This window comes from Choristoneura fumiferana, chromosome 24 (genome assembly GCF_025370935.1).
Source record: "Choristoneura fumiferana chromosome 24, NRCan_CFum_1, whole genome shotgun sequence".
NCBI lineage: Eukaryota > Metazoa > Arthropoda > Insecta > Lepidoptera > Tortricidae > Choristoneura > Choristoneura fumiferana.
The window spans coordinates 495,132-554,123 of record NC_133495.1 but is presented as its reverse complement, the minus strand read 5'-3'; the positions used below and the strand labels follow the sequence as shown (position 1 = coordinate 554,123).

The following is a 58,992-nucleotide window of genomic DNA, read 5'->3' as shown; positions in this document are numbered from 1 at the left end:
AATACCTGGATATAAATTGATTAAAAAGCCATCCACCACCCTAAATATAGGCATTGCTACCAATGCCAGATCGAGACTCTCCGACATAAAACTTGTCGAACGCTGGTGATGATCGAGTGCTCTGTTTCTTTATCGTCATTCAAGTCGACAACTTGGGGTGTGATAAACGTGTATAAACCTCCAAGTGTACAATGGCCTATCAATGTTCTCCCAAATCTAAATCACCCGAGCTTATACATTGGAGACTTTAACAGCCATCACCCCAGCTGGCGGTACGCAAATGTGAATGAAAGTGGCGAAATGTTGGCGCGGTGGGCGGAAGTGTGCAATCTCCACTTATTTTTGATGCCAAGGATAGGGGAATCTTTCACTCTGCCAGGTGGCGAAAAGACAACAACCCCGATCTCGTATTTGTGTCCAGGGACAATCTTGCAACGTCCACTCCCTGCAGCCGTCGGTGATGTCAAACTTTCCGAAAAAGCCAACACAGACCGGTTATTGTGGAGGTTGGCATCAAGGTCCCAATTATAAACTCAATGCCTGTCCCTCGGTGGAATTTTGGGCCGGCTAACTGGAGTGGATACCAGCAGACATTAGACCGAGAACTGGCTTCTACAAAGCTGCCCCCAATTACTCAAAATTACGGAAAACTTTGTGATTTGATCTTCAGAGCAGCGAAAGGCAAAATTCCGAGAGGCTTTAGAAGAGTACATTCCGGTGGAGCCCTAAAAGTGAAGCATTTGTTAGGGACTAGCAGAGTACGGGATGCCACAGCACCGGTGCCGAGCTTCTTGCGTCACTTGATGAGAATCGCAGGGCTAAATAGGAGACTGCCGTTCAGGGATGGACTTCAAGCGATCAAGCAGAAAGGCTTTGAAAATTCCTTTAATACCCTTACTGGCAAAAGCTTTAACCGAGGAAATCCTGACACTATAGCAGAGAGGTTGGTGGACTTACAAGAGCCAAAAGAGATAAATTAATTACAAAACAAATTAGATAGGACACCACAGCGCTGAAACAAAACTCTCCTAAAAATCAAAACTTGGCTAGGCCCTTCGGGGTGGATGAAGTCACAAGAGCTATGAAACAACTTAAAAATAATAAAGCTGCTGGTCCACTTATTTATTAACGATTATTAACGAGTTTATCAAACATATGGACCCTCTGGAGGTCAAATGGATCGCATCTTTGTTCTCACACGTCTTGTTGACCAATAACTTGCCCAAACAGTTCAAACTGTCGAAAGTGATCGCCGTACTCAAGCCAGGAAAACCTGAACACCCTACCGGAAAGCTACCGACCCATTGCGCTACTTAGTTTTTTTCATTTTCATTTTCATTTTTCATACAAGCTGCTGGAGCGCCTTCTTCTGGCAAGAATCGAGCCATACGTGGAGGCTGTAACCCCCCAGAGCAGGCTGGATTTCACAGGGGCAGGAGTTGCGCTGAACAGGTTCTTGCTCTCACCAACCACATAGAGACTGGTTTTCAAAAACAGCTCAAATCCACTGCAGTCTTTATCGACCTGCTTCTCTCGAACATACTGACTGAGAGAGTTTTTGAGGTCTTTTTGGGGAGCGAGAAAAGTAGAAAACGCAAACTAAACAATGGCCTGCGCAGGGTTCCGTCTTGCGCGATACTGTTCAACCTCTACACAGATGATCTTCCAGTTACAGAGGCTCGAAAGTTCATTTACGCCGATGATATAGCGTTAGTGGCTCAGAGTAGAGATTTCGAGTCTGGAGCATAGACGCTATCGGCGGACTGGAATGCACTGGCCACTTATTTCGGTTCGTGGCGACTCATACCTAGCCCTCTAAAAACAGAGGTCTCCTGCTTCCATCTCAATAACCGTATGGCCTGTCATCGACCGAACGTATGTTTCAACTGAGAAGCGTTAAGACACAATCTCCTCCCGAAGTACTTGGGTGTCACACTGGATAGGTCTCTGACATACAGAGAGCATCTGGCTAAGCTATCTCAGAAAATCGCAACTAGAAATAACCTAATCCACAAGCTTTGTGGTACGAGCTGAGGAGCGTCTGCCGAGTGCCTCCGAATATCAACTTAGCTCTCGTGTACTCAACTGCGAATACTGCGCGCCGATTTGGCTCAGAAGTTCTCATACGAGCAAAGTGGACGTTAAGCTCAACGAAACCATGCGCTGTATCTCTGGCACAATTAAAACTACATCCGTCCACTGGCTGCCGACGTTGAGCCACATAGCTCCGCCGTCACTCCGCCGAAGCCAGGCGTTAAAAAAGGAAGCCGCAAAAATCACCAGTAACCCAGCGATGCCGGCTCACGATGAATTTTTCTGGTTGAAGTCTAGAGACCCCCCGTATATCGCAGCCCAAAGCCTTGACAAGTTTGACCTAGTGGATAGCTGGAAAAAACAATGGGCTGTGGACACAGCAGAAGAAGTGCTCGGAACATTGATCGACCGCCAAACCAATGGATTCGACCTTCCCCGAAATCTTTGGTGCCGCCTTAACAGGCTGAGAACTCGGCACGGCCGCTGCAACTTTCACCTGCACATGTGGGGGTGGAGGGAGTCTCCAGTCTGTGAGTGCGGGGAAGAGAAACAGACAATGGAACACATCATCATGCGCTGCCCCTTACACTCCTATCCTGGACCCGCCGAAGACTTGGATGCACTAACGCCTGATGCAGTCGCGTGGCTTAGTAGTTTAAGTGTTTGCTCTAATGCCTATATTTATAAAATGCCATACGATTAAATAAACCTCAGGTTATATAAATTTTATTAAGAGTAATTTAGTGAAGTAGAACGTTCAGACAAACTACAGGACCTGCCTTCCGATGCATTAGACCTAAGCTCAAATTACCCTATTGCACAGTACAACCTAATGTATAAACACATATTACCATATAAATATAAATTCAAAATAATCTAATGTCTAAATACCATAGTCGCAAAAAACTCTAAAACCTTAAAACCAAAACGAACTTATCTTGATTATGTACTAAGACCGAGATCACCTACTGTCATAAAAGCTGAAGCTCAAACGAACTATACCTTAATGTACTAGTCTTGAAATACATCATTCTCAAAATACAATAATTTCAAAACACGCTAGTCCCAAAATACCCTAAATATGTCTGTGTCATCGACATCTGGTAAGGTACAAAGATGTCGATGGTCTGTGTAGTGGTTATTCCGTGCGACATTTCGTAATGTTCGCGGTACTTCAGACTCGCTATTCATCTTGTTCGCAATTCACCTGTTTCGCATTTCATCGTGTTCTCAGTTCTTCAGAATCGCATTTCATCGTTTTCTCGTTTCTTCAGATTCGCCATTCATCATGTTTGAGTTACACCAATTTCGCGTTTCCTCGAATTTTGCAATTGATGACTTCGCTATAGGTTTCGATTAGGTATCAGAGGTTTTGTAGAAATACCCATTAAAAAGATACGATTCACCGTTTAACGATTTGCCTTTACTAGGCCTAGCGACGTTTAGGCAGATCATAAAATTCCTAAGTATATCATGAAACGCCGTCACTTTAGATTTGGCCAGTTTAGGCAGATCATAAAAATCCTAGGAATATCACGAAACGCCACCATATCGGATTTTGTACTTAAAAAATTTCAAGCCAAATTAGTATGGAGCCAGGACTTAGGACAGGAGTAGTACATTTTGATCAAACAATAGCTAAGGTTAACGACTTAATTCGGTTTTGGCATTTCGCCGGCTGCTGCCGCGGCACGCTTGCTTCACTCGCTCGGCTCGTGCGTTGTGGTCACATTTAATTCTAGCCACTCTTCGCTTCGCTCGTCGTACTTAAATTATTTATATCATGAAATAGCAGCATTTCGTGATATGCCTAGGAATTTCGTGATCTGGTGGATTTTACGATCGACCGCCGACGTTATATACTCACTCAATTCGACAATCCCTTGGAGTTGTAAAGCATTTGGTTTCCAAATCCAATGGATCGTATCTTTTGAATGGATATTTCTACAAATAAACCATCTGTAAACCGAAACCTAAGCGAACTCGATCAATTGCGAATCTGAAGAAACGAGAAAACGATGAAATGCGAAACAGACGAATTCGAACAAGATAAATAGCGAACTTTAAGTACCGCGAACATAATAAAATCGAAACAGATGAACGTCGCACAACCATTTGTAGTAAGTTTTTTGGTACAGTCACGGATTTTAACTATTAGACCACTGTTCAAGTTCTTTATATTAGAATTTAGGGTGTTTTGAGATTAGTGTTTTTCAAACTATTTTATTTGGAGAACGGTGTATTTTATGACTAGTGTAATATGGGATTAGTTTGTTTTGAGCTTCAACCTTTATGCAATTAGGCAATCTGGGAGTAGTATATATTTAAGATTAGGTCATTTTGGTTTTAAGGTTTTAAGTGACTCAGGTATTTAGACGTTAAGCTATTTTGAGTTTAAGTTTATATGGCAATATGTGTTTTTGACATTAGGGTGTACTGTGCAATAGGGTAATTTGAGCTTAGGTTCTATTGCACCGGAAGGTATTTTACAAACAATGATTCAACCGTATAATATCTGGAGGAGCCCAAACTTGGGGTTTGTTAGAACAATTTTTAGTAGCATTTTTTTCCCAATATGCTATTTTACTGAATCATATGTTCAATCGCGTTTTTCCCAATTTTAATCGACACAGAAACAAAACTACACAAAAGAGGAGCTCCGTCGACACTGTCTCTGTGTCGATTCTGATTGGGAAAAAACGCTACTGTGAAAATAAGCTTCAGTAAAACACCATAGAGGGAAAAAGCATTCGGGAAAAAATGCGAAGGAAAATTTTGCTACTAGGAAATAACGGTTCTGGGAAATCGATCTAACTAATCAAACTTGGTATGTTTTGAAAATGATTTTTATTTTAATTTAAAACAAGAGACTGAAATATAATGATGAGATATATTTTTAGAATTGGTTTAGTAAGCTCTTTCATTAGATACCACACACGATAGGTTTCAGAACAAAAATATTTTTTTCCCCATACAAAAAAAGATGACGTCATAACTCCTCTCCTTTTTTGTTTTTTTTGTTGTGCTACGTACGGGTCAAATTGATTCGTATGGTCTAAAAATCAATCGTTCCAATTTTCATGCTTTTAACACCATTTGCAGCTTTTTTTTGGCGTATCGCTAGCACTGCGTGTTTCATGTTTATATTTTATCTCGAACTACCCGCACTTGGTCATTTTTATTTGCCACCCCATTACAACCACACACAACACTAACAACCTCCGGTCGTCCCTCCGAACATTCGTCTCGACGCCTGACACTTAAAACAGGATTCCACGAAGATGAAAGCTTTATTATATCTATCATCCCGGTTGAAATTTTTGTGCTCTTTTATTTCAACCGCTTTACGTATCATTCTTCAGTAAAATAAAACTATCAGATTTTATAATCAATTAATTAAATTCAAAGCACAATTGTGGCGACGTCCTTACGGGGTTCATGGTATAGCTTCGCAATATACCTACAACTATCGCCATATACTAGTTTAATAATATGATCATCAGATGAACACTGTTCGTGAACTTTAGATATAACTCTTAGATCATTTAATCTCGTTTACTATCACATACCCTCAAGTTGATATGTGAGGAAATCGGGCTTCCGCCCACTGGCCTCCCAACAAATCCCCTCACAGCCAGCCCAAACCACCAGAACCAACACACGGTTCAATACAAAGGTTTGATTACATTTAATTACTATGAAAGCTCAACAAGCAATCTTGTCTTACAAACTTTACTTATCACGATTAGTGTTATTCTCTTGATCATATTGCTTTATAACGGACATTAGATATGTAAGGAAAAGCTTAAGGAACTCACCAGTGATTGTTCTCTTACTGGATGCACTAACGTAATGTGCAACTTCTATCCTATCCTCCTTACATACTCTTTATTCAAGTTAATGTCCTATTCCGTTATCAGTCCCGCCTTATTTTCGACTGTTAAAATTCAAAACTCGTGACAGCTGTCAGGTGCCATAAAACAATTACTTTATTATACTGCCAGTGTTACCAATACAATGTCAATTACAGTTTAAGGTTAGCTCACTTTCAGGTATAATTCGCGCTTAGCCGCGACACTCCCAACGGCGAGAGTTTTGCTGACAGACATTTACAAAAGAATAAATAATTGACGCGTCCATTCAGCAATCTTTTCCTTTGCCTTTATTGCTGCGTCTCTCTTCTTTCTGGTTGGTTCACCTTCAACAACATCATCACCGCAAGCTGATGTGTTCATTAGCTCCTCTCCATTATGAGTAACTTCGTCTACAACAGCTGCTTCACCGGTATCACCAACGGCTTCATCCACTGCCACAGGCACATCACCAACATTAGAACCATCCCGTGCTTCAGGTTGTTCGGGAATCAAAGGCTCAAGTTGGATTGGTTCAACATCAAGATGTTCTGTGGTCTCCTGATTATCTGTAGCATCTCGGTTGCCGTTTGAGCCAGTAACCTCCGGCTGTTGTGTCACTATCCTACTGATCACTTCTCGAGCTGGGGCAGCATCAGTTTCCAGTGGGTATAGATGGCCGATTGAACGAGTGAAATCAGAGCTGCCAACCCTGACTATCGCTGTTCGGCATTCTCCGTCACTTCCTCGAATCAAGGAAACAATTTTTCCAACTTTCCAACTACATCTTCTACGAGAGTCGTCTTTTATTTGCACAATATCGCCAAGGCGAGGTTCTCGATGCGATTTGACTCTTGGTTGTTGGTAAGAATTGTTGTACCTTTCTCGCAGACTAGGTAGATATTGATCTTCGAACATCTTTTTAAATTCATTGAGTACAGTCTGTCCTCTTCTCCAACCCTGTACAAGATCAATTTTCGTACCCGTGCCGGTACTTGTTGCTTCTAGATTGAATTCTAAACATTTTCCCAACGATAAAAAGTCGGACGGCTTCAGCACATGCTCGAGTTCAGTACCGACTCGAACTAACGGGCGTGAGTTCACTACTGACTCAACCTCCTTTATGACTGTCAGTAGCTGAGTGTCTTGTAACAAATGCTTATCTATTGTGCGCTTAAGACAATGTTTCACGATAGCTATAAGACGCTCGTAAAAGGCACCATGCCAGGGCGCTAACTGTGGTATAAACTTCCACTGGATCTTGTTCTCTTTGCAGTAGGGTTCAGATAGTACCTGGCTGGTTAACTTGAACTGCAAAGCGTTATCTGAAACAATTTTTAGCGGCACGCCTCTCGTCGCTGTAAACCTTCTTAAAGCTAACAAGCATTCATCAGCGGTTAAGTTATTTACTACTTCCATGTGAATGGCGCGTACAGCTAAGCATGTGAACAAGCAGATCCATCTTTTTTCTTTTCCATTTTGCGTACTGACAAACATGGGTCCAAAATAATCCATTCCTGTATATGTAAAAGGTTTGCTATAATTTACCCTTTCTGCTGGTAAAGCTGGGGTAGGTGGCAACTGATATGGACCTCCTCCATACTTCACGCACTGAGAACATTTCCTGATTACTCGCTCTACTTCTGCTCTTCCCTGTGGTATCCAGTATTTTTGTCTAATGATACTTAATGTATGCGATACTCCCACATGGTAGTTAGATTCGTGTGTACTACGTATAATCTCGTTTGTGAAAGCACATCTCCTTGGTAGAAGTATCGGATGTTTTTTGTCATATGTCCAGTTGGTGTTAGACATGCGTCCTTTACACCTTAATATCCCGTCTACGTCGAGAAACAAACCTAGGTTGCGTGTTAAATGGGTCGTTTTGCCTGCTACTTCATCAGGAAAGTATTCCTTTTGCAGCTTCCTAATCTCATCGCTGCCTTGCGTTTGCGTAGGTTTTTTGTTACCGCACTAGTAGTAGGTAAGTCTACATCCATAGGCTGACGTGTTTCGGGTGTGTGTATTTCCATCATGTCTACATCTGTATGTTCATAACCGTCTTCGTAGCCCTTGTCTACCATTTCTGGACCGTCAACAGTATCCAGACCCTCGCCGGCCGAAAGCAAGGCTGCGTGTTGGTCGCCCTTTGGGATGATGGGCCAACAATCATGTTGCTTAGTGAGAAACTTTGGACCATTCAACCATAGGTCCTTTTTCTGTTGCCATAGCTCAGGTCGTGTTGCCAAATCAGCTGGATTCAAATTCGTATTGACATAACGAAATTCGACGTCTTTGCTTTCTTTGATTTCGTTTATGCGTCTTGACACAAATGGTGGAAGCAACTTACTAGATTTTATCCAGCTCAGAACAATAAGACTATCGGTCCATAGGTAGGCTTGTTGTATCGGTAGATCCAAGTTGCTACGAACATATTTGAGTAGCCGATTTCCAATCAAGTAGCCCAGAAGCTCTAGGCGTGGTATCTTCAGGTCTTCTTTGTCTTCCATTGGCGTTACTCTAGATTTAGCCATCAAGAAAGATACTTTTGTCTGTTTTCTGGTAGATGATCTCAAGTATACAACAGACGCATACGAGTTCTTCGAGGCATCTGTAAATGCATGCAACTCGTACGTACTTTCTTTGCCATCACCTGTATGTCTTGGCAATGCAACTGATTTTGCTGACTGTAGGTTTTTGACAACGCTGTTCCATTTTTCTTTTAATTCGTCGGGCATAACCGAGTCCCATTTTAACTTCTTCGCGCAAAGTTCTTGAAAAATAAGTTTGGCTGGTAGTACAAGTGGTGCTATAAAGCCGCAAGGATCATAGAAACGTGCCAGCATTCTGAGTACATCCTTTTTGGTTTTTACTTGCACTACGTCTCTTTCTAACATATTTTTGTTCAAATTGAGTCGCAGCGTGTCATCTTTCAAGTCCCATAAGAGTCCAAGTACTTTTACAGAATCCAATTTCTTGCATCTGTGTGATTCTGGAATACTAGCCATGAATTCTTCAGAGTTCGAAGTCCAATCTCTTATGTTCATTGCAAGTTCTCCGAAGGCTTCTCTTGCTTCTTCGTATACTTCTTTTGCTTTACATATAGAGTCGGCATTTATCACTAAATTGTCTACATAACATTTATCTGCGACCCTCTTCAAAAGTGATTGGTTTGTTCGAGAAAAATGGTACCTTATTGTGGCAGTCAGTAGAAATGGACTCGAAATAATTCCGAAGGGTACTCTACAGAATCTGAAGTAGATCAGATTGTCTTCAGTTGGTTCCGCAGTTAAGTCTTTTACCCATAGGAATCGGGTGACTTCCCTATCATTTTCTTGCAGTCCAACTTGAAGAAACGCCTTTTCCACGTCTGCAGTTATGCCAATTTCACCGGTTCGAAACTGAAGAATTAATGCAGTCATGTCTTCAATCATAGATGGACCACGATACAGGCACTCGTTCAAACTCTTCTTTCCATTTAATTTTGCAGAAGCATCGTAAACGATCCTGCCTCGTTTACCATTCTGCTGGACTATATGATGAGGCAAATAATGAACAGGTACATTTTCATTCCTTGGTCGAGATTCCACAATCTCTATGATGCCAGCCTCTAACTGTTCTTTGAGTATATCCTGGTATTCTTTAATTGTCTCATCATTAGAACGTCGCAGTAGGCTTTTCAAACGTCCATATGCTAGTCCAAAATTGGTAGGTAATTCTGGTGGAAATTCAATCCACGGCCACTTGACTTCGTACCTTCCATTGCTATATTTTACTGTCGAATTGAAATGTTTCACCGCTTCCTCTTCTCGAGTGGTCTTAGGAGAGTCTGTTATTCCTATACTTTCGAGAGCCCAAAGGAATTTCATATCAATGGTACGCAATGGTAGGTCTGGCTCACTAAAATATGGACATCCAGGCTCATGGCATTGGCAATATGTTACGATGGATAAAGTACTTCCTTCTTGCTCTTCATGATAATTGCCAGAGATAAGCCAACCGAAATCTGTGTCCACAAGGAATAAATTGTCTTGGACTTGGTGCTTACTGCGTATAAAAGAAAAGTAGCAATCGTTCCCAATTAAGAGGTCAATACAATCACCAAGTGAATTATCATCTGCACATATGTCAACATTTATGTCTGCTGCATTCCATTCTGGTACTGGAATCTTGTCTGTGATATGTGGCACTATATTCACCCTTATATCTCTTTCAACACCTCTTTTCGTCAGTAATTTGATTTCCGCAGCTGGGCTTGGCATTTCCTTTGCGGTCGTAGATCCAAATGTGAAGATGACAAGTAGGTCTTCGGTGTTCGTAGTCAAATCCAGTTGTTTTGCCATTTTGGTAGTTAGGTAACTTCGTTGGCTCCCAGAGTCAAGAAGTAACCTACATGGGACTTCTTTATTGTTGTGGATTAGCTTTGCTGTTGCCGTCTGCAAATAAGATTTGACATTTGTCAGTAAGTTATCTACTTTATTATAATTTAAATTAAAATGGTTGTCTGACTCACTCTTAGCAACAGCAAATTTCCTATTACATAAAGCAGATTTGTGTGGTCTTTTGCAATGATAGCATCTTATCCGAGGAATCCTGATACACTTGTTAGCCCTGTGTCCTTCTCGGAAGCAGACATAACATTTGTTACCCAATTTTTGTTTTCTTTCCATAACAGTGCTGTATTTTTCGCACTGGTCACTGTAATGTTCCTCATTGCAAAAGACACATTCCTTTTTTGATTTCTTCTCTTGGGGACCTTGATTTTTCCCATCTTTCCTCTTCCTGTTCAGTGTGAAATTCACCTTTTGGGCTTCATGCTTCCTCGGCTTAATGAAGCGTTTGCTTAGTCGATTTTCACAAACGTGCAAGGCTTCTGTAGATGTTTCAAGTGGAATATTCGTCGAGCTAGATGGTATAGGTGCACTGGAATGTTCCATAGCAGTGATCACTTTCTCCAAGCAGTCCCTGAGCTCTGCGATCCTACTGTCTTTGGACAAAATCTTCACCTGGTAAAGAACAGGTCCCGGAAATTTTGAGGTTATTGCAACTCTCAGGTGATTACTTTCAATATTTTCTCCGTATGCCGCAAGAATCCTGAGGTGCTTCTCAATATGGTTGAGATTACGTCGACACTCACTTGGCAGGTTGGCTGCGACAGTTAAATTATTGATCGCAGCATAGTGAGCATCAACTACTTTGTCCTTCGCACCATATCTTTTCTGCAAGACGTCGACAGCTATTGTATAGTTGGCATTTGTAGCACCTAGGCCTTCTACCGTTTCTAACGCTGCACCTTCTAGCGTACTTAATAGGTAAGAAAGCTTGTCCACATCTTTCAAGTTCCTAGAGTCGATATTAGCCTCAAACTTGTCCCAGAATTCAGTCCATTTTAAAATATCTCCGTTAAACTTACATAAGTCAAGTTTCGGCAATCTTGACACTTGCTCTGCTGTTGTCTTTTCTGCTACATTTATCTGACTTACAGCCTCTAAACTTGCTAGTACCTCCTCACCCATCATTTGCGCCTCGGTGCATTGGGGAACTAAACCTTCTTCATCCTGACATTTATCTATAAATAAAAAGGTTTCCTTTTCTAATGCCCCAATAGCAGTCTTTAATTTCAGACACATTTGAGAAACTTGAATGAGGGGAATGCCGATCTCGCTTTCCAGCATTGCTTTGGCCGTTTCAATGAGATCACAGAGATGTTTTTGTCTCAACGCGAGCCTAGCTCGTAAAGCTTGTTCCATTGTGAAGCCGACTGAAATTTTAATGAGAAAAATTAAACCACTTATCACCTTATATCACTTAAATTAACTTTTTACAATAAAATGCTATTTTAGATTATCTACTTTAGACTTCCTACCTGATGGCTTTCAGCTATTCGTAGAGAACAAAATTATTCGGACGGACCCGTACTCCTTAGTCCTAATCCTTATTATACACGAATACTCTCGAATTACGTTGACCTGAAATTAATTGGAAAGTAAAAATTTTACTAATATTCCAATCCCTTTTAATTCCAGAGTACTGTGTTAATCTGATTTTATCAAGACAACAATAACTTACAACGATGGTTTACAACGATGAACAGAGAGTACTTTCTTATCTTGCAATCTCGCAAATTGTTAATCCTTTTAGACCACACCACTTATAATAACGACTTGTTTTATATTTATTAATATTCGGTTCGATGTAAGCGATTAATTCTGAAAATAAATTCTTTTCACCAAGAACTGAACAAAACATTTTTTTTTTCTACGAGGGTGCGCGGGTATACCGAAGACTCGACGGTGCGCGTTCGGATACCTTGTGTTCTAAAGTTCACCATTCACATTCAGTTTCGTTCACTATATTACCAAAAATAAAAATAAAACGGCGGCTATACAAAACACGTTAGAATAATCTTCAGTAGTTAAATAACAATATTTTAAAAGATAAAATAAAACCAGTTAGCCTTTTATTGATATACTTTTATTTATTATCATTCATCTTATATCTAAGAAATCGTAAACTTGTACTTACCGTGTATTGTGTATCCGAACGTACACAAGTGTTACTATTGTAAAGCAGCTCCCACACGCTCAAACATAAATTCATACGAACCGATAACGTTAATTAAGTGAAATAAAAATAAAAGTATTTTGAAATCTTTCAAATATTATCAGAATAAATTGAAAATTGAAAGAATAAATAAATAAAATCGTTTTAAATTGTTAGTCCGTACTTTGGCTAAGTTACGTCAATAAATAATGCGACCGACACAATCTGTCGACACATTTTTTTTTTTTGACAAAATGGCAAAAGCAGTTGATTCTATGCTTGGAATTTTATGCTTATTTGGTCAACTTTACTGTCACTGTCACCTCTTAAATATGGCCTTCTATGCCAAGGAATTAAATTTCACGGAACACTATACCTGTCCAACTTGGCAATTGCCTTCTTTTCATAAGACAAAATCATGACTGACCCTTTTTAATCAAAATTCCTTCCGGGTTGCACTTTACTCTACCAAGCAGGAAATCTCTTTAGTTTTGTTAATATCTTTAAACCGCGAATTTAATCACCAACTTACCCTCGTTTCATGCTAAGAATTTTACGGCTCTTTAATAACCAACCTTGCAACTCCTGCATTAATTACTGTTTTCATTAACAATCGCACAGGACATCTACTTTAGCCCTCTGAAGCCAAGGATTTTTCTTAAGCAATGACTTTTATAATTGGCAGCCTGTTGGTGAGGCAGTACCTCTACTAAAATGGATTATTAAGAACTGACTCTTCCGACGAGGAACTCCCTCTAAATTTCGCAAAATTGGAAGTCAGTGGGCTTACGCCCTCTGTCCATTTATAACCAACACTATGGCTCACCGTTCTCTCATTCTGCCTGTCAGTGAGGAAGCGCCTCTCACATATGATAACTGATAACTGAGTCTGCCCACGAGGAACTCCCTCTAAATTTCGCAAAATTGGCAGTCAGCGGGCCTGCGCCCTGATCATACATACAAAGAATTCTAACTGTTCAATGTATACTGACACTACAGCAGCGAGGCTTGAAGATTGAATCGCGAAATTCTGTGTGCCAAATTAACACTGTTCCACTTGGTAAAGTCAAAGTATCCCAGCCATCTCCACCAAAATATGTGGCGACGTCCTTACGGGGTTCATGGTATAGCTTCGCAATATACCTACAACTATCGCCATATACTAGTTTAATAATATGATCATCAGATGAACACTGTTCGTGAACTTTAGATATAACTCTTAGATCATTTAATCTCGTTTACTATCACATACCCTCAAGTTGGATATGTGAGGAAATCGGGCTTCCGCCCACTGGCCTCCCAACAAATCCCCTCACAGCCAGCCCAAACCACCAGAACCAACACACGGTTCAATACAAAGGTTTGATTACATTTAATTACTATGAAAGCTCAACAAGCAATCTTGTCTTACAAACTTTACTTATCACGATTAGTGTTATTCTCTTGATCATATTGCTTTATAACGGACATTAGATATGTAAGGAAAAGCTTAAGGAACTCACCAGTGATTGTTCTCTTACTGGATGCACTAACGTAATGTGCAACTTCTATCCTATCCTCCTTACATACTCTTTATTCAAGTTAATGTCCTATTCCGTTATCAGTCCCGCCTTATTTTCGACTGTTAAAATTCAAAACTAGTGACAGCTGTCAGGTGCCATAAAACAATTACTTTATTATACTGCCAGTGTTACCAATACAATGTCAATTACAGTTTAAGGTTAGCTCACTTTCAGGTATAATTCGCGCTTAGCCGCGACAACAATTATGTGAAGAAACGTAATATGCATGTAACGTAACACCTTAGTGTAAGTTTTCGGTTACAAAATACGTCTAGATCGCATTCGCGTTAAAATCTCAAACTGTATGGAAACATGAACATCGCAAACGTTCCGCTAGAGGCGTTGTTCGTGTTTCCATATAAATTGAGATTTTAACGCGAACGCGATCGAGTCGAATTTTGTAACCGAAAACTTACACTAAGGGAACAGAACTCGTTTAGTGATGGACCTATGGATCTTGAGTTATATCGGTACTTATTCATTGGTAAGTAACGAATATTCTTGCACTCTGTTTATCCTGTTTATCTTTAATTAATGATTAAGATTTTAAATTATATCGTTCAATATCAAGTAACGTGCGAAATTTGTAGAAATTGTTTGCAATTTGGTGTTTCACTTCGAAACAGGTAAGGAAACCTAAATCCAGTACCCAAAACTACTACTAGGCAGTTTTGGGTACTGGATTTAGGTTATCTATGGCCACATTTTCGAGCAGTGTCGAGAAAAAAATTCTTTATATTATTATAGTTTCTATTTTAGTTACGAAGCTTATTTAAACATGTATTTAGTTCTCCAAAAACATGATTTAACAAAAAGATCAAACCGAGCAAAACTCGGTCGCCCAGGTACTACTCCGTACTACAAAGAACACTCAACTTACCCTCAATAATGCAATTAATAGTATCAAAGAAGAGATTCCAATATAAAAGCCACAAACTCCGAGAAGTGCTTTTCCCGCTGTAAAAAAAAAACAGTATTATATCGAGCGCCAAAACAGAGCTCACCACTAAATAGGTGTCCCGTCCTATCAATCCCATCGCCAGTCATTAAGCAAATTTTCATTTCGCAACCAACGCACATACGGGTATTTAATCGATCTACGCGGCCATAAGTCAATTTCACAAAATGCACGACAGGTGAAAAAAACCGGCCAAAAGCGTGTCGGACATTATTAAAAATAAAGTTGTGTTAAATACTTGTGATGTATACATATCATTTAATAATATTGTAAGGGGCTGTTTCACCATCCATTGATTAGCGTTAACCAACGGTTAAATGTGATGCCGTCTCCGTCTATTCGAACAAAACAAATAGAGACGGCATCACACCTAACCGCCAGTTAACACTAATCAATGGATAGTGAAACAGCCCTTAAATCTGTTTAAAAAAATATACCTCGTTGATTTTCTTGCCGGATTCTTCTCAACAGAGGTTTTTCCGAACCGGTGGTAGAATTTTTTGTTGACATTCATAAGTGCTTGTTATAGCCTAAATTGAATAAAGATATTTTGACTTTGACTTTGACACGCCCGAAATAGGGTTCCGTAGCCACTACGAAAAAATTAAGTAGTATTTTTCTAAAGATTTCGTATTTTGTACGGAATATTCCAAGTTCAGGTATATTTTATACCTTAGGCTGCTATTTACTCCTTAACTACTAATAATTCTCAAGAAAACTTAACCGGTATTAAATATAAGGACCCGGATAACTCACGTCTTAAATCGAGTTTAGCTCGACATGTCGTGAGTTATTCGGGTCATTATATTTAATATGAGTGAGTCTCACGGTAGTTTCATGTTCAAAACTTAACCGGGTCAAAATTCTTTTCACTGTCTTGCTTTTGTCCCCGAAAAAATGGCACGGAGTTTTTTTTCATGGAACCTAGTGGCATTTTTAATTTTTCTCTAGTTAAATATAAGTTAACCCGAAAAAAACAAACATTGGCTCCACATTTTTTTTATTTCTTAGAAGGCATAAAATAATATCGTGACAGAGTGGTCAGAAACAATGCAACGAAAAGAATTTTGACCAAACCGTTATAGTTTTCCTTGTAAGTTTGACATACTTCCTACCATCCTGATTTTCTCAAATTTTTCCACCCACCGGTTTAGATTTTAGAGGGGGGGGGGAATAATTTTTTCTATGCAGCAAAATTTATTTTCACGTTTTTACACGAATTTTATTTGTTATTTTTTTTGTGTCGGTTTTACTTTTTTGTTAAAAATTTTACTTGTCCCGTTGTCTGTCTGCCTCTCTGTCTGTAATAGAATCTTGCAAGTTAAATTTGACCTATTTCCAGGCCTGAAATTTGGAATACTTATGTGAATCGCGTGTTAATACAATAATCTAATAGTGACATCCTGGTAGTACAGCTAGGGCCGTCTCCGCTGGATGGAACTCTTCAACGGTTAATAGCATGGACTTGAAATTTGGTATGCAAATGTAGTTTGGGTGACAATGCAAGTACAGTCAACCAAAAGTACAGTCAGCAAAAAAAGCTTGTATTAATAAATAATTTTTTTAACAAAAAAGTATAACGGACTCCAAAAAAGTAAAAAATAACAAAAAATGGAACCGACTACAAAACCCTTGAAAATATTTTTCTAGCACTAGCCTCAGCACGAGCCAGCAGGAATTAATCGAACAATATTCGTCTACCTCACCTAAATACTATGAAAGAAAGAAAGAAAGAAAGAAAATACATTTATTCACAACACAAGACAACAAAATTATTATGTACAAAAAAAAAACAACACAAAGGTATGTGTCATTGCGGTTGTGAATCGGACACTGGCTCAGCATAATGCTGAAGCGTTAAAAACACCCCAGCGCTGATTTTCAGCCAGCACCGTCGGCAACCCTCGGGCCGTTATAAAGACATACTACACACCATTAACTACATAAAACTACATAAATAAATAGATATTTTGTAAACTATAAAATTAATTTATTGTGTGACTTTAAAAACATAAAAATAAATGTATTAGGTACGTAGATATACATAATTAACTATTATTATTATGCACTCACTTGCCAAGTATACACCCTAACGCGGGCTAAAAAGAAAAATTAAATTAAAGAAAGAAATCGAAAAAACAAAAAAGCAGTTTTGTGAAATAGTGCTGGAAAGGAGAGGAATTAGGATTTTTGAAATGCCAACAAATAGCCTTTAAGCTTTCGCCCAAAGGTGTACCTGCTAGTCACTCTGAGGATGGGAGGGGAATATCATTCCAGCACTTAGACGCTGCAAATCTGAAACTGCCCGAAACGCCGCCGTCCTGTGCTATGCGTTTCAATCCATCCTGCTGGGTCGTGCTGAGACGCCGACTTCGAGCTAGTAGGTACCTAGTGCTAGAAAAATATTTTCAAGGGTTTTGTAGTCGGTTCCATTTTTTGTTATTTTTTTATTTTTTTTGATCGGTTTTACTTTTTTGTTAAAAAAATTCTTTATTAATACAACCTTTTTTTGCTGACTGTACTTTTCTTAATTTCTCACTTTTCACTAGATTTGTAACCAAAGTACATCTCACAACGATTCCATGAAGCCCAAACACGGCTTAGTTACGTTGTTTTATAACAGTTCTGTTGCCTACCTTCCGGCTTCAGCATCAAAGTCAAAATATCTTTATTCAATTTAGGCTATAACAAGCACTTATGAATGTCAAAAAAATCTGCCACTGGTTCGGATAAACCTCTGCTGAGAAGAATCCGGCAAGAAACTCATCAGATCACTTCGAAAGAATCATTAACTTAAAGCTCCTTCATAGTCACTATCTGAGTATATTAATAATGATCGTTACATTACTTAGCTTTGACGAGTTCCATTGGTCATCTACGGTCTTCTTCAACAGGTCCAGTTGATACCTACTCACCAAATGATTTTTTCTGAATGCTATTTTAATGCTAATTAAAAAAACGCCAGCAAAAAAAAAAAAAAAAAAACGCCCGAAAAAAACGCTGCTTGAAAAGACAATTAAAAAGTAAAAAATAATTATGCGCTACCTAGCTGTTGCCCGCGACTTCATCTGCGAAGAATTCGTTTATCTCTATCCCGCGGGGACTATGCTGATTTCCCGCAAAATTAGCCTAAGTTAATTTAGTATAAAGTATCTAGTAATATTTTTTTATCTAAGCGTTGTCGGTGTCGGGGGACCGCTAAGGTTAACATGAAACTAAATATGTTGTATTTTTTTAAGTATTAACCTTAGCGGTCCCCCGACACCGACAACGCTTAGATAAAAAAATATTACTAGATACTTTATACTAAATTAACTTAGGCTAATTTTGCGGGAAATCAGCATAGTCCCCGCGGGATAGAGATAAACGAATTCTTCGCAGATGGAGTCGCGGGCAACAGCTAGGTAGCGCATAATTATTTTTTACTTTTTAATTGTCGTTTTTTTCGGGCGTTTTTTTTTTTTTGCTGGCGTTTTTTTAAGTCGGGGGTTTTTTAAATTTTAAATTTAAGTTTTTATTTCATGTTTTTTAAACTTTGATATATATATTTTTAAAGTGTACTAGTGTGTTGGATATCCTGGCTGCAGCATCAGCTCATCTTGTTGCCACCATTGCATTGTATATAGAATCAAATACTGATCAAAAGGAATCAAACACGACATATCTGCTATTATTTTTTCAAGAGTATACTGGTGTGCTGAATATCCTGGCTGCAGCATCAGCTCCTCGTGTTGCCACCACTGCATTGTATGTAGAATCAATTACTGATCAAAACGATTCCAAACACGACATATGTGCTATTATTTTTTATAGAGTGTACTAGTGTGCTGGATATCCTGGCTGCAGCATCAGCTCATCGTGTTGCCACCATTGCATTGCATGTAGAATCAAATACTGATCAAAAAGAATTAAACACGACATATCTGCTATTATTTTTTCAAGAGTATACTGGTGTGCTGAATATCCTGGCTGCAGCATCAGCTCGTCGTGTTGCAACCACTGCATTGTATGTAGAATAAATTACTGATCAAAACGAATCCAAACACGACATATGTGCTTTTTTTTTTATAGTGTACTATTGTGCTGGATATCCTGGCTGCAGCATCAGCTCATCCTGTTGCCACCATTGCATTGTTTGTAGAATCAAATACTGATCAAAACGAACCCAAACACGATATATTTGCTATAGTTTTATTAAGAGTGTACCTACTAGTGTTCTGGATATCCTGGCTGCAGCATCAGGCCGAGAATTCCATAATCTTGCATAGCTATATAGCATACATGGGTGTTTCAAATTTTAGGTCCCAAATATGTTTGAAAGTAAAGTAAATATCCATTATGCGTCTAAAGTTCCTACCGCAGCGAACAAAAGAGCTGATGATCTTGAAACGGCTGAACCGATTTTGATAAATCATGTCTAAGATCCATCGCTAGAAAACCAGCTTTCAAATAAAAAAAACCGCATTCAAATCGGTCCACCCGTTTAAGAGCTACGGTGCCACAGACAGACACACAGACACACAGACACACAGACACACAGACACACAGACACACAGACATACAGACACACAGACACACAGACACACATAGCGGTCAAACTTATATCACCCCTCTTTTTGCGTCGGGGGTTAAAAATGCCAAAACCGCCATAGGTGGTGTGCCTATAAAATTTGAGGTTTGCTCTCAATTTCCCTAGGATCCCATCAGATCTTAATTTGGTGACAATGGGACCACTTCAGAATAGTACCCTTTTGAATAAAAAAAGAATTTGGAAAATCGGTTCACAATTGACTGAGTAATCGGCGAACATACAAAAAAAAATACAAACATTGGAACATCGAACCTCTTCCTTTTTTGAAGTCGGTTAAAAATGATTTTTTTTTTGTCAGGTTACAATTACGGTGTGGAAATTTTCATGCAATTATAGCATCTCATTTAGATTGTTCTAGTTGCACACTAAATAGCCGTCGAGTCAAACTTAATATTCCAAAATAAAAATAATCCATGCTTACTATGAGGTAGTAGGCCAATAGCTGCGTAATCGTCTAAATCGCCATTGACAACTATCAATAAAGCAAAGCCCTTTATTAGACCAATGGCTGCTATTAGTAAGCATCCAACGCTTAACTCAATGCAATAGCAGAATTTTTCAACCACTGTAAAAACACATGTGGGTTAGTTAGTATAGAAATGTTCCAGTATATGACTATAAGATATAATTATGACTACAATATATCCTACAATATTATTATTAACCTGCCCTCTCCCAGAGGCACAAATTTGTGCCCAAATTCCTTTGATCCTGTTTTCCTGGGAGATGACAGATTAACCCGAAAGTGTGTGTGTGTGTGTGTGTGTGTGTGTGTGTGTGTGTGTGTGTGTGTGTGTGTGTGTGTGAGAGAGAGAGAGAGAGAGAGAGAACCAACCCAGAATTATGTGACTAGTCCCAGAGTCACATGAATATCTATTACCTGTGCAAGCTTAATCATCGGATGGAGGTGGATGTATATCTAATACGATATTAAATCAATAATATATCATTAATTCGATTCGATTCGCCGACGACATTGTAGTCATGGCTGAGTCCATGGAGGACCTCGGTGCTATGCTCGCTGACCTCAGTAAAGTTTCCGACCGAGTTGGCCTGAAAATGAACATGGACAAGTCCATGTCTAATGTCCATGTTGTGCCAACTCCCGTAATAGTCGGAGACTCTGCGCTCGAAGTTGTTGACAACTATGTCTACCTGGGACAAGCGGTCCAGTTAGGTAGGTCCAACTTCTCGTCGAATCCGACTCGGCTGGGCAGCGTTCGGGAAGCTTCACAGTGTCTTTTCGTTCAAATTACCGCAGTGTTTGAAGTCAAAAGTCTTTGACCAGTGTGTGTTGCCAGTGATGACATACGGATCTGAGACGTGGGCGCTAACGATGGGCCTCATGAGAACTCAGTCACTCAGAGGGCTATGGAGAGTGCTATGCTCGGGGTTTATCTGCGGGATAGAATTACAAATGATGATATCCGCAGTAGAACTAAGGTTACCGACATAGCCCGAAGAATTGCGGAACGAAAGTGGCAGCGGGTGGGTCACATTGCTCGCAGGACTGATGGCCGATGGGGTCATAAGGATCTCGAATGGCGTCCGCGGACCGGGAGACGAGCTGTCGGTAGGCCTCCAACAAGATGGAGGACGACTTGGATAGGATCGCGGGATCGCTGTGGATGCGGAAAGCACAGGACCGGTCTGAGAGCCTTGAGGGAGGCCTTTGTCCAGCAGTGGACGTCTTTCGGCTGACATGATGATATCATTAATCTACGAAAAAAAACCCTTATAATCCATAGGTAGCTTAAAGTCGTGAATTGTAGTCTATAGTTATAGGAAATAATTTGACGCCTTGTAGGAGATACCCTACGTTTTTAGGGTTCCGTAGTCGAAACTACAAAAATGGAGCCCTTAATTTCATCCTGCTCGCCCGTCCGTCTCTTCATCCGGATGTCGTTCATAAACTACTATTAGACATAAGTAGGTAGGTATTTAGATGTCGAGTAAAGGTGTAATAATGATCGTTATACCCTTATTCAAGTGTTAAATAATAAAAATATTGCTAGGGGGACACTCCATACAGAAACTGAAATGTTTTTTTTCAGCAAAACTCAACGTGTGGCATATATTACGACAAGTCTTTAAAACTTTAAGGTTCCTAAATTTTTTTTTGATTAATCGCTTTGCATGTTTCAAAAAGTAGCATCAATGAGCGACAAGTATGAATGTAAATCTATAGTGATTATAGCCTTGCTAAATGTATGAAACCGCTACGCTCTGTACCGTATAAAGAAGTCACGTCAGATTCTTCGCTTTAGTGCCTTTTAACAGAATACTGTGAGTTTATCGCACTAGATCCTTAAGAAGTGAGAAAAGAAGGGTCTCAGAAAGTGAAAAAGACGTCGCATTAGTTCCATCAAAGGAACAAGAGCGAAAAATCTGTCGCGTCAGACGAGAAGGAATCCTGATGTTAATACGTACTTGTTGGGGCGGTGGCTTTTTACTACAAACATAAAAAACGGAAATTCCTGAGAACCGCCTTTTCAGTTTGCTTCACCTCGTAGGTTACGCTATGTAATTTTAAACATAATTTTTAACCGCATCAAGTTTTTTGACGTAAAGACCTGGTGATGATTTTTGGTTGCTTTGGTTACTAAAAAGTGACATATCGGTGCGTCCCTCAGAGCGTTTCATAATTATTCGATCCAATATCGGTATCGGACGCCGATACCGATATCGTGGCATGTAAAATGTATGAAATATGTACCTGTCAAAGAGTATAAGTACCTACCTATGTAGGAAAAGAGTGGCAACTCTATGGCCAGTGGTACCTGTCCTCGATCCACCAATTGGAGGAGATAATGTGACAACCACACAAAAAACCGGCTAAGTGCGAGTCGGACTCGCGCACCGAGGATTCCGTGCAAATAATAAAAAAAATACTAACAATATTTTTATTATCACTACGATAACCACAACTTTTTGCAATATTGTACAAAAATAGGAGAAAATTGCCCAAAATGTAGGCGAAAACTTAATTTACATTAATTTTATCGTTATGTAGTTCTTTTACTATCACAAATAATGCTAAAAATAACTCATTCCTGTTAATAGTACTGGCTACGCGCCTCTACATAATATGTATATCTGATACGATATTAAATCAATAATATATCATTAATTCGATTCGATTCGCCGACGACATTGTAGTCATGGCTGAGTCCATGGAGGACCTCGGTGCTATGCTCGCTGAACTCAGTAAAGTTTCCGACCGAGTTGGCCTGAAAATGAACATGGACAAGACGAAAGTCATGTCTAATGTCCATGTTGTACCAACTCACGTAATAGTCGGAGACTCTGCGCTCGAAGTTGTTGACAACTATGTCTACCTGGGACAAGTGGTCCAGTTAGGTAGGTCCAACTTTGAGAAAGAGATCACTCGTCGAATCCGACTCGGCTGGGCAGCGTTCGGGAAGCTTCGCAGTGTCTTTTCGTCCAAATTACCGCAGTGTTTGAAGTCAGAAGTATTTGACCAGTGTGTGTCGCCAGTGATGACATGGAAATACGTGCCAACTAAACTAAATCCAGCCGACATAGGCTCACGCGGCGCTAGCGCCGTACAACTGGAGAAGTGCTCCTTGTGGTAGACAGGTCCACCATTCCTGTTACAGGATAAACAAACATGGTCTATACAACCCATTAGTTTTGCAGACACTGAGCTACCGGAATTCAAGGTACAGTGTAACTTAAATTTGACAAACCAGATTTTTTCACACATGTCTCTAACTGTATAAAACGATTCTCTGACTTCAACAAATTACGTGTTGTAGCCTATATTCAACGGTTCTTACATAATTACCTTTGTGCTAATGACAAACGAACTGGTTATTTGAAACTGAGTGAACTTCATTCGTCCCTCAGCGCCTTATGTCGATTTGCCCAGCGCGAAACATTTACCAATGAATTAGCAAAGTTGAAATCAAATTTGCCATTACCAACTAAAAATAACCTTATTAAATTAAGTCCATTCTTTAACTCAGCTAATTCCCTACTCAGAGTAGGTGGCAGGCTATCAAATTCTTATTATGATTTTGACACAAAACACCCAATATTGCTCCATTCATCTCATCATATTTCAACATTTTTACTTAAATATTATCACAACATACTCATGCATTACATGCCGGGCCACAACTAATTCTTTCCACATCACGTCATCATTTTTGGATAATTGGTGGTAGAAATCTGGCTTGGATGGTGGTACATAAATGCATCAAGTGTTCCCGGTTTTCAGGAAAAGTCAAACAACCTAAAATGGGTAATCTTCCTGAAGAACGACTTCATGCTGAATTTCCTTTTTCAAGCACTGCCGTTGATTATGCCGGTCCAGTGATGATATTGAACCGAAAGGGCAGAGGTAGTAAGCTAATAAAATCATACTTGTGCATTTTTGTTTGTATGGCCATAAAGGCCGTACACATTGAGCTTGTGACTGACTTGAGCAGTGATACGTTTCTAGCAGCATTACATAGAATCATCGCGCGCAGGGGAAAGGCAATAAACGTCTTCTCTGCTAATGGTAGATGTTTTGTAGGCGCAAGTTATGATCTAGCTAACTTTTTCAAACAAAATTTAAACGGTATTAGTGAACAAGTATCTAAGCTGTCAATAAATTTCCATTTTTCTCCCGCATATTCACCCCATTTTAATGGTTTGGCCGAGAGTGCAGTAAAATCTGTAAAGCACCATCTTAAGCGTACAGTAGCATGTGCCAATTTAACGTACGAAGAACTTAACACAGTTCTAGCACAGATCGAGTCGATCCTAAATTCGAGACCCCTCACTCCGTTATCTTCAAATCCTAAGATTACAGCCCTTACTCCGTCACATTTTCTGATTGAACGACCGGTAGCGTTAATTCCCTCTCCTCACGTCGAGCAAACAGCGGCTCCACATACACTTTCACGATACCTGAGGACACAGCAGCTCAAAGCTCATTTCTGGAATCGATTTTACAAGGAATACATTACAGAACTTCAACAACGTCAGAAATGGAGCAAAGATGGCGGACAACTTACCTTGGGCGAAATGGTGCTCGTCAAGGACGACCGGCTGCCTCCAAATCAATGGCTGCTAGGGCGCGTAACGCGCCTGTACCCCGGCACCGACGGTATCACCCGCGTCGCCGACATACTCACCGTGTCTGGGACTCTCCGACGTGCCTTCAATCGGCTATGTCCGCTACCTGTAGAGGACCAGAACTGCACCCCTGGGGGCCAACATGTTGACGCCTAGCGTATGTGTGCAGCACTCACACACGCTCACCACGCGAATGACTTTTAAATGACAGCAGCGACCCCCACCAATCAATCATCTTATACCGTCAACTGCATCGGACGCACGAAATATTTTTGTATTACTGTTAAAAGTATTAAATGCATGTATAAATTCAAAAAAGGACTTGTAAATTCCTGCAAACCTCCACCGTACGTCATCTACAAGACGCTCCATGGTATTCAGATATTTTTGATCAAATATTTGTTCATAAGTTTATGAACTCGACTGTACTTTTACATTGTAATCTAGGCTTGAGGCGATTTTGATTCTCAAATAGATTGTAATATTCTCGATTCAAAAAATGTATGGAACAATGAGTAATTTTATTATTGAATGAAACTACGAATGGACTCATTCGATTATCGCAACCAAATATGAATATTTCTTTAAGAAGATGTTCGAAATTTGAATGTAATTAAATGTCGCTTACCAGCACTTTAATGTAAACATTATGTATGATGCAGCAATCATATATAAAAGTTTCTTAATACCTATACGTTATATATTTTGTTTATCGTCTCGAACATATTGAAGAGAAGTATGATTATGGATGTGGATAAAAGAAAAAAGCATTTAATGTTTCCTATAGGTACTTTATTTAAATCATTAAACGACTATCAAAATAAAAACAAAATATTAAAATACCATCAATGACTTAAAAAAATCTCTTGCCCGACATACATTGCAGGTTTCCGATACATTTGACTGTGGATTTAATCAGGAATCCTCCTGATACCAACTCCACACCACCAACGCGCAATAGCCTTCAAATACAGCTGTAAAAAAAAGAGTTTTTAATCTATCTCATAATTATGAATGCAAAAGTTTGCAGCGGATGAATGGCTTTGGCCGCTGGATCTCTCGACTACCACGAAATCCTCTGGAAAGGTATACCGGGTGTGACCTGTAATACGAGCAAATAATTTTTCATTACACTTGCTCGTAAACAGTGTCGTAACATGCGGGCTACCTTGGTTGCAACCCCCTAAATAAAACCCTCGACCTTAATGTGCTTGTCATGAAACCCGTGGTCGGTAAATGAGTCATTGCGCATACACATTTTCTTGTCATGAAGCCCAAGGTCGGTAAATAAGTCAGTGCCCGTACTGATGGCGCTGCTTCGTGCTGCGTGCGCGTGCGCGTGCGCGCGCTCCTGCTGCAGGACTACATGGTCTACATGCACACACACTCGCCAATATTTGGAACAATTCAATTTTTTCTTTTACAAATATAAAATTTTACTCGCAAATGTGATGAAAAACATTGTATGTCGCACGGGCGGTACTAGAATTACGAACATCGACTCATTAAAGCCCTTAGTCTTCGACTTCGGGCTTCTAATAGACTCTCGTTCGTAATTCCTTATTTACCGCCCTTAAGACATAATGTACTAAAACATACCGCTCAAAATCGAACCGCCACAAATGTAGGTCATGGGAATTTAAAATCAAAATACCTTTCAATTTCAATTTAGGCTACCTGTAATAAACACTTATGAATGACAAAAAAAACTACCACCGCTTCAGACTAACCTTTTGTCGAGAAGAACCTGGCAAGAAACTCAATCAATCAATCAAATCATTAATTTGCTAACATAAGTAAGGTTTACAGATGTTATAATATGCATTTTTGTTTGATTCAATGAGGTGTATTATATGTCGTAAGATAGGATTTACGCTAAGTTCAGAATGACAAGTGCTTAACACGCGATTATAACTACATACATTTTATTCAGGCCGTACACATGCTTACAAGCGTTTTAACCTCTTCACCGCCAGTGTCATATAATCATGACAGCTAATATCTATACATGACCAACATTCAAATCGAAATTAATCCAAAGCTGTTAATAATAATTGAAATCGAAATTAATCATAAGTTTATTTGTCGCTGGTTTTTCTGTGGCGTACAGAGCACGGCACTTCGTTTATTTTGTGGCGGTGAAGAGGTTAACGTTAACGTTTGCATGTGTGTGTTCGGTCTGAATAAAATGTATGTACTTAGTTATAAACGCGCGTTAAGCGCTTGTCATCTGAACGTGCCATTAGAGAGTCGGGATCCGCCGACCCTGACATGATCAATGTGGGCTTACAAGTGGGAATCAGGCAGTGAATGAAACTATTTTGCAGAACTAACAAAATTCGACTAATTGTGGTCAACGTAAAATGATAACAATAGGGCACTCATTCACTGAAATCTTAGTAATTCATTTATCACAACGATTCACAGTAACTTCAAGAAAAGCCTAGCCATAATTTAGACTGCAATCAAAATTAAAAACTAAAACGAAGAAAATAAGTCTAGTGGTCTAGAACTCTGTCAAGAAGCACATTTAAGGTTCAACAGTCGGGACCCATTACCAAGATTTTTTGAGCTGGTTACGATTTGAATGGGTCCCGACTGTTGAACCTTAAATGAGCTTCTTGACTGAGTTCTAGACCACTAGACTTATTTTCTTCCTTTTAGTTTTTAAGATTGGTTTTTGATTTTTTAAATTTAATGTTTTTTATTTTATACTTTTTTGATATATCTGTGAAAATATTAGATTAAATTTATTATAACCCATATATATTTAGAATGGGCTATTATTAGCTTTCATTTGAATCCCATATTGTTACTATACAAAATATTTTTTTTTATTCCTTCGCCATATTTTTTTCGCAGACGCCATATTGGAATATTATATACCCGATATCACTCCGACAGATATGATGAATCCAATGATACCTCATATGTTACAATCCGTCCAGCCGTTTAAGCTGCAGCGAGGACCAAAGAAATGGACATACATACCCACATACATACAAACATACTTACATACATACATACATACATACATACTCTCGAAAAACATAACCCTCCTTCAGGCAGTCGGGTAATAAAACGCCAAACATGTAGGTATACACCGCAGCATCTCTTCTGTGAGTAAAACGAAACGTTGTGCCAAATGTCATTCGCACCAAGCTAAAGTCAAAACAGCATAGCTACTTTTATAAAAAAAACTATAACACCCTCTTTTTCGTCGGGGGTTAATAATAAAAACAGCTTACCCACAACAATAGGGCCAAATATTAAGTGGAAACGTTGTGCTTTTATTGCAGTATAAATCCCAATAGCGAAGCAAAAAATAACATATATTGCCGTCGCGATAAGCCATTCTAGACCAATCGGTCTATTTTCCTGTGAGCAAAATACAAACTTCTGGTCTTATATTGTACAATAGATGTTTGAATATTACTTATGAAATCACTAGGTATTACTTTATATAAAACTATTGCTTACACCCGCGACACCATGTCGCGATTGTTACAGCTTTCGTTATGTTTGTTCGCTACGCTTACATTGTGGGTAAGTGATCCACTGCACGCATATGGGTTACAGCATCCACCACATATAAGATTAGCTATGTTTATATGCCGGGACGACCAAGCTTATTTCATTTTTAATAAAAGATTTTTTTTTGCTGACTGTACTTTTTGTTAACTGTACTTGTACTGTGATCCAAACTACATTTGCATACCAAATTTCAAGTCCATGCCCTTAACCGTTGAAGAGTTCCGTCCTTTGGAGACGATCCTGGCTAGACTACCAGTAGCACAGACCAGTAGGTATGTCACTACAAGATTATTGTATTGTCATGCAATTTACATAAATTTACCACAAGTCAATCCAACTACTTGAAGTTGGTCGAATTTAAGTAACAGACGTCTTAAATAATCTAAGCTTCAGACAGACAGACAGACAACGGGACAAGCGAAACTAAAAGCTTGTTAAATAAAAACCAGTCAAGAGCGTGTTGGACACGCCCGAAATAGGGTTCCGTAGCCATTACGAAAACTTAAAGTAATATTTGTCTAAGGATTTCGTATTTTGTAACGGAATATTCCAAGTATAGGTATATTTTATACCTTAGGCTGCTATTTACTCTTAAATAACTAATAATTCTAAAGAAACCTAACCTTTATAGTTTTTCTTGTAAGTTTACTTACTAACATCCTGATTTTTCAAATTTCGATTTTGATTCAATGAAAATTTTCACTTTAAAGTTGAATATTTTGCAAACGAATCACTGAATCGAAAAATCGTAACAGCAACCCCGTAATGGTTTAAATAAACCTATCTAACGATACCCCACACTAAAAGGTTGGATGAGACAAAAAAATCAGCCTAACTTTACGTCTATGGGAGAAACTGTAAAAAAAATGTAAAATTAAAAAAAAAAATTATGGTACCATTTTGTCGGCATAGTTTACATATATATACGTGCAAAATTACAGCTTTCTAGCATTGATAGTCCCTGAGCAAAGCCGCAGACGGACAGACAGACAGACAGACAGACAGACAGACAGAGTCAATTTTTATCTTACAAAAGAGAGCAATTAGAGCAATTTATAATTTGAAGACGCGTGAATCTTTAAGATCTTTTTTAAGGAAACAGATATCCTAACCCTGCCGTCCCTTTTTGTTTTTGGAAATAATCATGTATGTTAGGAAGAACATATGTGATTTCCCACTAACGTCGATAAGCCAAAGGCTACTAGAACACAGGGAACCACAGGGAAGCTTAAAGTTCCATCTTACAGACTGGCTAAAACCAAAAAGTCTTTTCTGGGAAATTGCATACGTTTTTACAATAAAATTCCAAAAAATATTATAAATGAAACGGATACAAAATTCAGATCTATGGACCTATTTATGCAAACAGGATCCAACCCACACGTGGCTAGTTTTGAGAAAAATCGGTTTTTGTTTAAAACATGCGAACAAAATTTTCTATAAACATCTCAAAAAAAGTTTGAATGCAAAATTTTAGACAACGGTAAGTTTTTTGTTGTCTTATACTCGTTTTCCAAAAAATAATAATATTTAGGGACGTTTTTCTTCAAAAAGTCAATGGATCTTTTTTGCAAAAATGCTCATGTGTGGGTTGGTTCCTATTTGATTTAATAGAAATTAAAATTGTAAATAATATAATAAAATATACATATGTTATTTCAATTTACTTTATTGAAAATAAATGCTTATACTTACAGGAAATCTTTTTTACCATTAAAAAGTTCTAGAAAAAATAAAAAAATTGTGAATAATCAAATCATACATTTCAAAACATCACTCATTTACTAAAAGAATATAAAACAGAATCTCAGTTTTCTTTTTTACCATTAAAAAGTTCTAGAAAAAATAAAAACTTTTGTGAATAATCATACATTTCAAAACATGAAAAGAATATAAAACAGAATCTCAGTTATCGAAATAATTTTCTTCCAACTCGAAGTCAAGTTCACCAGAAAAGCCTTCCAGGTCATCTTCAATATGTTTGTCTGCATCGAGATTGACGTAAAAACTGTGGTACTCCTGAGGAATCAGGTGCAGAAGGCTCTTTAAGTCTTTCAACTTTGCCTCTGGTATTGGTTTTCCTGTAGGCCAAAGAGGCTCCATTATTTCTTTTGAAATAGCTGGTTGCCTCACGCGACCAATTTTTTTAATGTCTAATTCCTTAAATGTCTATCATGAGCGGATAGTTCACCGCATGAACCAAAACGACTTTTTATCGTCTCTAAAATTAGAGAAAAGCATCACAAACAGAAAAAAAACTACTGATGGGGATAAAGTGTCATGGTTAAGTACTAAAGAAATTGAACTAAAAAAAGGTGAAATGTACAAGATTTACATGCGGTCGAACTTTTATGAAGATTTTAAGGAATTAGACATTAAAAAAATTGGTCGCGTGAGGCAACCAGCTATTTCAAAAGAAATAATGGAGCCTCTTTGGCCTACAGGAAAACCAATACCAGAGGCAAAGTTGAAAGACTTAAAGAGCCTTCTGCACCTGATTCCTCAGGAGTACCACAGTTTTTACGTCAATCTCGATGCAGACAAACATATTGAAGATGACCTGGAAGGCTTTTCTGGTGAACTTGACTTCGAGTTGGAAGAAAATTATTTCGATAACTGAGATTCTGTTTTATATTCTTTTCATGTTTTGAAATGTATGATTATTCACAAAAGTTTTTATTTTTTCTAGAACATTTTAATGGTAAAAAAGAAAACAGATTCTGTTTTATATTCTTTTAGTAAATGAGTGATGTTTTGAAATGTATGATTATTCACAATATTTTATTTTTTCTAGAACTTTTTAATGGTATAAAAGATTTCCTGTAAGTATAAGCATTTATTTTCAATAAAGTAAATTGAAATAACATATGTATATTTTATTATATTATTTACAATTTTAATTTCTATTAAATCAAATAGGAACCAACCCACACATGAGCATTTTTGCAAAAAAGATCCATTGACTTTTTGAAGAAAAACGTCCCTAAATATTATTATTTTTTGGAAAACGAGTATAAGACAACAAAAAACTTACCGTTGTCTAAAATTTTGCATTCAAACTTTTTTTGAGATGTTTATAGAAAATTTTGTTCGCATGTTTTAAACAAAAACCGATTTTTCTCAAAACTAGCCACGTGTGGGTTGGATCCTGTTTGCATAAATAGGCCCAATTAAATTTAACAAGTAACCATATTGTGTGAATCTTTATGAAAGTTTAGGCTTTGTCAATTTTTGTTTTGCAAACAAGGTGCATCCCGCATGGTCCCTTGTGAAAATTTTGAGTCCGTCAGTTTTTATTTTGCAAACGAGATCCAACCCGCATGGTCCCTTATGAAAATTTAGACTGCGTCAGTTTTTATTTTGCAAACGGGATCCAACCCACATGGTCCCTTCTGAAAATATATAAATTTGCGATTATGGGGAACCAAGCGACATGGATCCATTTATAAAAAATAAAACATTAACATTTTGTAGAATACAGAGTTATCATACAGCATGAATCTTATTAGCTTATTATGAGGTTGTTGCTATCACGTTTGGTAACTTTGTTGACTTAATGTTTTGATATGAGATAGTTGCCAGATCAATTTGATATTTAAGTAGGTCGATAGAAGGTGCATTTTAAAAGCTTTCTGTGTATTTAACTCAATTTTGACAGGAGTGTGGGTTGGATCCTGTTTGCATAAATAGGTCCTATTGTCAAGAAGACATTAATATCAAAGGCGTTTTATAAAGTTAATGATTATATCATGGACAGGGATATTTGGAAATAATTCCGATCCGCATTAGCAATCCCTTCAAATAGCGAACTTACTGTGTTAAAAATAATGTTGTGTTAAATACTTGTGATGTATACATATCATTTAATAATATTGTAAATCTGTTTAAAAAAAAATATACCTCGTTGAGTTTCTTGCCGGATTCTTCTCAGCAGAGGTTTTTCCGAACCGGTGGTAGATTTTTTTTGACTTTCATGTGCTTGTTGTAGCCTAAACTGAATAAAGATATTTTGACTTTGACTTTGAACAAAGTTATAAAGGTTTGAAATTCAAGATTAGACAGAGAAAGACATACTGGCATGTGACGTCACACGCCAGTACGGCCATACTTGCTGCATAGAGAAAAGCGTTTGAGAAAGAGACAGGTATATAAATTTTTTAAAAAATCACTATAAATCCAATTTTCAAACGATTTAAATTTTCTCTTCGCTAAACACTATCTGTATATCTATATTTTATTAAGATATGGCAAAATCAGGAGTTGTCAATACCGTATTGATTAGATTGAAAAAAAAAAAACAAATAGGGTAGGCAGGGGGTTTGATGTAATTCTTTTTATTCAAAGACAAACTACTCCAATCTAAACCGGCTCCAATCGTCATATCGTTCGATATCAAGTAACGTGTGAATTTGTAGCAATTGTTTGCAATTTGACGTTTCACTTCGAAAGGGGTATATGTAGTTTCCATTTTAGTTATGATTATGAACACGTAGGGTAGGGTCTATATCGACTGGTAGAAAATTGTTAGTCATAGGGGCTGTTTCACCATCCATTGATTAGCGTTAACCGACGGTTAAATGTGATGCCGTCTCCGTCTATTCGAACAAAACAAATAGAGACGGCATCACACCTAACCGCCAGTTAATAAAATAATAAATAAATAAATATCACGGGACAATTCACACCAATTGACTTAGTCCCAAAGTAAGATTAGCAAAGCTTGTGTTATGGGTACTAAGCAACGGATAAATATAATTATATAGATAGATACATACTTAAATACATATTAAACACCCAAGACCCGAGAACAAACATACGTATTTTTCATACAAATATCTGCCCCGACACGGGAATCGAACCCGGGACCTCAAGCTTCGTAGTCAGGTTCTCTAACCACTAGGCCATCTGGTCGCCAGTTAACACTAATCAATGGATGGTGAAACAGCCCCATAGTGTATTGTTTGCCATAATGTATAATGTTGGACATGACTCCTTTTCTCTGAAACTATTTATTTTTCATAATTAAGTATTATAAAACAAACCTAACCTAAACTATAGAGTTCTACGGAATGACCATTTCAAAATTTTCGAAAAATGTACGGTTTCAGCGGGAAAAGAAAATATGACTAACAATAATTATGACCAACATTACATTATGACTTAGAAGATTATGGCAGTCAAAAGGATCCTAAACACGTATTTAGTTCTCCTAAAACATAATTTAACAAAAAGATCAAATCAAGCAAAGCTCGGTCGCCCATGTACTACAAAGAACACACAACTTACCTTGAATACTCCAATTAATAGCATCAAAGCAGAGATCATAACTAGAAAGGCAATAAATGTGAGAAGGTCTTTTCCAACTGTAAAAAAAAACAGTATTACATCGAGCGCCAAAACAGAGATCATCCACTAAGTAGGTGTCCTATCATCCCATCGCCAGTCATTTAGCAAAGGCTATACCCGTGTAAGGGAACAAAATATGCCCCTGAGTTATTAGTCTATGAATATATCCTATGTATTAGTAATAATGCTAGTTATTAATCTGCCAAGTTTTATCTCATAATTATTGACAGTTCCCTTGCAATGTCACTTGAAAATAAATGATTTCAGTAGGTTCCACTTCACCAAATGATGATGTTCAAGAGCAAATGCACGAGTTACTACTTACCTAATATATCGAAAATACCATCATAGGTGTCTCTACAACATAGATTTCCTTAGGATCCAATCATCCGATCCTGATTTCATGCTTAAGGGAACTAATTGGAGTATTCCTATACAAATGTTTATTTTTCAAATCGATTCATAAGTAAATGACGGAGTTCTAAGGTAACAACCAAAAAAATACAACCGCATTGATAACATCCTTTTCCTTTAAATCGCTTAAAAAAAACAAGCTGTCATTATCAATATATGACACGTCATTGAAACGTTAGATGTAAGAAGTGATCCGTTTGAACGTCAGGTTGTCATCTGACATTGCATCACGCGAGCCCACCAATCCCTGCTTTGTTTCTGAATTTTAACCAATCAACAAGTACGCCTATTTGCAACCTCGAAATTGATTCGTATTTGAATCATTAGTCGGCTCAGGATGACTTCGTCAACAGTCCCATTTTGTCACCTTCTTAAATCGTCCTCATTCTCATACAGTCTACTGTTCTGATTCGCCAACATTCCCACATCGTCACTTTCCTATCTTGTCCGCTTTCTTACGTGGGCCACAGTACCAATTCGTCAACAGTCTTATTTCGCCTACAGTGCTAACACGTCAACATTCCAATTTAGACCACAGTGCCAACTCGTCAATATTATTGCATAGTTCATTATCCAGACTAATATACTCTATAAATGATTATTGAAAAGGGCTTTTTTTTGCAAATTACTCTCGGGATATTTTGCTATTTAAACGCTTAAATTGACCATATCTGTGAGACAACGTCTGCTAAACGTGGACGAGTTGGCACTGCTGACCAAGTAGTACTGTGGTCTATAAAAGAAAGTGGACGAGTTGACACTGTGGTCGAAATAGGAATGTAGACAAAATGGGATATGAACGATATCATAAAGTGGACGAGTTAGGAAGGTGACGATTTAGGAATTGTAGGCTGACGACATGGCACTGTGGCCGATTTAAGAAGGTGACGAAATGGGACTGTGGACGAAGTCATCCTGAGCCGACTAATGATTCAAATACGAATCAATATCGAGGTTGCAAATAGACGTACTTGTTGATTGGTTAAAATTCAGAAAGAATGCAGGGATTGGTTGGCACGCGTGATGCAATGTCAGATGACAACCTGACGTTCAAACGGATCACTTCTTACATCTAACGTTTCAATGACGTGTCATATATTTTTATTTATTTTTATTTTATTTATTTATTTAATTCAGAAACAAACAGTCGTTTACAAATATTAGTTTTTTAAACTATGACATATAGTTTAGACCTGGAGTTTCCTTTACATTTTAAATTGCAGTGTATATCTAACGAAGCCACATGTCCTGAGATAACAATTTAAAGATTTACATTTAGGCTGATACAATTTGGAATACTTACACACTTATAAAGTTATAATACTACCTACTTCATACGCGTCGAAAAACAATCGAAGGCACAAATCTCGCAAAAATATACCTATTTATATATATATATATATATATATATATACACACATACATAAGAAAACAATATATATGCACATACATAAACATATACTAAAATTATACATTAGTGCTTATCGAAAAGCACGTTTTAACGTGTTAATAGTACAATTAAATAAATCTACGTCCTTAAGTTTTTCATTTTCATTGAATAATTTGCAAGCACGCTTTATGAATACATTTCGTGCATAGCACGTCCTACTTCGAGGAATGAAAAACAGGTCTTTTTTACGGCACTGGCGCTGACATCTACGAGGGACTCTAAAGCCAATTTGATGAAATAATGAGGGGATATCCAACGTGTTGTGCAACATCTTAAAAAGTAAAACTGAGTCTACGCAATCCCGACGTTCGCTGAGCGTTTGGAGTTTATGGTATGTCAGTGAATCCTCATAGCTACTATAAGTGTGGCCAGTTCTAAAGTCAAGATATATATATTGATAAGGACAGCTTGTTTTTTTAAGCGATTTAAAGGAAAAGGATGTTATCAATTTGGTTGTATTTTTTTGGTTGTTACCTTAGAACTTCGTCATTTACTTATGAATCGATTTGAAAAAAAAAAACATTTGTATAGGAATACTCCAATTAGTTCCTTTAAGCATGAAATCAGGATCGGATGATTGGATCCTAAAGAAATCTATGTTGTAGGGACACCTATGATGGTATTTTCGATATATTAGGTAAGTAGTTACTCGTGCATGGAACCTACTGAAACCATTTATTTTTCATAATTGTTAGAAATTAAACCTAACCTAACCTAAAGAGTTTTACAGGATGACCATTAAAAATTATGACTAACAATAATTATGACAAACATTACATTATGACTTATAAGATTATGGCGGTCGAAAGGATCTCCTCGGCTATGGAGCCGAGACATATGGATGTCATCACTGGCAAAACAAATTGGTTAAAGACTTTCGTTTTAAGGCACTGAGGGATTTTGGACGAAAAGACATTGCGGAGATTCCCAAACGCTGCTCATCCGAGTTGGATTCGGCGATGGACCTCCTTCTCGAAGTTGGACCTACCTAATTGGATGGTTTCTGGTAGGTGTACATACGTGTCAACAACTTCAAGCACCAAATTCTCAACAGAACAGGGGTAGACACCACATGATCATCTTATAAATAGGCTTAGAGTTGCTCAGCGAGCTATGGAGAGAGCTATGCTTGGGGTTCCTCTAAGGGATCGAATCAGGAATGGGGAGATACGTAGAAGAACGAGGGTCACCGACATAGCCAAGCGAATTAGCTCGTTGAAGTGGCAATAGGCGGGCCATATAGCACGGAGAACGGATGGCCGTTGGGGCCGAAAAGTTTTCGAGTGGAGACCGCGGATTGGCAAATGCAGCGTAGGACGTCCACCAACGAGATGGACGGATGACCTGCTTGATCTTATCTCTGGGAAAACGCTATTATCGAGTTCTAGCCCGAGCAAAGCTCGCTCGCCCAGTTACTTAGATTTAATCAATTAACCACCTCGGCTGTAGGTGCCTTATTTTTTAGGTTTAATTATTATAATACGATAGGGTTACAATTATCATCATCATCCCAGCCTATATACGTCCCACTGCTGGGCACAGGCCTCCTCTCAGAACAAGAGGGCTTGGGCCATAGTTCCCACGCGGGCCCAGTGCGGATTGGGAACTTCACACACACCATTGAATTGCTTCGCAGGTTTGTGCAGGTTTCCTCACGATGTTTTCCTTCACCGCAAAGCTCGTGGTAAATTTCAAATGTAATTCCGCACATGAATTTCGAAAAACTCAGAGGTGCGAGCCGGGGTTTGAACCCACGACCCTCTGCTTGAGAGGCGATAGGTCAAACCACTAGGCCACCACGGCTTCAAACAATTATTATTATTATTATTTATTACTGTTAGCCTATTCTGTCCCACTGCTGAGCAAAGGCCTCCCCCCAATACTTCCACTGGGTTACAATTACGGTGTGGAAGTTTTCATGTAATTATTGCATTTCATTTGGATTGTTCTAGTTGCACACTAAATAGCCGTTGAGACGAACTTACTTTTCCAAAATAAAAATAATCCATACATCCAAGTAGGTAGTAGCTCTACTGCTTCGTGGACCGTGGCGGCTATTAATAAAACTAACCCCTTTATTAAACCAATGGCTGCTATAACTATGCATCCAATCCATAACTCAATGCAAAAGCAGCATTTTTCAACCACTGTAAAAAACACACATGTTAGTTAGTATAGAAATGTACCAGTACTGCTACTGCCCTCCTAAGCCGAAAGGTGCTATTTGTAAAAAAAAAACACTTGATTTATTAATACTATTGTGTTTTGTGTGTGTATACACACTAAGCTGTGACGACACGAACGCCAGCGGAAAGTAGTTCGTAAATAAAGTTACATTCCTGAAGAATGTATGGCAATACTTGCTCAGTTTAACCATACCTTGACATTTGATTAGGTATATACCTTTAATATTGAAACCAGAATTATGTGACTAGTCCCAGAGTCACATAGATATCTATTACCTGTGCAAGCCTAATCATCGGATGTAGGTGGATCTCTTATATGTACTCGTATGTATATCTGACACGAACTCAATAATATTTATATCATTAATCTGCGAAAACAAACCTTCTAATTCAGAGGTAACATAGAGCCGTGAATTATACGAAATAATTTGACACCTTGTAGGGCACATGCCCTACGTTTTAAGGGTTCCGTAGTCGAAACTACAAAAATGGAACCCTTAAAGTTTCGTCCTGCTTGGCCGTCCATCCCTTCGTCCGGATGTCATTCACAAACTACTAGACGTAGGTAGGTATACCTGGTCTGGTGCCATCCACGAAGACGCGTGTTTTTGTCAAAATTGAACATCAATGACATTGTAATAAAAACCAAGGCACGCGTGATCGTGACCGACTCTACCTATTATATAGATGAGATGAGATTTCGAGTATAGGTGTCATAATGTCGGTTATAATAAGTACTTATTCAAGTGTTACATAAGAAAAATATTGCTAGGGGGGCACTCCATACAGAAACTGAAAAGATTTTTTCAGCAAAAATCAACGTGTGGCACATATCTCGACAGGTTTTTAAAACTTTTAGGTTCCTAAAAGTTTGATTAGGTGGACATATCTGAAATACTTAATCGCTTTGAATGTTGCAAAAAGTGTGAACGTATCGCAATAACAATCCGGCAAATCTTTGAGCTGCCGCATTTGAAAACGGTCCTGTTTTTGATAACGGCCAGCCTTAATGTAATACGGTGGATTATACGATCTGACTGCCACATATCTATATCACCATTCCTGCATGATATCTCTGCCAATGATATATACATAGATGTAGGAAAAGAAGTGGTGGGAGAGGTGAGAGGTACACCGACCATCCTTGGTTGTGGCGAGGCAGTCTCCTCGTCTCCCGCACTTCACCGCTAAGACGCGAAATGAAGCGCTTCTGATGTCGTGACAAACAGAAGCCGATGAGAACATCAATGAGCGACAAATATGAATGTAAATCTATAGTGATTATAACCACACTTAGGGTCTGTTTCACCATCCATTGATTAGTGTTAACTGGCGGTTAGGTGTGATGCCGTCTCTATTTGTTTTGTTCGAATAGACGGAGACGGCATCACATTTAACCGTCGGTTAACGCTAATCAATGGATGGAAAAACAGCCCCTTAATGTAAGAAACCACTATAGTTCTGTGGCGTACAAACAAGTCACGTCAGATTATTGGCTTTAGTGCCTTTTAATAGAACTACTGCAAGATTTCGCACCAGAACCTTAAGTAGTGAGAAAATAAAGGTCTAAGAACGTGAAAAAGTCGTCGCATTAGTTCCATCAAAGGAACTAGAGTGAAAAATCTGTCGCGTCAGACGAGAAGGAATCCTGATGTAAGTACGTACTTGTTGGGGCGGTGGCTTTTTACTACAAATATAAAAAACGGCAATTCCTCAAAACCGCTTCTTCAGTTTGCTTCACCTCGTAGGTTACGCTATGTAATTTTAAACAGGATTTTTTAACCGCATCAAGTTTTTTGACGTAAAGACCTGGTGATGACAAAGAGTATATATAGCTATAGGTACTATTTATAATTTGATTCCAAGTTACTTTGGTTACTAAGGGTTACTAAAAAAGTGACATTTCGCTTCTTCCCTCAGAGCGTTTCATATTATTCGATCCAATCCGATACCTACATATATCGTGGCCATGGACGTAATACCTAAAAATAATAATAGTAATAGTAATACCGTTTAAGTAGTACGTCCATGATCGTGGCATGTAAAATGTATGAAATATGTACGTGACTTTCAGATTATCCGATCCGATATCGGCTCATATATCATACATTTTACTTTCCCCGATATCGTATCGGCGTCCGATACCGTACCCTTAGTGTAAGTTTTCAGTTACAAAATACGTCTCGATCGCGTTCGCATTAAAATCTCAATTTGTATGGCAACACGAACATCGCAAACGTTCCGCTATAGGCGCTGTTCGTGTTTGCATACAAATTGTGGTTTTAACGCGAACGCGATCGAGACGTATTTTGTAACCGAAAACTTACACTAAGGGTACCGATATCGGATCGTATAATCTGAAAACGTTCTCAGAACGACTGTGACAGAACAAATATTACCTACCTACCTATAGTTTTAAAAAACGTTCCTATAGCGGGCTACTCACATACCTGCCGCAGGCTTAGGGGCACAATCTACGGCGCAAGGAAGTTGCGGCAATATCGGGTTTGTGTCTATACCTATTGGCTATGTACAAAGCGGGTTGTGGGGGTACCAAGGGGGTACAGACAACAATCGCAGCGCACAACGTGGCAAAAATTGGAAGTAAATTCCGATGACTGACTGTCAAAATTGAAGTATTTTAGTACAAATCAAAGCAAAGGATATCAAAGCACCAACATGCTTGCACTTGCCGCTCTGATTATATACGCAGTCACATTTTATAACAGCGACAAGAGTATTATTGATATCTAAAAAATAATAAGAAGGATAACTAGTAAGTAGAAATGGCTTACACGCAATAGCGTTCTGACATCACATAAAAATTAACTTACGTTTAAACTGGTTTTGTAGGGTGTTAGTGTCACACACACATGTTTGACGAATAACATGGGCTTGTATTAAGTACATCTGGCCGTTATGTCGCAGTTCTTCAACATTTACTACATGCTGGGCTAATACTAATTTATTGCCTTTTATCACGGTTTGTGGTTGGAAATTAATTCGTGTGTAATACTTTCAAACCCGGCTTTTATGATTATATCTATTTTACAGTTATACTATTGAATTAATTGCACTTAAATAACTGATATATATTCTCCTTCGTGTCTTCGGAATTGTCGATGTTTAAGATCTTGATTTATGTCCTCCTTATGTCTTTACAATTTGTCTCTCAATGTATTTCTTATTATTCTTATGCAAAGTTGTGGCTAATTAGTCAAGTTTACTGTTGGTATTTCGTTTCTCTATGTATCAATGACGTCAACACTACTATTTAAATCTTTGGTTTAATTTATAGTTGCAAAAAAAACGAACATTGTTTGTTACATGTCATTATTTAACAGTCTCCGCGAATGTTGTCAACGCTACGCGTCGCCACCGTCGTGCAGACGTGCATGTTACCAATAATATACCTTTTGACTCTTTCTGTGGAGCTACCGCAAAAAGAAATGAAAAGGAGATAAGTATAATATATTGTAAAGCCAAGGATACACTAGGGGACAAATGTCCTGCGACACGTGTAGCCAGCGACGTCTGGTGAAGCGGCGCGACCTTGCCGGACTTCGCTAGACATGTCTGGCAACATCGCGCGACACGTGTAGCTAACGACGTGGGGTGTCGCCAGATACGTCAGGCAAAATCAGCCGGCTATGCTTGACATGTCGCCGACACATGTCGTGAGACATTTGTCCCCTATTGTATCCCTGGCTTTAACTTGCTATGCTAGTTAGGGGCTGTTAGGGGACTTACTATTAGTTTGAAGTCGGTGCCTCGTCACGAGCCAGCAGGAGTGTTTGAAACCAATATTTAGTATGTAGGTGAGGTAGACGATTATAATTCCACTCCTGCTGGCCCGCGCTGAGGCACCGACTTCAAACCAGTAGAAATTTATTTTCAAGGTTCTTACAGTCGGTTAAATTTTTGTTATTTGTTTTTATGGAGTAGTGTTTAATTATTTTTTTTTTGAAATATTTTCTTTATTTCTCACTTTTTACTTATTTGTAGCCAAGGTTCATCTCACAACGATTCCATTAAGCCCAAACATGGCACAGTTACATTGTTTATGACAGAGTTCCGTCCGGTACCTACGTTCCGGCTTTAGCATCAGATCAGTTCGAAAAAAATATTAACTTTAAGCTTCTTCTTAATCGTTTAATTATATACGTATTAATCGATATCGTTTAGAGCCGCAATAGCATGAAGTTCTGTTGGCCATCTGCGGTCTTCTTCATCAAGTCCAGTTCACCAAATGATACGTTCTGAATGTAAATGCTTGATTTGGTGTTAAAAATATCAAAATTACAATAGGTGTGCTTATATAAATTGAGGGTTGCCCTCGAATCCTCGAGGATTTGATGACAGTGGGATTCTTTAGAAGAAAAAAAGAATTTTGAAAATCGATCCACCAGTTGGCGGAGATATCGCGTGACAACCACACAAAAAAAACCGGCCAAGTGAGTCGGCTCGCGCACCGAGGATTCCGTACAAATCTATATATATAAACAAAGTCGTGTTAGTTACACCATTTATAACTCAAGAACAGCTAGACCAATTTTTATGATTTTGTGTTTTTGGATTTGTCTTCGTCAGGAATAAGATAATAAGTTTAAAAACATTGAAATATTGACGAAAAAGTAAAATAAAAGAAAACCATTTTCCCATACAAAATGTTATTGGGTTTCGTAACTGTCAAACATTTAATGTTCATCCCGTCGATACGGTACTCTCTTCTCAAATTAAAGAACGTATTTAAATTAATTGTACCCGCTAGATGGCGCTGTTGTTGGTATGTTATCATAATTTTAATGTAGTGTTTTTTCGGGCAGGACAACGTTTGCCGGGTCCGCTAGTTATTTAAAAATATTAACAATATTTTTATTATCACTACGAAACCACAACTTTTTGCAATATTGTACAAAAAAAGGAGAAAATAGCCCAAAATGTATGTGAAAACATAATTTACATTAATTTTATCATTATGTAGTTCTTTTACTATCACAAATAATGCTAAAACTAACTCATTCGTAGGTATTTTCTTTCCGTGTTATATGAGACTTGCAGCCTTCAACTACACAAGCCATGTTAAAAACAGATTCCTAGAATATCTAGAGTCGAAACATATATTTTCGGAAGGTTTCTTTACTATTTTCCTAAAAATTTACACAAATTCACCAAACCAACCACTAAGTTTCAGGTCCATAACAATATGCGACTATGTAAAGTTGTTCTAACGTCGCGAAAAAGATTATGAAAGGTATTAAATGATATTATTACGGATAACTCACGTCTTAAACCGAGTTTAGCTCGACATGTTTCGGGCTATTTCGAAGCCCTTCCTCTCAGGAGCACGCGACTCGGCGGCTGCCGCAACACGCACACTACTTGCTCCTGAGAGGAAGGGCTTCGAAATAGCCCGAAACATGTCGAGCTAAACTCGGTTTAAGAAGTGAGTTATCCGTAATAATATCATTTAATATGAGTGAGTCTCACGGTAGTTTCATGTTCAAAATTATGAAAGGTACTTACTTTTTAGATTTAGTAGCATAATTACAAGTTACAACCAAGTACAACCATTTGACATTTACTTGTACTCATACCGAAATAATAAAAACCATGAGGGGTTTTCTGTTGCACTTACTCTCGTGCACGTCGTATTACTAAATATGAATAAGAGAGCGGTTACAGAGTTTTTATTTTAGTCAGGTTTCTATGGCTTTAGTTATTATTCTGTGGTTCAAACTGATCATGTGTGGTTTATAATGGACGAACTGCAGATTGGATCACGCCTGAAGCGTCGTGCCGGTTGGACGGTAGGAAGGATGTTGTATGGCCACCATAATTTCTACTCTTTTTTTAACCCGACGCAAAAAGGGTGTATGTGTGTATGTGTGTGTGTGTTAAACTTATAATTAGAGAGCGGATTTGAAGTAGCGATTACAAGTTTAATATGGATAAGACTGGCACAAGTATTTATTTTTATCAAAAAGGTGCGTAATAAATAGAATCTATAATGTTCAGCTGTACAAAACTAAATGATATTGTAACGGATAACTCAGGTCTTAAATCGACATGTTTCGAGCTAATTCGTAGCCCTTCATCACAGGAGCACGCGACTCGGCGACTGTTCAAAACTGTACAAAACTCCTTTAATTAGAATATAATATTTTTCTTTACATAGTTTGTTGCAGGAATAACATTTATTGAATTTAATTATCTATAAGATTGCATTGCGGTTAGTAAGTAAGTAAGTAATTAATAAGATAACTTTAAGACCACAAAACAACATGATATCAAATAAATAAATTCATCTATCTATCTAACCAATCGCACTTGTCATATCCGCTCTCTACTTATAATTTTTAAAATTATTATTAAAATAATACCCAGGCGAAGAATCAATATTAACAAATAACAAAAAAAAACATTAAAATAATATTATGCGAACTTTCTTCACAATTCTACTCATTTTTAACCCGATGCAAAAAGAAGTGTGTGTGTGTGTGTGTGTGTGTGTGTGTGTGTGTGTGTGTGTGTGTGTGTGTGTTAAATTGCTATCTACTATTAATAATAATAAAAAACAATGTTTTGTAGACACTTTATTCAAATCATTAAAAGACTATCAAAATAAAAACGCAATATTAAAATACAGTCAATGACTTAAAAAAGGTAGTCTCTTGCGTGACAATCGTGACATACAGCTTTCACACATTTAATGTGGGCTTATAATCATTGATTCTCCATATACCAACTCAACATCACCAGCACGAAATAAACATATAAGCCAGCTGTAAAAAAAAAGAGTTATTAATCCAACTCATATTATGAATGCAAAAGCGGCTGGACGGATTTGGCCGCTAGTTCTCTGGAATACACAGTACATAGGCTACTTTTTCCTGATACTCTCACGAAATTGCTCCGGAAAGGCTACATACCTCCTAAAATCTTAACCATTAACACCCGTATTTACGAGTATAAAGAAGTTATTACTTGTTGGTAAGTTTCTTAATCAAGTCATTAGGTACTTGATAATAAAATTCTTGGGTCAGACAGAATGACTTCGTCCACAGGCCTATTTCATCACCTTCTTAAATCGTCCGCAGTGCCATGTCGTCCAAATCGTCATCTTTCTAACGCGTCCAGTTTCTAATATCTTCAATATCACATTTTGTCTGCATTCCTATTTTGACCACAGTGCCAACACGTCCACTTTATTTTATCGACCACAGAGTTCTACTTGGTCAGCAGTAACTCGTCCATATTTGCCAGACATATAAATTGAGGAGTTGGCACTGTGGTCTAAATAATAATGTTAACGAGTTGGTACTGTGGCCCACGTAAGAAAACGGACAAGATAGGAAAGTGACGATGTGGGAATGTTAGCGAATCAGAACAGTAGACTATATGAGAATGAGGACGATTTAAGAAGGTGACGAAATGGGACTGTCGACAATCCTGAGCCGATTTCTTCAGTACAAAATCTTTTTCTAAGTAACACACATTACTTAGGTACTTAAATTGCGTTTTCACTTAGTGTTCCAAACAGTTCTGACCGAGCAATCGTTCGTTCTTGCGGTACATGAAAACACTTGAACGTTCGAACGTGTTTGTTCAGTGATGATCGGCTAGACTCGGCGAACGATTGCTCGCTCACTCATTCACTTAATGAAAACGACATCACATGTGAGCGAGCAGAGGTTAAGTGTTGTCGCTCGGCGTTGTACATGCTCGGTGGGGCTCCTATCTTTTACCTGAACATTCTGAATTAAGATCCTCGCGATGGAATGCAATGAAGAAAAAACGTTGTAACTGATTGAAAATTATCCGATTCACCCCTGCTTTTGGCACCATAAAAGCAACGATTACAAAAATGTTGCAATGAAAAACGATGCTTTTAAATACATAGCCAACGTTATGAAATGTACACCACTGTATGTTAAAAAATAACAAAAAATGGAACCGACTACAAAACCCTTGAAAATATTTTTCTAGGTACTTACTAGCTCGAAGTCGGTGCCTCAGCACGCCCCAGCACGAGTAGCTGTGTTTTATATATTTGGCTTCAATCACTCCTGCTGGCTCGTGCTGAGGCACCGACTTCAGACTGGTAGAAAATTAATTTCATGGTTTTTTGTTGTCGGTTCAATTTTTGTTATAAAATTTGTTTTTCACCCTTTTTAGTGTATAAATAATCTAAGATACAATAGTTTCATGTCAACTGCTCGTCACCTTATACAAAAGATTGCTTTTTTCCGATGGAGATACTTTCTTTATTGACGAGTCCTGGTGCTTCACCACCCATTCCATTTCACCATATGCATTACGAGGAGCATAAATTGCTTAGCAACTGTGTTAAAGTAATTGAAATTCAACCCATGAAATACTTGTTATTGAGTAGTAACTCCGATGGTCAACTGTGATCTTCATCATCAGTTCCACTCCACGAAATGATGATTTTCAAGAGCAAATGGACGAGTTACTACTAAATTTATCAAAATTACTCGCACCATAGGCGTCCCTACAACATTTGAAGAGTTCCCTTGATTTCCTATCATATCCTGTTTTGGTGCTTATGGGACCTAATTGAAAGCATTCCTAGACGAAAAAAAAAAAACTCAAATTGGTTCATAAATGACGGAGTTCTGAGGTAACAAACATAAAAAAACTACGACCGAATAGATAACCTCCTCCTTTCTTTGAAGTCGGTTAAAAATAATAATGATTGTTTAATTGAGTAGGGCTAGCTTAATTCGGTGCTTTCCCCTATAAAATAATAACTGTAAAAATATTATTTCTAGTTACGCCTAGAATGGGCAGGATATGCCGAACACAATGTAATAATTCCAACAATTGTACCATATTCAGAGAAATAAACTTATTCTATCTATTCTTATGTTGAACCAAGAGTGTTTATTTTCGAAAAAACCTATAAGTCCAAATATCTCAAAAACGGTGTAACATTAATGAAACCTATTATAGCTTTATTATAACGTCCTAAATGCCCTCTATCCATAGTTCAAGGATTATCCACTCATTACCTAACACCCAACATCATTAGGGAGCGCTAAGTGTAAATTTACATGTTATAATTTGTGCGTTTCTATTCTTACTTCTTATAGGTTAGAATAGTGCGTCAAAATTGATATCGATAAAATCTCTACGTAATATAATAGTATATTGTGCATTGAGGACCGTAAAAAGGGGATTACTAACGAGAGCCTATTAGAAGCCCGACTTCGAAGAAATAAATAACTGTACTTAAACCAGAAAATAGTTTGCTCAGAATCGAGGCTTGAATCTATTACACTATGTTTTAAATCAGGTTGTGTTTGTGTTTTTAAATCCCTTTTTATCGTGCCCAGTCTAAAATTTACGAATGCAACATGCGCCAATTAAATGTTAAAGATGAATTAGCGAGAGCTTGGAATTGCATTTGTAGTAGTTGCACGGTTCACATGAAAAGGAGAATAACTTAAATAGGAATTTCTCTTAATTTAATGAAACCCTTCTCTTCTTGAAAAGTAAAATAGTACTTAGTCCTTTCTTGCTTTTATTCGCTATCATTTAATTCTTCATCTGAGCTGTCACAAGTTTTGATAATAATATTATAAATAATTTCTAATTCGGTCCATTTCCCCTTCTTGACATCTACCTGGTGGGCCCTGTAACAGGAGCAAAAAATTAAAACACAGGTTCTGCTACTCAAATGGAACTACTTTAGTTCTGTCACTTTCAAAAATTAAGTATAATTTTATCATTATGTTTATTCCAAAAAAATTAAATGGTATTTTTTTTTCAATGTATGGCATCCAATAGCCTAAATGACATCACCTGTCACGTAACAAAATGAAGGATTACGCAATACATTGCGTGTCCAATTAAACTTCTAACTAGAATGAAAATCATATTGCATGTTATTTTAAAAGTTGTAGAACTGAATTAGCTCAAGATGAAGAGTGGAAGCTGTGGTTTAATTTTTTGCTCCTGTTACAGGGCCCACCTTGTATCTAGACACATTCGTATATGAGAACTAGCCAAGTCCGATCTTAGGCTTCAATATTATTATCCTAAGTTATAAGAAGAAATGATATTTTAAGTTGTATTTTACTCATTCAATTCATTTGTGCTAGCTGTTGTGAATCGACCTGTAGGCGTATTAGGGCGTTTTAAAAAAAAGGTGTACCTGTTTAGGGTTCCGTACCTCAAAAGGAAAAAACGGAACCCTTATAGGGTCACTTTGCTGTCCGTCTGTCTGTCTTTCTGTCTATCTGTCAATACCCTTTTTCTCAGGAACGCGTGGAGGTATCAAGCTGAAATTCATATCAAATACTCAGGTCTACTAGTCCTTTGGAGCTATGAAAAAATAAAACTTTTAAGCCAACGCAATAAAAAAATACAGCCGATTATGCTGCAAAGTTACGACATTCGCAAGGGAATCAAAACCTACAGGGTACTTCCCGTGAACTCAGAATCTTGAAATTTGGTACGAAGCAACGTACTTTTTTTTTCTCTGTGTATCTGTTATCTGTTATCGGAGAACAATCCTGAACACTATAGATGCTAGACGCGGGAATATGATCGGGCATTTGATGCAACACGACGACTTCTTCAAAACAATTTTGGAAGGAAAGATCGAGGGGAAGAGAGGAAGAGGTCGACCTAGGCGCAGCTACATCGATCAGATAAAGGAGAAAGTTGGCGTCGCGTCGTATCAAGAGGTCAAGAGGATGGCTCAAAGGAGGGATGTGTGGAAGATACTCCACCGACAAGAGTATAACTCTTAAGTTGAAGAAGAAGATCTGTTATCTGTATCGCTTACTATGTCTGGTGTACAATAAAGAGTCTTTGTATTGTATTGTATTGAGTACGTTTGGTACGTAGCGCAGATAAAGGAAAAAATGCGAAAAGCATACATTTTTAGAAGCCGTGGTGGCCTAGTGGTTTGACCTATCGCCTCTCAAGCAGAGGGTCGTGGGTTCGAACCCCAGCTCGCACCTCTGAGTTTTTCGAAATTCATGTGCGGAATTACATTTGAAATTTACCACGAGCTTTGCGGTGAAGGAAAACATCGTGAGGAAACCTGCACAAACCTGCGAAGCAATTCAATGGTGCGTGCGAAGTTCCCAATCCGCACTGGGCCCGCGTGGGAACTAAGGCCCAAGCCCTCTTGTTCTGAGAGGAGGCCTGTGCCCAGCAGTGGGACGTATATAGGCTGGGATGATACATTTTTCGTAACATCATATAACAAATATATTTTTTAATATTTTTTTTAATAATTTGTACGGAACGCTCGGTGCGCGAGTCCAACTCGCACTTGGTCAGTTTTTTTTTGAAATTTTGGAAAAAATATGGGTTTTTCTACTCAGAATCAAGAGCACAATCGATTTCGATCATTTAAAAAAATGACCATATTTTTTCATACAACATTGTATGAGACAGTTTTGTCACGCCCATACTGAGTGTTTGAAAAAAACGTCGCAAAACTAGAATCTAAAAAAGTTCTATTGTTTATCGAACGCTTTTGCTCGTCTTGTGACGAAACGTCGAAAGTATTATATACAATTGTTATTATTATGGATCTTTGTTTCTTAGACTTAAGGTATATTTAAAGTTAATTTGGGAGGTAAAACAGATATAGCTATAAGTATAAGCAACACGGCTTTTGCTTTGATTTTGTATGGGACCTGTAATCTAGTACTAATCGTTGATCGGAGGTCAACGTTCTTTAAACTTGCCTTTGAATAGAATTTGACGATACTTTAGTACTACTTTTATAATTAAAACAGCTTACTTTGAAAAATAGGGCCGAGTATTTGATGGTATTGCTCTGTTTTTATTACAGTATAAATCCCAACAGCGAAGATAAAAATTAAATACAGTGCAATCGCTCCAAACCAGGGTAGAACCATCCAGCTCATTTCCTGTTAATAAAAAACAATATTTCAAAGTCTTATTACGTCCAATAGACGCTTAAATATTATTCATAAAATTATTTTATTCATTATTTTATACAAGACTATACCGAGTCGCATGTATTTGTTTACAATTATAGACACGATTAAAACAGAGCTTAGAAGACAACGTTTATGACCTATTTTAGTACCATTCAGGAGAAGTATACCGCTCTCTAACACAAAGTAATACAAATTGGAAACCAAGCGCAATCAATAAAACCCCTTACAGTTAAAATGGAAGAGAAGCAAAAAAATTAATCAAAACAAGACGTTCTTTGAGGCAGCAGAAACCAATTCATAGAAAGGAAATAAGCAAAGTATGAACAATAAAATAAAATAACTATTATTTGTATACATAGAAAGATACTCTCATACGCTAGTCAAACCTGGATTTAAAACATAGTTACGCGAAAAACAATCGATATATGCCAGAGAGCCATGGAAAGCTCGCTCGCTCGCTCAGGTAGGTACCGCAAAGAAAGCTCAACTTACCGAGCGTATTCCCACTATTACCATGAAAGAGGCGATAATAACTAGAAGTCCAAGAACTCCGAGGAGTATTCTCCCAACTGTAACAGAAAAATACAGCATTATATCGAGCGCCAATTTTAGAAATCATTGTATGTACTAATTTTCTTTTAAGTGGGCCAATCTTGAAAAGAACCTAAGTATAAGTTTTTATTTTTGATTCACTTAAAACGCAATTTGATTTTTGCCAATCTTGGGGCACCGTAGTGCCCCCGCCAAGATGAAAAAAAGAAGGCGCTAGGCGGGGCCTAGCGCCCGGCGGGGGGGGGGGGGTTAGCAGCTTACTTTTACAGAATACACACAAATTATACAAACCTACCTATCACCACCACCACACTACACTGACGCGTTTCGAATTAAACCAGAGCTCATCTTCAGAGCAACACAACCGTACATCATGCTACCAGATGTTAGCCGACACATGACATGACAGATGTTAGTCATGACACGTGATAGATGGGTTTTGTGTGATTTGTGTGTGTTCTTACAGTGTGGAGGTGGAGGAACTGCATGAACCGCATATTTTGCATAAGATTAGCTCTCATGATAAGGTCACGGGTGAGGTTGGCAATTTGGCACACACGTACCTTAAGTGACATAGAGGTACACTAAGAAGGGATTTTTCAAAATTTCCACGGGATCGGGAAAAATGGGATTTATATTTTCACTTCCAAATTACCCTATTTCCGTAACTATTATTAAGAGACTTCAAATTTGGCATGCAAGTAGCTAATACTAACAGCTAAAAACAATTTTCAGAATTTACCGAAATTCCCACGGGATAAGGAATAAAGCGTACTATTTTATACCGACCAAAAAGCTGATTTAGAGACTTGATACTTGAAACATAATATATTTCTAGAGAGTCATAGGTAGATGAAAAGCACGGAGCGAAACAGTAATTTTATTAAACGAGTGGACCCAGCGGCGAGTGGGAGTGGGAATGGGAGTGCGAGGGGGAGTGTACCTTTGACATATTGTTATAAACATTTTTTTTCTGTAAAAATATTCTTAATAATAATAATTTATGCTCTTAACAATTATTGATAATTAAATTTTAATTTATATTCTTCTTGCTGCACACTAAATAAACGTCGAGTCAAACTTACTGTTCCAAAATGAATATAATCCATGAAGCCATGGAGCAAGCTGGGCAGATGATTGAATAGCGGGAACTAGTAAAGCATAACCCGTGCTCAATATACCAAAGACTGCTATTATTATGCATCCAATGCGTAGCTCAACGGAGAAGCAGCATTTTTCAAGCACTAAAAAAAACACACGTTAGTTAGTATAGAAATATACAATCACCAGAATAAATAATGATATAATGACTATGATTAGCAGTGCCAAAACATCTAATTTTCGGCAGATTCATGTTAGGGCAGAAGAAGGACAGTTCAAAATATAAGTTCTAATCCTGCTTTTGGAAGACTTTCTTTCTGTCACTCTTCTTTGTTAGAAGTTAACATTTTAACTTCTATTTAAAGGTTTAAGGCTTAAACTTTAAGCTTACTTTAAGGGTTTTGAAGATAAAAAAATGAATGTTTGATACTGGGATAGGTGGAACAGAAGGGGGGACAGAGGGCGGAGCCTCCTGCAAGGGGCTTGCGGGGTGGAGCTCTCCGCAATGTTACGTTTTAAGCGAGGTCTAGGGCTTAGTGGTGTATTCATATCACCATTCCTGCATGATATCTCTGCCAATGCTAATGATACTATACATAGATGTATGGAAAGAAGTGGTGGGAGAGGTGAGAGGTAGGCCACCCATCTTTGGTAGTGGCGAGGCAGTCTCTTCGCCTACCGCACCTCACCGCTAAGACGCGAAACAAAGCGCTTCTGGTGTTGTAACAAACAGAAGCCGATAAGTACATCAATGAGCGACAAAATACGAATGTAAATCTATACCTAGTGATAATAATTTTCTGTGGCGTATAAATAAGTCACGTCAGATTATTCGCTTTAGTACCTTTTAATAGAACTACCTAGTGTGAGTTTTTCTAACTGTGAGAACCTAACAGTGATATACTTTAGTAGTGAGGTAAGAAGGATCTAAGAAAGAAGACGTCGCATTAGTTCCATCAAAGGAACAAGAGCGAAAAATCTGTCGCGTCAAATGAGAAGGAATCCTGATGATAAGTACGTACTTGTTGTGGCGGTGGCTTTTTACTACAAACATAAAAAACGGCAATTCCTCAGAACCGCTTCTTCAGTTTGCTTAACCTCGTTTGTTATGTATATGTTATTTCAAACAAGATTTTTTTCCGCATCAGTTTTTTCTCGTAAAGACCTGGTGATGATTTTTGGTTACTAAAAATGACATTTCGCTTCATCCCTCAATACGACTGTGACAGAACCAAAGAGGTAGGAGAATACAAATAGAGGCGATGTAGCTAAATGCCAACCGTACTAGATTATTACTATTATTACTTTTGTGTATAAATAGCCCACAAGCAACAGAAATTGACCAATAGGCTGCGATGCATTTGGCGCCTATTCGAGTTTAGAATGAACTGGCACAATTCGAAATAGTCATATTTCCAAAATAAACTGTTCTGAACAGAATCTGGTTGAGTTTTAAATGAGAATATTTCGAGTTGTGTCAGTTTTATTCTAGGTTCATCAAATGGACTGCTGCTCATTGGTCGATTTTGTGGCTACTAATTCCAGTCATTTTCAAAAGGCATCTGTCGTTAAGCAGCTATTCAAATATTAAAATGTTATTAAATTTAGTCGGGTGCTAGTTTGTTGTCACTTGTTGTCAAAAAGCACTACCATCGATCATAGCACAGATTACTAATATGTAGCTAGCTAGATCAGAGCTTTCCAGGATTTTTCTTTTTTTTTTTTATGTAAAATATGATATTACAGCTTTGATTTTTGGTAAAACTGTGTAATGAGTAGTGTTGCTATGCTGTGTGTACTTTGTGAGTGCAATTCTCGCATCGGAAACAAGGAAAACGGACAAAATATAAGCTTTCACAGGCAAGTGGTATTTTTCGTGGAATTTTATTGATTTTCAATCTGAAAGCGTTCGTTCTGCGAATTATTTACAAATATAAGTTAGGTTACTGTTATATATATGATTAAAGAGCTCTAAGTACGTTATATCAAATTTTATTTATTCGTTTTCATTATTTTTTCTCATAGGTTAGAGTAGTGCGTAAAAATTGATATCGATAAGCTGTCAATATTACATAAATTATATTGTTTCAGATTTCCAGAAGTGGGTGGTCCGGTTTGGTAAAAATGGGTGGAGTTTGTTGTTCGCGGTCTCAAAGATCGCAACTGGATGCCATGGTCTCTCCGAACGACCAGAGCCGACTCCAGCCGTGAAGTCTGCATTTATATCGGGACCATTTCGGGCACTTTCGGGTTATTGTTTCATTTTACCTATTTTTTGTGTGTCTCTAATAAACTTTTTCATTGTTATTTTTGTGAACCGTACTGGTTCAACACTCAGAAGTAAGGAGTTTGAATGCAGAAACACTCAGCAGTATTGGAAAACAGTTTTATTGTTTAAAAGTTACAACAGTTCAACTTAGTTAAGTAGACAAGTCGCAGTACTCTCAAATTATTTTACTAGCCCTGATGCTGAAAAACGAATGTCCCGGCATACCACCGTAGGCCGTCTGTCAAATGTCTTTCCCGCCATTTTACTTGCTTGTGATTGGTCGTCGATAAGTGTCATCCCTCGACCGATCACAAGAAACCAACACAACTATTTTTAATTATAATATTTTATTTAAATGGCTTCGAAAATTAACCAATATGTTAATAATAACTAATATATAAATATTTATAACATTTTGATCACCGTGCTCTCGCATTATGTTATGTGAGAGTTGCGTATATAGATATTTATGGCCTCCTATTTGCCTACATATATTTGACTGACATTGTAGATTTATGTATGGCCATGTAAATGTCTATATCTTTTTGACTCTTTAAATGCTCCCATATTTCTGACCGAGTTATCGTCTTCCACGCACGTCTCTGGTGGAAACACAGCTTAATTTTAGAGAAAATGATAAAACATGGCGTAGACTAAACTTTTTAATCATCAATAAAAACGTTTTTAAAAACCAGTACCTTGTTCTGTCACAGTCGTGCTGATGGACAAAATGTCACTTTTTTAGCAACTTGTTAGTAACCGAGAAACATTATATTTGCATAAACATTTTGATTCGGTTTAAAATCTCAATTGAAATTAACATAAGCATAACAAAACGAGGCGAAGTTAACTGAAAGGGCGTTTTTGAGGAATTGTCGTTTCTAAGTTTGTAGTGAAGCCACCGCCAAAACAAGTACGTACATCAGGATTCCTTCTTGAACGTGTTGGATCATTCGCTGTAGTTTTTTGGTCGGAAGCAACGCGATTTTTTTGCTTTTGTTGCCTTCCTTCCCTCACAACACAAGTAACCGATCTAGTGTAAGACTCGCAGCAGCTCCATTAAAAGCGCTTTCCACCGGCGAGGCGAGACGACCATTAAATTGTTTAAGGCAAAATTTCAATTCTCTCTAAGTGCATCTTCGGTGGAAACAGATTGGCGAGGGTGCAACACGAGAATTTTTGCTATTGTAATAATGAACCGTTTTGCTGCGTACATACTATTACATGCATAGTATTTATACTCTGCAACGGAAACACGATTTCTGCGTGTCATAGCGCCGGCCCGCGTTGTATCTTTGGTGGTAGGTAATTTTTGGTGCATGTACTCGTAAATGAGTCGGCGCGATTCCATTTCTCGTATATTTATACCTCGTCTCACTACACCCCAATATTATTATTTATTATATATTGTTATTTTATTATTTTTATTATTTTACTTTGGTATGTTTTTAAACGTAAATTGCAAGACAATTTGATAAAGGGACATAAGAATAAGGGCCGCCACATGAAAATTTCAAATGTCTAGTTATCTCCGGTTCACGAGATACAGCCTGGTGACAGACAGACAGAGAAGCACAAAACACAGATAGTTCAGAAATCAATCTCCATACAAGTGCGCTCGAGCCACGCACACATAGACACTGCTCACGGACACGATATTTCGGACCGGTTGGGACCAGTGCGAGCGCGAGTGCCATCCGCTTGAGACGCGCGTCTGTGAACTTTATTGTGCAATAATAGAGCTAAAAAAAAAGTTTTTATAACTGTTCAGTGGACGGTTGTTTAAATTAAATAATCATGCATTTCGCCAATAACGAAATCGTCGCCAGATATTTTCTGTGTCAAATTTGTAATATAACAATAACATTAAAATTAAAATTTAATTTATACTTCAATTATTCTCGTTTCATTCTCAACAATAAATCAAACAACTAGATATGAGTGCCACTACCAGTGTCTAGTTTCTTGGTGCATAAGCCATAGTTGACAACCTTAGAGCGACCGCCGAGCGTAGGTATGAAAAGTGAAGTACATACAGGAGATTGACTTCTGAACTATCTTTATTTTGTGAGTGAAGTCTTAATAGGGTCCCGTTTTTACCCTTTGGGTACGGAACCCTAGAAACATTCAGGACAGAGATTTGTCTTGCCGCCATTACTGTTTTCATGTTGTTTGCTGAATTTCTGCTGTGTTTTTAACCCCTGACGCTATAAAAGGGGTGTTTTAAGTTTGACTGCTATTTGTGTCTGTCTGTGGCACTGTAGCTCTTAAACGGATGGACCGATTTGAATGCGGTTTTTTTTATTTTGAAGCAGGTTTTCTGGCAATGGTTCTTAGACATGTTTCATGAAAATCGGTTCAGCCGTTTTTGAGATATTGAACGTTGAAGTGGCGAAGTTGGGGATTTTCAAACTTTTTGTTGCTTGGGTTATTGCTTAAAAGATTATAAATAGTTATTTGTGTCACAAGGGAGCAAAATGGTGTATTTACGGCGAGGGCGTAGGTACATTGAATCCAGAATGTAGCGAAGGATTAAAGAAAATGAAGGAACGTAATGAGGGATTCAAGTGTTAACGCCCAAGATGAAAATAATTTTGCTCCCGAGTGGCTCATACAACTTTTCACACCGAGCATTAAGAAACTTGAAAGAAATAAATTCCATATATTATTAAAGAACAACCAGCATAGAAAATGGCGTGGCTTTCCTATTATCAACTTCAAAAAATGGCATTTGCAATAAAACACTTAGAAAAGCCTTGAACAGAAAAGTTGCACTTTGTAAGTTGCAGTTACTTTTCTGAAGGAGAGGTGTGAAAAGTAATTTTCTTGTCTGTTTTAATTTATTATTAATGCCGTGACACCCTGTTGAAATGTTACTCGTAGAACTAGTCAGTAATGCACTGCAGGTCGTTCATTTGTCAACGATTTCTGAATTCTTATCTGAATCTGAATCTTAAAGTTCAGTCAAGGGCATAAATATAATGTATTCTTTATGCCATATTAACAATAAGGTCCATCCTAATCTTTTACATGCAAAAACTTTTACTTTAAACGCAAAAGCGCTGCCTCAGAATTTTGGTAAATATAGGGATGATGGAAAGCTTCAAAATACATTTTATTGAACAAGACATTCTCACCCTACCTTCAATATATATCATGGAGGTTGGCGCGGTTATACGCGAGACCTCATGATAAACTGAAAAGACCTGTGTCAAAATTACAAATGGTGCACTCTGGCCCACTTAAGATGTGTGTGAAAATTTTCAATAAACTGCCAGAATCCATTGCTCGAATTTAATTTCCAAAAATTCAAACAGGACTTGAGGGCCCTCCTGGTTTGGAAATGTTACTACACCACACAAGACTTATTATCTGAAACCTAAAAACCTCTTATATGTATTCTAATTATTGTATATGTGGTAAATTTTGTTATCCTGTAATTCTACGAGTACCTCAATAATTTTATATAAATTAATGTATCAATAGAAATGATTATCGCTGCCTGTATTATTTTAGAAAGTTATTTTTTATGTTAATTCGACATAATATATACTATTCATATTAAATTTGATAATTTTAGTCTTAACCTATTATACCTAATAATTTAATTGTACTGTATATCTATAAGATTGCTGTGCCCTTGCAGGGTTCATGTTTCTGGTCTTATAAAATAATGTAAAATCTTATGTACAACATGAAACACAATAAATAAATGAATTATGAATTAACTAATGTTATAAATGCGAAAGTGTGTGTGTTTGCATGTTTGTGTGTTTGTATGTTTGTCCGTCTTTCACGTCGAAACGGAGCGACGGATCGACGTGATTTTTGACATAAGGATAATTTATGGGCCAGAGAGTGACATAGGCTACTTTTTATCCCGGAAAAATGCACAGTTCCCGAGGGAACAGCGCGCGATAACCGAATTCCACGCGGGCGAAGCCGCGGGCAAAAGCTTATATACATATATATGACGCTATGGCTATATAGATATTTATGCCCTCGACTGTACTTGTTATATGTGTGTAGATAAAGTAATATATACAACTGTACATAATAAGGCCTTAAAACACTCATGTAATCCTTTTACCATACTCGTATTTCAAGGAACCTTATTAGTCTTATTACTTATGTATAACAGTTACATAAACATAAAGTACTATTCTATATTAACATTTTTTTTACAGTGCTTGAAACTTGTTGCTTTAGCCTTGAGCTAAGCACTGGATGCATACTAATAGGGCTTTATAGTATATTGTCACAGGGGTTAAGTACTATATTACAGGCTTTAGTACTGGATATCACCCAATTACCACCCTTTTTGTTCGGATTACTGGAATATTGGAATAGTAAGTTTGACTAAACGCTCTCACCTTATTTAGTGTAATACTAGTCGTAAGGATCTAGATTAATTCTAATTACTTATATTACGTAAGGGCTCCCACACAAAACTGCATCGCAAGGAACTAACGATGCGAATTGTTGCGATACGATTTCGTCCGGCAAAGCGTTAGCGCAGGAATATATGATAACGCAGGAATTCGCAGGAATGCGCGATGCGAATCAGATCGGAAGATTTTGCGATGCGTCCTGCGAGCTCGCAGATTTTTTCAATGCGATGCGAATTCGCTGTTTTGTGTGGGAGCACTAAAAGTTCAAATCGTAATTGGGTCAATCAACTTTTTAGCCTCATGAGTTTGTGTTGTAGTAGCTGCGTCTTACTACACACCATTAGCGTTAAGCGCTGTCATCTGAACATGGCCTTACTGTTGCACGTTAGATCTTATTTCATAGGTTACATTGTAAGAGGGACTAGATCAGTTCGCCAATTTTGTTTGTTCCGCGTAGCAAAATTCTCTCATTTTTCCCCATCATTTGTTTTCTCTTTTTCCCATTCTTAATTTACACCAGACGAATTTACTCCTTACATGATTTTTCAATTTGCATATTTTACCACTTTATTTATTTATCAATAGTTTTATTTTCTTGACGGGATTTAACCATTCGCATAATTATTTTTCACACAAACGGAGAGGTAGGTTAGGTTAGTTATCTATCTTCAGATGCCCGAAGGGCAAACTGCACAAAAATAGAACAGGGTTTTGCTAACAAAGCGAACGGTTTTTCTAACAAAGTACCTATATCACTGATGTCTCGCGAGTTATGGGACAAAATAACAACATTAAGAAATTGATTGACCCAGTTGTAACTGAGTGTCTAAGTATTAATAGTAAAACAGAAAAAAAATGTGTTTCTACTTTGAGCGAGTGCCTACCAATGCAAGATGCGCCCTATAAAAGAATGGCTATCCAATCATTTGGCAAAAAACGTTTGAACAAAATATTCATTTACCAAACAACGTTTCGCAAATTAATCGTTTTATAAAACCACATTTCACAAATTAATCAAATCATTTCACAAACTCCTTATTTGAGAAACTATCATACTTACAAAGAAATCATTACTTGGCAAACTGTTCATTTATTATTTTCCTCATTTGGCAAAACCACGTTTACCAAATCAACATTTGGCAAAAAATGTTTAAACACTTTATTAAGAATA

At 37.8% G+C, this 58,992-nt stretch overlaps 1 protein-coding gene and 2 long non-coding RNA genes across 4 annotated transcripts; all 3 read right to left on the bottom strand.

The window, feature by feature from the left end:
- Window positions 1-14,870: 14,870 nt before the first annotated feature.
- On the bottom strand, window positions 14,871-20,596 carry LOC141441524 (uncharacterized). The gene is made up of 3 exons (XR_012452808.1): window positions 20,420-20,596; window positions 19,961-20,104; window positions 14,871-14,947 (listed from the first exon to the last, which is right to left on the bottom strand). It is a non-coding gene; the product is annotated as an uncharacterized lncRNA (long non-coding RNA).
- A 4,801-nt stretch (window positions 20,597-25,397) lies between these two features.
- Window positions 25,398-39,374, bottom strand: LOC141441804 (uncharacterized). Its single transcript, XR_012452855.1, has 5 exons — window positions 39,223-39,374; window positions 37,357-37,518; window positions 33,448-33,524; window positions 27,876-28,005; window positions 25,398-25,601 (listed from the first exon to the last, which is right to left on the bottom strand). It is a non-coding gene; the product is annotated as an uncharacterized lncRNA (long non-coding RNA).
- Window positions 39,375-44,199: 4,825 nt separating this feature from the next.
- On the bottom strand, window positions 44,200-52,326 carry LOC141441860 (uncharacterized). Of its 2 annotated transcripts, XM_074106753.1 has the most exons (6): window positions 52,184-52,326; window positions 51,146-51,304; window positions 50,001-50,077; window positions 49,346-49,475; window positions 47,088-47,216; window positions 44,200-44,342 (listed from the first exon to the last, which is right to left on the bottom strand). In XM_074106753.1, coding segments are annotated over exons 1-5 (381 nt in total). In that variant the 5' UTR covers window positions 52,185-52,326; the 3' UTR covers window positions 44,200-44,342; window positions 47,088-47,202. The 2 variants fall into 2 exon arrangements, with proteins under 2 accessions (XP_073962854.1, XP_073962853.1); XM_074106752.1 differs by lacking the exon at window positions 47,088-47,216.
- Between the last annotated feature and the right edge of the window lie 6,666 nt (window positions 52,327-58,992).

Coding starts and splice junctions, on each gene's coding strand:
- LOC141441860 (XM_074106752.1), bottom strand. Junction 50,078..51,145: donor ATTATATTCATTTTGGAACA/GTAAGTTTGACT, acceptor TTTCTGTTACAG/TTGGGAGAATACTCCTCGGA. Junction 44,343..49,345: donor ACTCGGCCCTATTTTTCAAA/GTAAGCTGTTTT, acceptor TTTTTTTTACAG/CTGGCTTATATGTTTATTTC.